The sequence below is a fragment of the Mytilus trossulus genome, chromosome 11 (genome assembly GCF_036588685.1).
Source record: "Mytilus trossulus isolate FHL-02 chromosome 11, PNRI_Mtr1.1.1.hap1, whole genome shotgun sequence".
Lineage (NCBI taxonomy): Eukaryota > Metazoa > Mollusca > Bivalvia > Mytilida > Mytilidae > Mytilus > Mytilus trossulus.
In genome coordinates, this window is record NC_086383.1 from 37,761,157 (window position 1) to 37,833,245 (window position 72,089).

Consider the following 72,089-nt stretch of genomic DNA (forward strand, 5'->3'; position numbering starts at 1 on the left):
CCACCACCAGAGGTATCGGCCAATTGATGTAACAAATTGAAAACAACACGTTTTATATTCGTTTGCATCCAAAGCGCTTTGCAGGGTTTCCCTTCATCAGGAACGCTCAAAGCCAAACATTTGAAATCCGAGGATGCATTAGTAATGAAACCGTTTAAGAGCTATTTTCCAGTGTCAACTTTACATGTTCAGTAGTTGTTTTTTGTCGATGGGGTGCATTGGTGTTTATTGTTTCTCGTTTTTTTATATTAATTATACTTTCATTTGCGTTTGAATGATTTTACACTCCTGTATATAACTTTGTGTTCGGTGTGAGCGAAGGCTGCGTGTTGTAGACCGTATTTTGAGCTATATCTGGTTACTTTGACAAATTGTAACATGAATGTAGAGCTGACTCGCTTGCACTCATACCACAACTTTTAATATCTATTTACTTCATACACTTACCAACATATACAGTTTATACATTGTTACTGGAAATACAAGATTTGATTTGATAAAGAGTTGGTGAACATATTTAAGAGAATACAAACATTCAAGATGTAATGATAACGATAACAATCGGTTTATAATTCAATGTAATTATTCGTAAGGAAGTTGATTTGTCTTTTTTTCTTATATTATTTATACTTTGATTGATTTGATTTTTCTTTAATACATTAAATACGTCAGAATACATGTCATGACTATCAGGAGGACACTATGATGTGAAATGCTGTAACCTCTTAATATTCTTAAGAAAATGTGCCATCGATATCATTGTTTTGATAACATTTTCATAACTTCCGTTTCATTTGAATTGTAATAGTCAAGTAAGACAATGTAAAAGCTAAGTTTATTGTGCTAGTGTCTTTTGTATAATTGACATAAGAAAATTGCTCATATACAGGCATTATAGGTATGTAAGGCTTTATTTGTAAAGCTAACTTTCATCACATATAATCACAATGGTATTACACGAATTTCATGTTTATGTAAATAAACCATTCTCTTATAATGTCAAAGTACTCTTGTAGAACCAAATACAATTACAAAGTTCGAGTGAAACATCCGATTAGAGGTTTTCTTGGGATAATATTTGTTTTGACTGTGCTTCCATCTTGAATATTGTATAGATATTCGGGACTATTAATACTTATTAGCATCAGACCTTAACATGCACAATTACCAACATGTGTGCAATGCTGTTTAGTAATTATCCAAGGGCTTTGCATTATTACTCCATAACAAACTTTTAACTTGTGTTTCAGCCATTCATTAATTATGTTTCAACATATAAAGAAGAAGATGTGGTATGAATGCCAATGAGACAACTATCCACAAAAGACCAAAATGACACAAACATTAACAATTATAGGTCACCGTACGGCCTTCAACAATGAGCAAAGCCCATACGGCATATAGTCAGCTATAAAAAAAAAAAAACGATAAGACAATGTAAAACAATTCAAGCGAGACAACTAACGGCCTTATTTATATAATGAACGAAAAACAAATATGTAACACATGAACAAACGACAACTACTGAATTACAGGCTCCTGACTTGGGACAGGCACATACATAAATAATGTTCTTGAACTTAGTAAATTCGTCATATGTTTTGTTCTGATACAGACAGTTTCCATCATCATTGTCATTATGTGTCTACCGTGATAATAATCTGTTCTAAACTGTAAGACGTGACAAATGACAAACAATGTTTTCTTTATGAGGAAATGACTGCAAAAAATTGCCCTTTTCTGTCATTCTTTATATTGGTGTATCGTTCGTGTAAACAAAAAGGTATTTTATTTTTACGAAAGAAATATGAGATGTTTTTAAAAAATATGACACCAGTGTTTTTTTTTTCTATTTTGACATCCAATATCGTATAGAAATATTCTAAACAAAACACCACAGACATGCCGTAATTCACTTGAAAAACTTACCAAAACTTCAAAATTTAATGCAGTGACAATGGTCCTTTAAAATGGCAAATTATAGAATTGATATTGGTTTACTCATAGGGTCTTGCCATTGGAAATCCACACATTTTGTTCTTAAACCAGTTTTTAAAGACCGTGGTATAGTGCTTAGTGCATTGAACTTTACATGCAGTTCCAATGGCTTTATGATGTATAAATATGAATTTAAAGCAAATGTCATAAATAAGAAATTTCCTATTAACATATGAACTTCATCTTCGTCACAAACCGAGGACCTTGACCTAAAATACCCTAAGACTTTAATACGTATGGTTTATGAGTTATATCCCTTTACATATAATTATAAATATTAAAGGGACGAAAACCCACATGGATTGTCTACGCATCAGTTCAACCAAAATTTATCAGCTACGACATTTCGCAACTAACAATTTAGTAAAAATGATTTGTCGATGCGTAATATATATTTGTAGTTGAACATATGTAAAAATAAGCCAAACTAAAAATTTAGAATATGACCTTGACCTAGGACCTTGACATTGTTTTCGTTTCTCTGAATCAAGGATCTCAAATCAAAAGACACTAGGTCTCAGTTACTTATGGTTCATTAGTTAGAAATGCAAATCACTAATATCAAATACATACGGGGAAAACTCTCATATGGAGTCTCCAAATAGCTTCGGTCCAAATGAATATTCTTATCCTGAAGATGTAACGAGTAGTTTGGTGCAATAATTTTGTCATCATCTTCTACGGCTACTAAGGAGTAGTGGTCATAAGAAAAATATTGTTAGGGGAGATAACTCTTACAACGTAAAGTATTTGGTTACTCAGTTGTCCGTATTCGAAGCGTATAAACTTTGCGATATCATATTTCGAATATATAAGCGATATCGGATGACACAACAATACCTCGCAAGAAAAAAAATAGGCGAACAAAAAATATATCAACAAAAATCAACAGGTATTTCCAGGGAAAGATGGAAAGACCTAATGAAAAGTACAATTTTAGACTGAAAAAACTGCAGAATGACATGTTGGGTTTGACAGAAGATATTCACACGGTTCGACGGTAAAGGTTAGGTTAATAGAAACATGACCTAGAATATTACGTGTTTGTTAAAACCACGTTATAGCGGTGTAAAACAACTACTGATCAATCGACTTTTCAGAAAATCAATGAATCACACAACGTACCATTTCACCTGCAATTACATCAGTATTTAAACGATGATAAAAACCTGAAACGACTCTGTAACTGTTGTTTATTAACCTACGGGTAATACTTGTCACTGGATGCTTGCTCCATATAATTAATTCACACTCTTTAGTGAATGAAATTCCTGTTACACACTCATCAATACTGATATATAATATCAAGAGTAAATGGATAGACATACTTATCGTCTTATACGATCTCACAATAATGTTACTGATCAAGGACGTCTACCATATAATTTATGATCAACTGGCGTTAATTAGGAGTAAGTTATTAAATTAAAAAGATATCAATACCAACCACGTTGTGAACATTGTTTAGCTTGGACAAAATATATTAAGTGTAACGCCTGTCTTCTACTGATAGTCATTTATATACAAACAATTAATATAGTCTGTTGAACGATGCATGATAAACTATATATTCAATTACGATAAATAGTTATCAAACTTTAAAGGATTATAATTTAATACGTCAGACGCGCGTTTCGTCTACATAAGACTTATCGGTGACGCTCAGATCAAAACACTTAAGAAGCCGAACAAGTATAAGCAGAGCATTGAGGAACGGAAATACCAAAAGGTTGTGCCAATTACGGCTAAGGTAATCTACTTCTGAGAAAAAACAAACCCTTATCCAAAATTAAAGTTATGTAAACAGGAAATTTATAAACATGCAAGTATAATTAATATTCATGTCAACACTAAATTGCTGACTACTGGACTGGTGATACCATCGGGAACGAAACGTCGTGTAATCAACCCAGTGGTGTAAATAGTTATCAAAAGTATATACAAATAGGCTCCTTTGAAAACAACTTTAACATGTTTAAAGGGCGAATTTAAAGATGAACATACACTTTTTTTATTTTAAAATTAACGTCACCGGAAGTCCTATTGGCGGGGTGGGGAGGAGGAGGGGATACGATTTTCTTGATACAGTGCACGGACAAATCAATGACCTGCAGTAGGAGTATTGGTTCCAAGTTTTAATAAGTTTTAAAAGTTAATGCACTTGCCATGCGGAGGAAGCGAATTTACAAAACATTTATAACACTGGAGCCCCTTTTTCCACAAGAAATTGAATGATTAATATCTAACAATAACAACGATGCATAATCTACAAGGGTGTCTTTAACGTGCAAGAGATATGTCCTCTCTTAACACGGGTCAGACATTTTATCGTCCCCTTTCGATGGAATATCATCGTTTCCTCAAGACCATACTTGCAAAAGGTGTCAAGGGGGAGCCGAAAATTCAGTTCCTCTCAGACAGGAACTGAACCAGGAACCTTTGTATTGGTCGTCCGATGCACTAACCACTACACCACGGCTCTCATGTTATAAGATGTTTAATAAAATCAACGGTACCAATTTTGTTGCACCAGATGCGCATTTCGACAATACATGTCTCTTCAGTGATGCTCGTGGCCAAAATATTTGAAATCCAAAGAATATATAAAAGATGAGGAGCTAAGTTAGTTCATTGCTGACTTGTTAAATTGTAAATTGATAATTAAAAAAAAAACGGTTTTTGACATTGCTAACCGTTGCTGTCAAATTCGAATTAGTTTTGGAACATGTTTTTTTTGTATTCCAACATGGAGAATACAGCGTACTTAGTCAGGTAAAAGAACACGTTCCGAATTCAAATGGAAAAAAAAATAAAACCGCACAAAATTGAATACTCCCTTACATTAATTAAGAAATGGAAAATAACTGTCATACTCATAACCTATGATATAATTCAAAAACAAATAATTCACGCTATTTTCTAATTTTAGTATGCTGACATTTTCATTAATATATTGTATCATTAAGGAATCCTGATGAAACAAAGTGTAAGAAATCTTCAGGCAGATCGTGATTTACGAATGTTCTTCCTAACGAAGGGTGATATTATTCATTATAATGCCCACACTAAATATGATTACAACACGTTTGTAATATTTAATTGTATGCAATATTGATTACACTGTACTCTAGCGTTATGTTCGTTTAAATTTCAAACTATTCTTTGATAAAACAATGTCTCTGCCAAGTCGAAGTTTCTACAAAATATATCAATGAATGTGCATGTATCTGTATTTGAAATGACCTTAAACATGTGTATATTAAGTCGTCAATATGTAATTATTATTCAACAAAATGCGCATCTGGAGAACCGAATTCTGAACCTGGTATCTTGTATGCATTTTTATTTACTCGTATGTTCTATCTTTCAATAATTACTTATAACCGTGAACAAATAACATATTCCAAAGACTTGTACAACTAAATAAAATTCAAAATTTGAGTTAGGAAATGGATTAATATAAGTTAACATCTTGTTTCTTGATCCTAGTATTTACTCACTTGCATTATTATGTAAATGCCTATTTGTGTAAATTACTTTACCTGAATATAATTAATACACTATGTTTACACTAAATCAAAATTCATCGAATGCTTACTTTTCCCTGTTAGCTGTTTGTTTTTGATTTAATGTAATTGTTAAAACAATTGCTGAATTAACTACATGTAAATGCGTCTATGCTTCAGTTTAATGATGTTTAAATAACATGACACTCATTTCATGACTTCTTTTCAATATGTTTGAAGATCTTTTTATTTTAACTAAAAGAACTAAACTGCAATTAATTGTCTATTTAGTTAGCATAACAGTATACGCACACTGTGTAACACTGAGATGTTTAAAAAAACGTATTGTGATTGTTTGTATTCAGTAAATGAAGAGTTTTAAAGTGGAGACAGCTATTTTGGTATGCATTCTAAACTACATAGACACCTAAAACACACATTCAAGAGAAATCGAAGATAGTTTTGTTTGTATTGCGTTCCTTGAATTATATTACCAATCAGTACTAAAAAAGGCTTGTTTCAAATATTAATATGTAAATTTATACAGCGCCTTGTATTTTGTCTGTAGAGATTCAATGCTTCTGACTTTCATTAAGAACTGAAATGTATGTCATAAAATGAAAGTTGCAATTGAATATCAAGCAATGTGAGAGTCGAGGCATCAATCGAAATGTGTCTATTGCAATCAAGTTGTCAGTAGGTTCGAATGTCCTTTTGGTATTGTTCATGGTAGGTTTTGCATTTGTTAATGTTGGTGAATTATAATAGTGGATAAGTCTGTTGCTTAAAAAAATAAAAAAAAAGGTGTTTTAAATGACATGAATGGTACAAATTGCCATTTAGATTATAATGACACTACGTTTTTCTTTTGTATCATTATACGGTCTTCTTATTGAGTAATTTTACTTTTACCTGATCCTTAGAATGTTGGAAGACCTGTTACATGCAAAAATCACAACAACACCAAGGAAGAAATTGCACTTAATAGAGGTTATCTTTACATACAGGTTTGATCTTAATGATATGCACTATAAAGGGACTTTTAATACGTTGTCTTTTAACAAGGGTTTTACTTAATATAGGTGTTTTTTTTAATCAGGTTTGACTAGGTTTAGTATTTTAAGCACGGGGAAAGTAGCACTTCTGAAAAAAAGATGACCGTTTTCATTACATGTTTATTGTGGATACATTACATGTTATAAAAAGGATTATGTTTTGTCTTCTCATACCGACAGCAGAAGCACTGATTACCATTTTTCATATCAAAGACTATGTATAAGATGTTTTGATCTTGTATACACGGTAATATAAAGTCGTTTTTGACAGATGTCTATACATTGTATAACAAAATATGTTATACCTAGATCTTCTCAATCTTTCAAACAGCAGGATAACTGTTTTAAAAATAACATCTTTGCTACTTTTTATCAAAGAGTGTCATGTAAAAGCCTTACACTAGAGCAAGGCTTGAACAATCGAGCGCATGTTTATTCGATAAATGTCAGTTGTTTTACGAAGATTTACTGTAAGTTCAGTTTAAAAATAAAACCCCGATATTTCATAAAAGGAATAATAGACATATCATGATACTTAAAATAGTGTAATTCTCACGAGGGGTTAACTTTATATGTAAATCTATATTTGTGGCTGGTAACACTTTGACGACTTTCACCCTCGTGTCACCTGGTGGGTATATATTTATAAGAAACAGATAAGAGCAGAGGGATTTGTTGCGTTTATGTACCTGCTGGAGACAAAACATTAGTCGAATAAAAGGACTGATCCTAAAGGAAGGGGTCCCATTTTGGGGTTCTGATCCCGGATCCCGTTTACTGTTTTGTAAAATTCCCGTATCCCACTTTCACTATGTACGTAAGCAATTCTCATTTTATGGTAATTTCCCGTGTCCCGTTTGACTTTATTTCCCGTTTTCACGGCACAATAATTTGACTTTCACGTGCCACGCTTACAAAAATCGGCAATCCCGCGTCACGCTTACATTGTAGCCCACAATGAGACCCATCAGGGACAAACTAAACAACAACGTGACGGAATCTTTTAAATAGTTAAAACAGCATTTGTAGGCAGTTCAATTATTTGATTTTAATACAAAAACACAAGATTTGAATTTTTGGTTTGGGGATTTTTTTTTAAATTTGTCACAGCAGAGAGACAATGATTATAATAATAATAAATTACCTAATTGGAACCTGCAATTTTGCATCTTCCCACTATGTTGTAAGTAGCTTCAGTATTACATCATCATTCTTTCTCATGTCTCCTTTGGTAAAGGTACAATTATTTGTGTATGAAGGACCATATATATTTGGGGACGAATTTATACTACAGGCAATGTCATTTTCACTGCTTGTTAGAATTTCGAGATTTTTGATTGAAGAATCACCTTGTGTGTAAGTACTATCAGATGTTTTGGCACTTTCAAAGTTCTTAGCAGTAAAGAAATTGTCAATTAAACGTTGCATTGTAAAGCTGCAACCCTTGCAGACACAATATTCGTCTGCTTTAAAAAGAGGGGAAATAAAGTGCAGGGGATAGTAACAAACGTCGGTTGTCTGAACAGTAATATCGAATCGTACCATTGGAGGACGTCAACAACGTTTTTAATCGCTCAACACACATTTCTCTTACCCCTCCCCTAACTCTTTCTTTTTCTTTTTTTTTTTTGGGGGGGGAGGCAAAACGATAGTGAAGCCTAGGCTTCCAACACTACAACAGTCAAAAAGTCTGAAAAGACCAGTTTTTGTCTGAATTTGCATGAATTTTTACTTGACATTCTTAATTTGTCTGCATAATTTTTGAAAATTCTTGACATAGTATTAGTTTGTCTAAAAAGGTTCTTGATTTTTCTGGACAAGTGTCTTGACAGTATTAGCATTGTCTTAAAATTTCTCGACACTTCCTGTATCAGCTGCTTAGAGTCTGGATTAGTCTCGACCAATTCTTGACTGTCTTAAATTTGTCTCGATCTGTCTTGACATATTCTTGACATTCTTAATAATGTCTGAATTTGTCTTGACATATTCTTAATAATGTCTGAATATGTCTTGACACATTCTTGACAGTATCAAATATGTCTTGACACTATCTCAACAGTATAAATTTCGCCTGAACGGTTGATGAAATCTTTTGGGTTAGTGTGGCTAAAAAATTAGGAGGGGGGCTTTTGTGTTGGTCAAAGAATTTGTTCTCGTCTTGTTTCAAACCTTTATATTTTTAGAACAACCCCAAAACATTTTTGTTTTATATTTGGGTGTTGAGTTTTATAAAAAAAAATATGTTTAGATCTATATTATGTATGTTTGTTTGAGACCAAGGATTTGTATAGTTAGACTATACAAATCCTTGTTGAGACCAATGAAATTATTGATTAAAAATTATAAAATTCAATACTCAAATTTGAATAGTAAATAGAAACCATTGATGGGACCCATCATGAATACTTGTTTATTATTATTCCTGGAGTAGATAATAATTTTCTTTAAACCTTTGGAACGTTTATGGCAGGTCAACTGATAAGTTGTATGGCTGATTACAGGTAAATCAGTAATTTCTATTTGACAGTTGGGTGTATTATGGGGTGAGTTATAACTTAATTTCATGGGGAACATCCTGTCCATGTATAATACTTAATATATATTCCAACAAATGACATTACACAAACTTTTCTTCTGTTAAATGAATGATTTTATATCATCATAATTTGCTATTTATATAAATCATATAAAGATTTAGGAATCAAAATTTGTATTTTTTACAAAAAAACACATTTAAATTGTTTTATATCAACACACCCTCATTTAAATTATTTTATACATATGATTTCGTAGCCATATTTGCATTTGTGAAACTATTTAAATACCCAAATTTTCAATTGTTTTACATGCCCAACTTTTATATTTGTTATAAGGAATGTAACTTAAAAACAACAGTATATTATGTAAAAAGAAATAAAGATTAAAGTTATATTATGAATATTGGTCATGATTTGTAAAACTCAGAACTGTCAAGTAAATTTAAGACACTATTCAAAATGTTCAGAATATGTCAAGCCAAACTGAGAAAGAATAAGAATGTCGAGAATATGTCGAGAAGTTTCAAGACCATATTCAGAATGTCAAGAATATGTCGAGTAAATTTCATACAAATTTGATATAAATGAAAATTTGTCAAGAAAAATTAAGACACGAGTCATACTTTTGGAGAATGTCAAGCAAAAGTTCACGCAAATCAAGACAAAAACTGGTCTTTTCAGACTTTTTGACTTTTGTAGTGCAAGCTTCCGCCTAGCTACGATTTGTATTTTGCACAAGATTATCACAAGGTAAGCCCGAACACCGAATGCATGCCTTGATGCCATTCTTTTTTTGTCAATTATATGTTATATATATCAATTTTTAAGTGTTGCTCTATCAATAGAAACATAATTTCATTCTTAATGGATCTTCTTAATCCTTGCTAGCTATTCAAATCTTGCTTTTCATATGTTGGATAACTTTTATTAAAATTTATACTTCATTAATAATATGTCAATCTCTTAAGCGATATTGTGTATAATACGTGTAAAAATAGTTTTATCCTTTTGATAAATTTGAACAAATCTAATTTATAATAGTTTACTGTAAATGGTTGAAAAATCTTCAAAGAGTTGCCATTCTTTTAATATTTTATTTTATTGATAAAAGACACGTTATAATACACATTTCAATTCAATTAAAAGACAATATCGACGATTATATTATTCAAAAATTGATTTGTCCGAGATTCAATTCATGGATATGAGTAATAGTATCCATGTTTTACATGAGGAAAATAAAAAAAAAATACACATGTCATTTTTACCAGAATACATTGACTTACTTTTCGTAATGGAATAATGGACCACTATTGTCTTTGCTCTTGAATAAATAGCTTTCATAATAACAATTTTAAGTATCTTAACATATGAAAAAGCTGATTAAATACATATGTTAACATGAGAGATAGAAACTTGAATGTTTTCTTTAGCTGGACACGATGTATGGGCTATGTTGGAGACTTCAATATAACAATTGAATGCTATTTGAATGGACATTTGGTATGTAGTAGAGTAATTGTTTTACATGCACTCACATCATCTTATGATTGGCTGGTGGTTTATATCTGTTTGTTACATATACTCTCTATAAAGGATATATATTTCAGTTTAACTATACTTACGAACTAAGCATTAGTCATTAAAAAGGCGAATCGTTTATAAGAGAAGTAGCTACACACCATGCAAGACCCTTTCAGGAAATGTTGGTCAGTGTTGGTCAATACTTTACTGACCCATATTATGATTAATCAAAAACTAAAGCTTACAGGATATGCAAACTCATCAATCGAAAATAAAATGACAAAAAACATGACCAAATATAAAACAGACAAACAGACAAATACAAATAACGCATTCTATTTGAAAAAGAGAATTTCTATTTTATTCTCTTTTTTTGGTGGTTTCAAATTCGGTTGACGATGTGAATTGAAATTAACACTTTTTGTCAACAAATCTATAAGATAATGGAAATGCGCTTACTTGATGTTATCAAATTTGAGTAAATCTTCCCACTCAATGAAGAAAAATAGTCTTCTTGAATTGAAAAACGTACCAGTGGAGAAAATCCCCATCTACACATATAAAATCAATAACATTAGAATGGAGAAATATCCCCACATTCACATTTACAACCAAAAACATCAGAATGCAGAAATCCCAACGATAAGATAATTAATATGAAAATACAAGCTTTAATATTGCTGACCATCAAATGGGGAAATTTCCCCATAATCTCATTATGTTCAAATCATAGAAATATTGTTGACTATCAATTTGGGAAATTTCCCCATAATCTCATTATGTTCAAATCATAGAAATATTGTTGACTATCAATTTGGGAAATTTCCCCATAATCTCATCTTGTTCAGATTAGATATTGTTGACTGCAAATTGGGGTAATTTCCCCATAATCTCATCATGTTCATATTATATATTGTTGACTACAAATTGGGGAAATTTCCCCATAATCTCATAAGATTTAAATTTACGGCAAATCAAATAATTGTTTGTACTAAAACTGTCATCCCAAGTCGTGAAATTTAGACAGTGTTTAGACATTTGACTTCTTAAGAACAAATGTGTACAAATGAGACAACTCTCCATCCAGGTCCAAATTTGTAAACAAAACAACATTATAGGTATAAAAAAGGTCTTCAACACGGAGCCTTGGCTCCTTACGAACAGCAAGCTATAAAGGGCCCAAAATGACTAGCGCAACACCATTAAAACGGGAAGACCAATGGTCTAATCTATATCAAAAACGAGAAACGAGAAACACTTATGAACCACATCAACACACGACATCTACTGAACATCAGATTCCTGACAAAATGTTTGAATATGTTGTTGTTATCCGTATAAAGAATGCAGAATGATTTGAATACAGATTGCTTTAAAACACGAGGAGCTTAAGTTAAATCGTCATCATTAGGAACAAACCTCCTTAAAAGAGAAACAAATGATACCAGAAGAAAATTCAAACTCATAAGTCGAAAATAATCGGACAACGCAATGTTTGTAAGTACATCATCATAAATTTTAATATGCTAAGATTGTGTTTACTAATGACTATAAAAAGTGCTCTATGACACATTGTTACATGTTTTAATATTGCAACTATATTGAACAGCTGTATGTGCATAATATTGAAACACACTTGGCGATTTATAACTTATTCTATGCACATCTATCTATTGGTGATGATTTTTGCATACTTTTTCATCTATTTATTTTCGTCATTGATGTTGTTTCATTGATGGTGTGATAATTACTTCTTATTCTACATACAGTTTGTCATATTAAATTACAAGCACATTCAGACCAAACAAGCTTATTCTGTGAATGTTTGTTTTTTATCATTAAGATATCATGATAATGTCCCAATATAAATTAAACAATATATATAACCTTGTTCATTCTTGTATACATGTATAGATATATAGGATCATTTGACTGATGTGAAATGTCTTTTGTTCAAGGACAAGGAAATACAGCTTCCTTGTGTTGTTGATATTGTTTATTATATCCCGTTTTGAGAACATTATCAGATGACTTGTGAGTTTCTTGTAAGTTCATATATATATATGAAAGTGTTTTGTTCAACAAAACACCTTCAGCTGAATTCATCTCGATGTCTTTTTTCGTAGATTCTGTAGACTTAACACTCTTACTAAGTTGCCGTCTGCAAATACGACTTTGTAACCTGTAAAATAGAGACTATCCAATCAAAGGGACAGAAAACCAAACACATATTAAGCATATTAAACTAAATCAAATATATCTTCATCTTTCCTTTCATACGATGTTTCCCTTGACTTTATCGAAATGTTGAATCCTTAGTGAGTCTTTTTACTTCGAATGCTATGTACATTGTTTCTGTTGATTAGACATGTGATGCTCTGTGTTCTCTCCAGATACGCCAATTTTCTAAGCCAATAAATGCAAACGGTCATTTTTAGATTAGACCGCTATTCGTTTTCCTGTTTGAATTGTTTTACACTAGTGATAGTTATAGCTTGCTGCTCAGTGTGAGCCAAAGATCCGTGTTGAAGGCCGTACCTTGACCTATAATGGTTTACTTTTATAAATTGTTACATGGATGGAGACTTGTCTCATTGGCACACATACCACATCTTCCTATGTCTATGATATAGCCTAGGGTGCACAATGTGGCCTTAAACAACAAAAAAACTACCTGACTATCAATCAATTCATTAATTATCGTTCTTTTGTAATCTCTCTTTAATTTATATCATGGTTTACCTGATTTAGTTTTTTTTCTAGGACTGTTGCATTATACCATTTCTTTTCCGGTTTCCAGAAGCGTATTACTTTTTCGTTCGCTCCGAAATCCTGAGAAAAAATTTAAAACAATGTAATCATCTTAAGAATTTCACCTCTGTTTGAATGCTGCTTTTAATTTTATTGAAATATTATGTTTAAACTAGATAGGTATACAAAGATGTGGTATGATTTCTAGTGACACTATCACATAGACGTAAATTGATTTGGATGTAAGCAGCTATATTTTACTGTACAATATTCAACAATAAGAAATCATATGCCGTAGTGTAAGCTTAAACTAGAGGCTCTAAAGAGCCTGTGTCGCTCACCTTGGTCTATGTTAATATGAAACATTGTACACAGATGGATTCATGACAAAATTTAGTTTTGGTGATGGTGATGGGTTTGTAGATCTCACTTTACTTAACATGTTTGCTGCTTACAATTATCTCTATTTATAACAGTAGTTTCTGTGAAAAATGTTAGTGAAAATCTACAAGTTTTGTGAAAATTGTTAAAAATTGACTTTGAAGGGCAATAACTCCTTAGGGAGTTCTTATTGACTATTTTGGTCATGTTGACTTTTTTTAGTTCTTACTTTGCTGTACATTATTGCTGTTTACAGTTTATCTCTATCTATAATAATATTCAAGATAATAACAAAAAAACAGCAAAATTTCCTCAAATTACCAATTTAGGGGCAGCAACCTAACAGCCGATAATCAAATTCATCTGAAAATTCCAGGGAAGATAGATCTTGACCTGATCAACAATTTAACGTCCTGTCAGATTTGCTCTTAATGCTTTGATTTTTGAGTTATAAGCCAAAAACTGCATTTTACCCCGATGTTCTATTTTTAGCCATGGCGGCCATCTTGGTTGGTTGGCCGAGTTACTGAACACAATTTTTAAACTAGATACCCCAATGACGATTGTGGCCAAGTTTCAATTAATTTGGCCCAGTAGTTTCATCAGAGAAGATTTTTCTAAAAGATTACCAAGATTTACGAAAAATGGTTAAAAATTGACTATAAAGGGCAATAACTCCTAAAGTGGTCAAATGACCAATTTGGTCATGTTGACTTATTTGTTATTCTTACTTTGTTGAACATTATTGCTGTTTACAGTTTATCTCTATCTATAATAATATTCAAGATAATAACTAAAAACAGCAAAATTTCCTTAAAATTACCAATTCAGGGGCAGCAACCTAACAACGGAATGTCAGATTCATCTGAAAATTTCAGGGCAGATAGATCTTAACCCGATAAACAATTTAACTCTGTAAGATTTGCTCTAAATGCTTTGGTTTTTGAGTTATAAGCCAAAAACTGCATTTTACCCCTATGTTCTATTTTTAGCCAAGGTGGCCATCTTGGTTGGTTGGCCGGGTCACCGGACACAATTTTTAAACTAGATACCCCAATGATGATTGTGGCAAAGTTTGATTTTATTTGGCCAAGTAGTTTCAAAGGAGAAAATTTTTGTAAAAGTTAACGACGACAGGTGAGCTAAAAATACGATTTAACATAATGTCAAACAAGAATGTGTCCATAGTACACGGATGCCCCACTCGCACTATCATTTTCTATGTTCAGTGGACCGTAAAATTGTGGTCGAAACTTTAATTTGGAATACAAATTAGAAAGATTATGTCATAGGGAACGTGTGTACTAAGTTTCAAGTTGATGTAACTTTAACTTCTTCAAAAACTACCTTGACCAAAAACTTTAACCTGAACTTCGCACTATCATTTTTTATGTTCAGTGGACCATGAAATTGGGGATTAAACTATAATTTGGCATTAAAATTAGAAAGATCATATCATGGGGAACATGTGTATTAAGTTTCAAGTTGATTTGAGTTCAACCTCTTCAAAAACTACCTTGACCAAAAACATTAACCTGAAGCGAATGGTCGCACGAACGAATGAACGAACGGACGAACGGAGGCACAGACCAGAAAACATAATGCCCTTCTTCTATTGTAGGTGGAGTATAAAAAATTAAACGTGAATATCAACGACCGATAAATAGAAATTAAATCATAGATCACAAACAGCAGCCAAAACGACCAATAAATTACTGATTTCGGACAGACACATAACATGAACAAATGTGGCCCAATTTAACGTGAAGTAAAACGCAAACAAATATTTCAATTAAGTGTGGCTGGAAATAAATTTTAGATTATTTTTGAAGTTCACAAAAAATGCAAATGTATCATGATGTTCAGGGTTTACACCCCCACACCTTTTCCGCGAACTCGATCCCGACCGGTTTTCGAAAAAAGCTGAATTGTTACACAACGTGCAAATCTGAACTTAAAAATTATATAAATATATGTTTTCTTTTGGGTGCTCGTTGATATTTTGCGGAGAAGACAGAACTATAACGGTTGATAGCTTAAAACTACATTGCATACACATATTATAGATTTCACTGATTCACTTTGCCAAAGGCATTACAATCAAATCAAATATTATGAACATACCTCCAAGTTCTTGATCATGATATCTTTTTCTGCTATAGTTTTCTCATTCCGTTTACAAGATTTCTAAATAAAAAAAGTAATCCCATATATCAATATAAAATGAGAGATGTGGTATGATTGTCAATGAAACGACTCTCCACAAGTGACCAAAATGACGCAGAAATTAACATCTATACGTCACCGTAGGGCCTTCAAGTTCGTAATAGAGGTAACGGTTCTAAGATATTTTGTTTAAGGCAATATAATTATAAGATATTGATTACGATGAGTATCATCATTCAATTTTCGAAAAATTATGGCACTAGGAAAAAGATATCGTCTTGCAATTGATAGATTTTGGTATTGTTTTCTGTTTTTCTGTTATTGAATAATTTAATAAAAAAAATTTGTTATTAACAGTTTAAACATTTAAGCAATTTTTAAAACTATAAAGACGTGAATTGGTGATCAAACCGTGTACTTCTTTTCATAAGGCATGCATCGGCTTTCTGTCACGATTAAACATGATTAAAAATACTTTGGCCGTGAACACTAGACTCTTATCTAATTATTTTGTTTCTGGCACTAAGGGAAACACATGTAACACTTTAACCCTTTCATTTTCATATAAGTTCATATATTGCTATAAGTGTCAACATAGACTGGTTTGTATATTTTTAGGGAACTAATTAATGGTTACTTCTTTCTCTATGGTCTCAATAAATAGATAGTGCTGTAGCGATTCGGCTTGGTCATTTTTTTGCTTTTCTAACAAGATAATTTCGGAAGCCTGAGGAAATAAAATATAGGGGAAAATTTTGTATTTTCACATTAAGCATGTTTAATCTAATTTTACTCTTTAAATTTGTAAAAGGGCGAGGTCATACAAGCAAGAAATATGTCCTCAAAAGATATTATTTATAGTGAGCTTCATGGACAACCGTATCTTTGTTATACTCAGTAGTTCAGTTATTTGTCTACATCTTTAACCGCATAGGAAGAGTCAATTCAAGTCATAGGTTGTCAAATAAATATTCATTTATCATGTTTATGTCAGGATGGACAATGATGGAATGAACCTCTCTATGAAATCCTTGATTACTTTTAGTTTCAATCTTAACCTGGCAATATACGCTTTTAATATAGAATAATACCGCGGCGTCACACATCAGCGTATAGCTCCGACGTGCATTTAGCTTACGTGAAGGCTCAGTGCAAGAATAAAATCCTGCACCTAGAGTTTGGCTTTCTTTATTTAAATAATAGTGCGGTTTGGCTGCATCTTTTGAATGTCGCCGGAAAAATAGAAAATAATTTTATGCTCAAGGAAGCGGAAGCTAATTTCCCCCGTAAAACACGTTTTTCTGTACATATACATGTATTCAATTGTGGAGTTTTTCTAAAATTTGTATCCAATGTGATTGTTACTCTTAATCGAAGATTTCATTCTTATTCATTTATGAAGCATCGGAATGTGACAGTTTTGCACAAGTAATTTCAACTACAAGTTTTAATATCATTGCATTGCAACATAATTTATGCTTGCTCAATATCAGTTTATCTTTTTTTATAATTGTTTTAAAATTATTCTTATTTTCGTTTATCCTGATAAATCTAAAATGATGAAACTGTCATTTCATTTAACTAAAAATGTAAATTAGTAATAATTTTGATTGTTTTTTGTTGACAATGCACATTTTCGTGGTACTTTTTTTTTTATAGAGAAAATATTTAAATTAATTCTTTACAAATGACCGGCAAAATAACGTATTTACTGTTTTGCTGGATCCAACTTAAAACCCCGTATATATATGCTATTATGTCGGCTTTATTTCGACATTTTAACCAAGGCTGATAAATTGCATATTTTATTATTTTGCCGACGCCTGAAAATTAGCCAATGCCTTAAAAAACAATTATAAAAACAATTACCTCGATCTTCTTATACTGCAAGGAGCTTTTAGCATACTCAATTTGTTCTTCAAAATCTTCAATCCCTTGGATATTCAGTTTGCCATTATCAATTTTCCAATTCACCATTGTTGTAACGGAGGTATATGTCGAAAACGAGCAGTTTGTTTGTTAGATGATTGATTCCAATATGATATAAAGATAAATATATATACTAATGTGGTTGATGCACGTGACAGATGGACAAACATGTCAAATATCATTCTTGATCATTCACACGGTTTTTCCCCACAGGTGGTATTAACAAGATCCGATGCATGTTTCTAGCAAGATCCTTTGTGTAATCATACACTGATAAATGTATCCGTGTCATCGATATAAAATAAACATTTAAGAAACAAACACTGTTTTGTTTTATAAGTTTCTTAGTAGGATTGGATAAATGCTATGTTAGTAACTCAGAAATTACAGTATTTAGACTACATCTAAAGTGCTTGTTGTCACTAGTACTAAGGTTCTTAAGGTCTCATCATTATATATTTTGATAGATGCATGTATAAGAAAAACATTAAAACACTTTGACTGTCTTGCAATTTCCGATATTTCAATTTGAACATTGCTACCTGCTTTAAAATAACAAATTTCAATTAAAATCAATATTGCACCATTTAACTTTCAAATGCATTTTTCAAATATTTGGGTAAACAAATGGTTTGTCCAGCAGTTTTTTCTATCAAAAGATGCCATTTTATCCGGGCACTTTAGTATACCACAATTTATTAAAATGAGCAGCCACAGCAACAAATCATCTGTTTCTATCACAGCTTCATACTTTTGTCATTTCTTTACGGATGCTTACTTTGCTGTTTCGTAAACTGCATAACATCTTTTAACAGACGTCTCAAATAGCATTTTTTTTAAACAAAAATTAAAATGTAAAATGTAAAGCTATAAACTACATTCTAGGAGCAAACTTACACGATTTGATCGTCAATTAAAGTGTGCACAAGTGATATTAAATGTGTAACTGCAAACAATCTTTTTGAACATACAGTTTGTCAGTTCCAAAACGACCGGTTCCAAAACGTATGATTTTATGGTTGTATGCATGTAATAAGCAAACACCTTTTACGTATTTCATTTAGAATTTGTTAACATCTGTATTCAATTAAAGCATTTATAGGCAAATTCTAGGGAAGAGGATGGACCAGACCCCTTTGTTGAATCATAAAAATATAGACCTTTTAATCTGATCCACTCAAATCTAGCTCTAGCGTTGGTCAAGCGTATATCTGTTCGCTACACACACGTAATAAGTACGTTACAAGGGCGTTGGAATAAGTTTGAAACACGTTTAGGGAACGTTGTTTACGCGACAAGATCGTTTGACCTATACTTTGACTTTTACTTGGACGAATGCAGGGCCTGTTTGTAACATACATACAGTATATATACGCCTGTCGTAGTTTCAGCGCTCCACGAACGTACTATATATAAAACGCACCTGTGGCGTATTCAAAAAGTATTCTGACATTCGTATTTAAAACGTACTATAATATTCAACGAAACTTGCTCTGACATTTATAATGCCATATGTCCGTGAATTTACAAGACCATATGGATACAGAAGTAGTACAAACACCCATATATAATTACATGTCCGAGACACGCCGGCGGCACGGTACGACTGAGACACGTCTCATGCACATTCAAATGACTTTTTTGCTATATGTAGTTGCATCTACGTTAGAGACACGACAGGCATAAACCATCATACGTTACTGGAACGCCCAAACGCTTTTGTACGCTTCTAGTACGTCCTAAATACGAATAAAGCTCGTTGTGCAGACGAAACAGATGTGATTGAAAAGTAGAATGTGTCCAACATTTTTAGCGTATGGTCAGTGTACATGGGTTTTTTTACCATGCCCAGCGTACGTCGTTGCTATACGCTGATGTGTGACGCCACTATAACTTCATTTATTAAAGTTGTGAACATACAAAATTTGGAAACTTTACATCTTTAAGATAGTTTACAAGTGCAACATTGAAAAGTTACATATACAAGTTTCCGAGTTTGTTTTGTTATGCAGTGTACAGTGAAGCTGTCTCGTTCAGATCAAAACAGCTTTTATAGTCTCACCCCGACGGAGGGGGCATTTACTTTTATCCTCGTCTCTATATACGTACATGTACGTTTGTCCGTACGTCCCAAAATATGTTTCCATTCTCTTACTTTAGTTTGCCCTCAACACAATGCTTATTACCTGAAAACATAGTCTAAGTTTGAATTTTGAAACATTAAAAGACAGAAAGTAATTGAGGCCCCGCCGATTGTCGAACGCCATATAGTGTTCAATCTGTCCGTCCGTCTGTCAATTTGTCCGTCCGTCCGCCAGTAACAAATTGTGACCACTCTATATCTAAAGAACCGTTATGATTTCAAACTTTAAACTTGACATGTATATAAACCAACAACAGAGGGTGTGTCATAATTAATGTACAACTTCCTATATGTACGTCAAGGGTCAATGTCAAAAACAGTTCAGTTGACAACCCCATTTCCTATGGTAAAGATACGAATTTTCACCACATGTTATTGACAGCGTGGCCCACAGCGGTGCATGGCTCCCATCTCAATGATATCTTGTTTTGTAAGTATTTATGATGCACAACAGTGCTTTGATTTCATGTTAGCTCATTTTTAAAGTTGACCCATAATTGCTTCAATTCACCTTATATATGTTCTAATGGTATAGTTGTTCCATAGTCAATCATATCAGTATTTTATACCATAAAGTTGCTTATATATATAGGCACTAGAACACACCCGCGAAATTGCGGGCATATACAGCTTGTGAACTGTTGTAGGATGATTTTTTGTAAAAGATATTATGTATGAAGAATTACATAAAAGTTATCAAAAGCTCTCCCCTTTTTTCCAAAGTCCGATGTTTGATTCCTTTCTGTTAAAATCAATTATATTCATGTTTCTGGCCTACGAACATAATTATTCTACTTTGCTTCAATGCTTCTTTTGGTAAAGGTCAAATCAAATTAAATATTTGCACCGTTTCAAACATGAAATAAATGTAACTGCTTATGATGGGGAGGACAAGGGGTACCCTTCTCCCTTCTCCCACCCCTCTTCTCCTTTCTCCTATTCCTCTTCTCCTTATTTGTTTTTTAATTTACCAGAAAAAAGAGAGATATTTTATTTTTTCATATCTTCTCCAACTTTTTCTCCTTTCTCCCAGCCTTCCTCTCCTTTCTCCTATCCCCTTTCTCCCACCCCTTTCTCTTTTTCTCCTACCCCCTTTCTCCCTGTCTCCCTTACCCCTGTCCTCCCCTCGCTTATATATAGACCAGAGTCTGACAGTCTAAACAATATGCTTCTATGACAATCCATCAGTGCTTTTTTAGAGCCTTATTAACATGCCAATGGTAGGATTTGAATCATGTATAAATGAATACCGAGTAAGGCTAATTTTAGGGGATGTTGGAGGGGTCCTGATCCCGAAATCCCGGGCTTTATAAAACCATGAAATCCCGAGATGCAGAATTTAAAGAAATTCATATCCCGAAATCGAAAAATATGTTCCCGGATCCCGTAAGGATCAATCCCCAAATCCCGAGCTTAAAAACACCCGATCCCACCGCCTCGAAAAAGGTCCTGCTTCCCTCTAATCTCTACCTTACTTTCATGTTTGGCAAATTACTATTTTCCCTTTTAACAATAAATTTGTATGCCCCAATTAAAAACAAATATAATTATGGTTTCTAGTCTGTGCATTCGTGCGTTCGTTTGTTCGGTCGTCCGTCCGTCTAGTCCGTCTGTCCCACTTCAGGTAAAAGTTTTTGGTCGAGGTAGTTTAAGATGAAGTTGAGCATGTTTCAATTATTTTAATATATATGCAAGTGGTATGACCCCTTTATAAATAGTAATCATTTCAAAGAAAACAGTAAACAGAATCAGGAACTTTCCCCTGACAAAATACAGAGTCTCTAGATATTAAAGTAGAACAATTGTAGATTACATGTAGATAAACGCGAAAAATATGTGTCCTCTCTCAGACTAAGGAGGTATAATAGTTTTGATTCTTGCGATCTAAACACCATGATATGGAGAACGTTATACGATTGGTTGTACTTGTGTCACATGTTTTACTTATTCTAATTTGAATAGTAAACATTTAAAAAAAATAAACAGTAGACAGAATACAGAGAGTCTCTATATATTAAAGTAGTATAATCGTAGTTTACATGTAGATAAACGCGAAAAATGATTGTCCTCTCTAAGGAGGTATAATAGTTGTGGTTCTTGCGATCTAAACACCATGATATGGAGAACGCTCTGATTGACTTGTCTATTTTTCATTTTTGTTATCTATCATACGATTGGTTGTATTTGTGCATGTTTCAAACCGGAAGTCTTATCTATGACTAAAAGACAGTGTGATGACGGAACCATATCCGGACCCCTTTTTTGTCGTTATTCTCCCCAAATAACTCAATCTGAATAATCAGAAGAAAGGATGACAAATGCGACTATGCATGTTACATATAGAACACAGAGGCATTTTGATTGATTTATTGTGGAAGGAAGAGAAGCGACACCAAAAATGAGGTCTTCTCGTTTAATAGTATAGATAGATAGGCGGATCAATGGATGGGGGCCCTTCTGTGGAATACATTGTGTTGGTTATATAGGGAATCACTAATGCATGACTGGAGCGGGCATTCTTAGGTCAGTCAGTTGACCCACTCCTTAAAAAAAGTTCTGGGTCCGCTACTGTTAGGCATATCAGTAATGTCATTGTAACCAAAATATAATACTCTCTCTTCTCCATATCAACCAAGTTTGTTTAGTCAAAACGAAATCTAGAAATAAGAACATTATCTGTCACTGTATCTTCTGTGCTTCAGAGAAACTGGTCTTCTCGCTATAATGTGTCACGCTGTACATAATGCAAGCGCTGAAGATGTGAGGTCAACTGCTGTAGATTTAAAGTCTTAGGCCGTAGGTTTTAAATAAAGTCAAACACTGTAGATTTAAAGTCTATCGCTATAGATCTACAGTCTAACGCTGAGCATTTAAAATCATGCGTTGATTTTACATCTCCGGTGCTTGATTTTACATATCCATCACTTGACTTTAAATCTCTGATTCATTGCATTGCACAAGGTTCTGTTTTTCTTTGACTGTTAACGACGTTTGTACATTAACTCCATTGGATGTTGGATGTGTACTGAATGATAATTTAGTCCAAGGTGCCTAATTTTACATTAGTAACTATCTGCATTGAAGAAACTGTCAGTAAATGCGAGTACTTTTAGATCTGTACTTCAGTTTCTTTTAGTAGTTGGGATGAACAAGTATAAACCAAGCCACGTCGGACGTTTTGTTTTTGAAATACGACATATTGTTTATAGAATCCTCAGTAAACCCATGCGACCTTTATTATGGAATATAAGAGAATACTGATATACTTTTTGGAATATGACACTTAATGTAAAAAAAAATTCATGATACATTAGCCATAATTATTTGTCTTTTGTTGAAGACGGTGTTTTCTAAATCTGTATTACTTTATGTTGCAGTCAATATAGCAAAGTATATTCCTTAAATCTTTTTGTATTTCTATTTGCAAACTGAAAATTTTTCAGGTAGCTCATTTTTTTTTTTTTTATAGGAAATATGAGAAATGTGAAGGGAACTAAGTACTTTAGCAAGACATAGGTCACCGTACGGCCTTCAACAATGAGCAAAGCCCATATTGAATAGTCAGCTATAAAGGCCTCGAAATGAAAATGTTAAACAATTCAAACGAGACAACTAACGGCCTAATTTATATATAAAAACAATGAAATGACTTAATTGTTTACACACAAATTAAAGTAAAGAAATTGAGTGAACTCTTTCACAATTCAATGTTAAAACAAGGCGCGAGATAGATCCAACTGGTTTGAAAGAGTTGAGTAATTTCAGAACTTAACCGGATGGAATAAATTACTATAGATATAAAATTTCTATCGGAAGTTAATCTTCTATGGTTCTTGTGATATGCAATAACTTGTGTTTATTAGAAATATAAATTGATCTCATTTCATCGTTTAACACATCTACAGGAAATAAAGCATTTGTTTTTATTGACATGCTGACATCCGTGGTTTTGTCTGTAGTTCAGCTTTGAACCCTGCAATTGATTATATATACTAATAATTAAATGATTATGTTGTTAGATATATTACAACTTCACGTCTGGACGACTACTGATAAAATCACCTAAATACACAGATTAAGATATGTATGTTCCGAAGGATATTAATAATACAAGCATATTAGCATTTATCATAATCTAACTAAATAATAATACAATAAATTACAAAATCATATTTTTATATTTGAGAAGAAAAATAAAACTAATGCATTCAAATTGAATCCCTTCAAATTTAAAACCATTGAAATTTGAATATTTATTTTCAATGCTTTAGTGATGATTAAAACCTTTTGAAAAACATTATTCACTGTATTTTTCCAAAGTAGAAAATTTAACCTTATACCTTGTAAAATAAAATAATCACACTTTAATTACTTGGATGGATGTACAAATTAGTCAGTAATTGAATTTTGAAAAGGAATGACACTAGCGGAAGTTGATATTCATAAGAGGGACTGTCACAGTCAAACTCATAGTTCGAATTTAAACCGATAACGCCATGGCTAAAAAAGAAAACCACAAACAGACAAATAATATACCGATAACTGATTTAATTGGATCAATGTAGTAGGTCTGTTAAGTGAGTTTCAACAAAAGAAAAATGTCTTATAATTAATTTTAAAAAGTTATAAATAATAGCTGCACCACCTAACAATGAAACCTTGAAGCCCCCCCCCCCCCCCCCCCCAAAAAAAAAATAAAATAAAAAAAAAAATAAATAGCCCAGTCATAAAATGTCTGAAATTTAAATCTTAGATTCAGATATTGTTTTCATCATAACTTACGATCATATTAAACTAAGAATAGAAATATGGTCACTTTGGTTTTCTTTCGACCGACAGTAAAACTCTTGTTAAAGTGGTTTGTCTTTTTGACTGTGCCAGATGTAAAAGTACACAACCACGTCCGATCCGATCATGCCTGCTTTCTTGTCGGATTATTGTCTGTTTGGCACATTCCCGAATTCCATTCTCAATTTTAATATTTGCCACTGAATTTTATGAAACCAACAATCAATCAGTCCGTATAAATCATAAACATGCTTCTATACCAAGACGTCATTAAAGTGAATGGAAGTCTTATAACGTTAATCTCGAAATGTATCTTAATGTTAATTAAAATTGAGGATGGAAATGGGGAATGTGTCAAAGAGACAACATTCCGACCAAATAAAAAACAACAGCAGAAGGTCACCAACAGGTCTTCAATGTAGCGAGAAATTCCCGCACCCAGAGGTGTCCTTCAGCTGGCCCCTAAACAAATATATACTAGTCCAGTGATAATGAACGCCATTAATTAAGACATATTAAGTCCCTTTAGAAGTATAACTAGTTTATGAAAAAGAGAAATATTTCCAAACATGTTCTCTGAATATTGTCTTTTGATCACAAAATGACGGTTTGACAAATTTATCGATGTCCAACTTTTTTACAATAGACTGCACTTAAATATTACCGACATCTACGACGGAATGAATGAATGTCAAATCTCTGTTCCGCGACAAAATGACGCAGGCTCTACATAATTGTAGAAAAAATGTTTTTACAGTTGTATACATTGTACCTATATTTCCATTGTATTTGATATACCAGTAGTATGAACATTTTATATACTATTTTAAGTGACATGGGGCCTCAGCCACTCCGTAACAGGATACCGTATATGAAGCAACCAATGTTCATCAGTTTGACCAAGGCTTGAAACATAAATCTGTCTTTTATGTTCCATTTATCTTGTTGACAATGGTTGATATTGACCTGAATTTTGGTTTCAAGAGTATATTATTTAATATATTAAGTGGCACGATTGACCGTGAATGTGGTGTTTAACCGTACCAATGAAAGGAGATTGATCCGATGTTAACGTCATTGAGACAAAAATCCAACGACACAACAAGACATTTGAATGATTATCAGCACGTCTGTGAAAAACTAAGTGGATAAAGATTCATCGGCACATTTCATGTGTTTATTTATGGATATATAAACTTGAATATTTCATTTGAAAAACTTGTGAGTTAAAGGAGATCATGATGATATAAGATATTTGTGAGTTAAACAATCTTTTTCTGATTAAATCAGATCTATTATATGATAATGCCTCAGTTATTTTTCTATTTCAATCTCCGAAAACATAAACCTCTAACGAAAACATAAACCTCTAACGAAAACATAAACCGGACGTGGCAAGCTATATTATTTCATCCACAATAACAAAAAAAGACACCAGGTATACCCATCAGTATACACAGAACTGAGTGTTTCTACAAATGTAAGTTGTGAATACAACAAAAAAAACAAATGTAGCATTCAGGACCAACTTTTATAAATACCAAAATTAACACAGTATGACATAGGCATGAAAACGCTACATGATTATAAGTTTATTAACTTATGAGACATACCTATATAGATTTTGCGGCATTTAATTTGTTTATGTTTTGGCTGCGCCATCGGTACAATATGAAAATAAGAAGATGGGGTATGATTGCAAATGAGAGTTTTCACCAGAGACCAAACATTTAAAGGGTAAGCAACATTTGCTATAGGTCACACAATGGCATTCAACAATGAGCAAACTAAAATCGTACAGCAAACTGTAAAAGGCTTAGAAGGAACAAATGTAATGCAATTCCAAAGGGAAGTTCATCTTACAAAGTTTCGATCTGTCATTTTGTCAATTGTCTTTATTCTACTTTTCATAATTCAGCGACTATAAAAAACACTGCATACTTATTTTGTGAAATTCATATTAATTATAACTAATGAAAATACATATTTGGTATACGAGATTCGTTCCATGCAGGTATTATATATACTAGAACACACCCGCGAAATCGCGGACATTCAGAGCGTAGTTTAAAGTATATATAAAATGTTGTTGGAAGAATTTTGTAAAATATTGAATGAGTGGAGAATTTCAGCAAAAGTATCATAAGTCATAGTTTATTGGGGACAGGAAAATGCTTTTTTTTTTAACCCCATAGGCGGATTTAGTGGGGGGCAGAGGGGCCGGGCCCCCCTTTCTGGAAAACAATTTAGTTGCTTATATAGGGAATCACTGAATTGTGACTGGCGCGGGTCCCCTCTTATGTCAGTCAATGGGCCCCAACTTATAAAAATTTCTGGATCCGCCACTGTTGCCCCCTTTTATATGAAAGACATTCAATTCCAAAATACAATACATGTAAAAGACGTTTTTTCAGATCATAGATGGTTAACATCTATGATCAGAAAAATCTAATATCACCCTAGAGAGTAACACTTTCTGATTTTAACATGTTTAATAATAATTAAAAACTAATTACAAGTTACATTGCCGTTCCCTCTTCAAGGACACTGTCATACTGGAATTTCTCTAAATAATTGTTATCATGTTTTAGTATACAAACACTTGAATGTTAAATAGGTGCAAATGTCAAAATAGTTGGATTTATTGCATCTATCACTGGCATCAGTGGAAAGACCACATCAGAATAAATAGAGTTTAATTGGTTTGACAAATAACTGATGCATTTACGACTGTGGTTTAACAGCATCAAAAATAAATACGGACATCTGATTTACTTCAGATACTTATGATATTATCAAGCAAGTGATAATATCAACCTATTGATATATTGAATCTGAATTTCTCACCCTTTTCATATATCATAGAGCATGTAAAAGTGACCTATTACAGCGGCTTATCCCTACCACTAATTATATAGTAAGTGCCTGCCCCCTCCCCCTAGAGGAGAAAACAGCGCACAGCCCCAGTAGTAAAAGAATAGTACACATATAATGATTTTTTTTGCATAGGGAAATTTTATAGTCTTGTTAAAAATTGTTTGTTATTTTTAACATCTCATTTGAAAAAAAAAATCATGTTGTTTAATCGGCATATATTACATTTTTTGTGTGACCAAAGTTTTATTTTTTCCGTTAATTTTGAATGAAACATGTGGCATGCTTAAATCCGAAAGAACTTCAAAACCTAACAGACAAGAAATAACGTAACATTTACAGATCTGCAAGTAAATACGCTGTTATGTAAATATTCTTATCAGATATTAATGTCCAGGATCTCTGCATGGTTAAAGTCTAATTAGATGGAATTCCAACGGTAAAGATAATTTGTTAAATGTAACACGATATCCTTTCAAGTCTGTTCGAATTCTTTTGAACTGTGAAGTAAATCAATGTGATAAATCACACACCCTAGTAGGAAACATTGGAGCCGGAAAACGCGCGTTTTCTTTCTTTTAACACATGAGAGTATTGTTCAATCAAAAGTGTTATTTTGAAATTTTTCATTTCAAATTATTCTTAATTATGATGGTTTGCGTAAAACTATCAACAACACCAAGCTTAGACAATCAATTCCAACGAAATGACAATATGGATGGAGAAGAGGTAAGCATGTTTAACTTTAATTTGATCTTTCAAAATTTATATTAAAGTAGTCGGGAATGACTTTTCAAATTAAAAAAAAGAAGTGGTTCATATTCTAATTCGTGGTCAGTTAAAAAAAAAGAATATTATCGATGTCTACACGAACTGTTAAATTATTTTTTTTCCAAGACCAGTAACAATCTCAAGATTTGATGTAATTGACATGTATTATAATCTAAGTTACATACAAATTGAGGTATACGAAGGTAGCCATTAATTTTGAAATTCTTTCAACTGTGAGTTCATCGAGTTTGCACGGACAGATTTCAATCAATATTGATAAAAGTTCAGTCATTAAAAACGATATCTATTTTATGAATTAAGAGTTAATTAAAATGTGTTTCCTACATGCAGATTCTAATTTGATGTTTAAACTATTCAATGTGATAGAAGATCTTAAAAGGACGTTGTGAGGTAAACTTGACTGACCGCATTATAGACTGAAGCTTAATGTCATGTGTCGCATCAGTGGCGGATCCAGGAATTTTCATAAGTGGGGGCCCACTGACTGACCTAAGAGGGGGCCCACTTCAGTCACGCTTCAGTGATTCCCTATATAAGCAACCAAATTTTTTCCCCAAAAGGGGGGGGGGGGGCGGCCCCCCCCTAAATCCGTCTCTGCGCATGATTTGTTTACTTATATAGATACTGTTTATTAACTTTTTTATTTATTGAATATATATTTATGCCCCAATCGTTCGTTCGTTCGTTCGTTCGTTCGTTTGCAGGTTAAAGTTTTTGGTCAAGGTAGTTTTTGATGGAGCTGAAGTCCAATCAACTTGAAACTTAAAATTGAGAATGGAAATGGGGAATGTGTCAAAGAGACAACAACCCGACCGTAGAAAAAAACAACAGCAGAAGGTCACCAACAGGTCTTCAATGTAGCGAGAAATTCCCGCACATTAGTACACTTGTTGCTTATGATATGATCTTTCTAATTTTAAAGTCAAATTAGACTTTTGACCCCAATTTTACGGTCCACTGAACATAGAAAATGAAAGTGTTAGTTTCAGGTTAAAGTTTTTGGTCAAGGTTGTTTTTGATGAAGATGAAGTCTAATCCACTTGAAACTTAGTACACTTGATGCTTATGTTGATGACCTTTTTAATTCTAAAGCCAAATTAAATTTTTGACCCAATTTCACGGTCCATGGAACATGGAAAATAATAGTGCCAGTGGGGGCATCCGTGTACTTTGGACACAATCTTGTTTTTTTGTGTTTTTTTTATGTTTGAACTAACCGATAAGAACAACAGGAGCATTGAAAATTCTAAAATAGTTTCTGGTGTGTTATAGAACTCACAATTAATATATTTCTTTAGGAAAATATGTTTAAAATTAGCTCAAATTGCCGCAATGATCTATATGATTATAATTCTTGATTATTGCTAATCGAATATGCATGTTTGGGTGTGTTACGTTTGTACGGAATTAGAAATTAACGGACATTACATTTTCGCGAGAGAAAAATAGAGTTGCGTGAGTTTTACAGATAAATTTAAAAAGAATGTAAATGCAACTCGTATTAGACCTTTTACTGAGCCGATACTGATTAAAATCGCAAAGATATTTTACCTTACAGTGTGTAAATGTCAAATATATAGATATAGAAAAATGTGGTGTGAGTGCCAATGAGACAACTCTCCATCCAAACAACAATTTAAAAATAAAAAAAGGTAAACAATTATAGGTCAATGTACGGTCTTCAACACGGAGCCTCGGTTCACACAGAACAACAAGCTATAAAGGGCCCCAAAATGGTCTTTTGTGGATAGTTGTCTCATTGCCAATCATACCACATCTTCTTTTTTATATAGTGTAAAACCATTCAAACGGGAAAACCTACGTTGTCTATATGAAAAAACGAGAAACGAGAAACACGTATTAATTACATAAACAAACGACAACTACTGTACATCAGATTCCTGACTTACACAGCTACTTTTGCATACGAGGTAACAGTAGGTTATACTTTGTGTATAATGTATTAAGGGATGGTAATCAATTCAAATGACTTCATATTGGGAAACAATAAAGATTTGTTTTATACTGTCATGTTTGAGGAAATGGTAGGTTATACTTTGTGTATAATGTTTAGGTACTTTTTCTTTACTTTAGAATTATTGTAATATTTAGGTACTTTTATTTTTCAGTACTTGAGTAGAATACAATGATATACAGACTTAGAGCGATACAGAGTTACTCTCAGATCCGTTCATAGTGTCTTTTTGTTGGCGGAATGTACATGTACTCAGCCACGTTAACTCTGTGTTTTTGTATAATGCTTTTCTACTTGTATTCATCTGATAAGTTAAGCCTCATTCAACTGATTGTTATTATAGTTCGTTCCCTATGTTGTACTGTTACACCACTGTCCACTGTCTCAAGTAAGGGAGCAGATCCCGCTAACATATTTAATTCAGTGTTTGTCGTTTGTTGATATATTTGTAGTTCTCGACTCCTAGATTAAGAATTGAACGATGGACAGTTATGGCGTGATTTTTTTTTGCTACCTGATTTGAAGATAGAATCATATTCGCATCAGTGTGGTCCTGGCCATTGATTGACGACCTCAATTATGCCATTGACTGAGACAGATTAGGTGAACGTTTGTCTGTAACGACCATTGCTCACTTCTTACTTATTATAGAATTTAAACTGTGGGGTCACCAAAGGTTCTTAACGCCTTTAATAATAAAATAATTCGAAAAAATATTCAGGAATAAACTTTATGTTTTGATTTATATTATTGATATAAATCAACACATCGTATTATTCTGGATTCGTTTTTCGAATTGCATTATTTAGTTGTTGAGAACCTTTGATGTCCCCACAGATTCAGTGTCTTTAAAAATTACATAGTGAGCAGTGATTGTTACCGAAAAACGTTCACCTAATCTGTCCCAGTCAACGGGATAATTTAGGTCGTCAATCAATGGCCAGGACCACACTGTTTTGAATATGATTCTATTACGAGACGTGATTCATAATCAAAAAGTTTATTGATTGGTTAGGACAATCCAAAACAAGTAAATGTCCTTCAATCCCGTAGAGTATCGTATTTGTCCTCTCTATTTTAGCAATTAGATTTTACACAGATAACCTTTATCTATAAATAGTCGAATCTTCTGGATTAAAAAAAACAACGTTAAACGATACTGCTTCATAGTGTGACCTCTCGTGTGTTGTAAAATTTGTTGATTGCTGCACGTGGCTATTCTAGTAAATGAACTAATCTTCAAAGCGAGAGCACTTTCCATTTTCATCAGCTAAGAGTCGAATAGCCTTTTCGAAGGGCTAACGCTTGTTCATTTTGTTGTTCATTTATTCTTTTTGCCTGGAGAAGTGTAAACCCTTGTTTCCTCATAATTTCTAAATTTAGTAATAAAACATTCAGAAATATACATTTCAAGTCTAATATTAATCGATAATTAATATTAATAAAAAAAAAATGATTTCTCGTATGCAATAATACCTTTGACATTGATCTGTTTACACCTTATATATTAGTAGAACATTAGTATTTTTTCTATCATAGATACAGATTACACAGAAAAGAAAAAGAAAAGAAAGTGAACAAGACAAAACCAGACCTGAATTGAAAGAGCAGAAGAAAGGCAAAAAAGGTACGCTATTGTACAGTTGTTGTTACAGTGTCATTTGGAGGAGCAATGACGATTTTGTTCAATGCCGTTACCGGTGGCAATCATTAACACTGTTTGTTATTACAAAAAAACCGGACATATTTTAGTTTGTTTGAATATTAAAATTATTCATAGGGGGAGGGGTTGGCATATGGTATATTGCTTATAGAATTGTTTTAGTTCAACTGATTTCAAAGTATGTTTAATAAGTAAGTCAAACGCGTTGTCTTTGCTTGCTCATATTACTGTGAAAACTAATTATTTTTCTTCATTTCAAATCAAATATTTTTCATTTGAGCAAAACATCTGGACGTTTTATTAGCAAACTCAACATGGAATCGGTAATTGACTACTTTATAATATTTATTTGTTTTTCTTTGATCATCAACCAGCAACATAAAAGGTCGAAATCAATCGTTGTTTTTTTTTGTTTTTTTAGGAAATACGAAGAACATGACAACTAGACGCACCATATATAGCTCATATGTATATGGCTGTATATGTCAAAAGAAACAGATATTGTATTCTATAATACAGGAATTAAAAGAAATCATTTTCTTTTTTGAGTTGATTTGTTACATACATGAGTTATCATATTTGTTGTGGCTATTTTACATAGCAGTTGAACAACATATGGTTTCAACAGCAACAGTACAATTATGTTTTATTCAAAATAATATGCATGCTTTATTATGTAATTTTCAAGAATTTAAATTTTCTACCTGTGCTGTACTGACATTAAACAGTTTGTAGTTATGTGTTCTCTTGAAAAAACATTGATTTCTATCTCGTTTACTTTCCTTTAATTTGGTGGATTCACGAATACGTGATAGCGTGATCACCCCGAGTGCGAGAGGTCATAGGTTGGAACCCGGCTGGATGAAAACAGAGATTTTATAATTTGTATTTGTTGCTTCTCCGCTTAGCACGCAGCTTGAAGGAGTTTGATCAAAGGATTAATTGGCTCGAAGTGATAATGCTATGACCGTTTCTGTGGACTGTTATCTTATGAACAAGATGACGGTTGTCACTTGTGAAGCAGTATTTTCTTCCCTTTCGGAATTGCCGATATCACCCCCAGCTTTTGGTGGGATTCGTGTAGCTTGTAGGTTTTAATTTCTTTGACGTTTTTTCTTCACTATTGTTTGTCTTTTCTGTTGAAGCCAAGGCGTTAGTTTACTTTCAATTTATGAGTTTGAATGTCCCTCTGGTATCTTTTACTCCTCCTTTATGAATTAGCTTGTTAAAAATCCGACTCAGCGTGTGGTTCAAGTGAAAAGTAAAAGTTATTTTTCATGTTACCTTAACTTGTTCTTGTCCTGAATATGCATATTTATTTACCGCTGGACAGTGCGAAGCCAACATAATCACCAAGATTCATCTTTTATTTCGTATTTGAATGTTTCAAAGTCATTTAAAGACTTGTACATGTTCATTAGTTAGTGTCAATTATGACCTTCAAATCTAAGGCACGCTATCTAACTCTGCAAAATAATTTAAAGCAGTATTTTCACTAGCTTGACATGTTTGCAATAATAATAAAAAACCTCAGTCGAAAAGTGAATTGAGAATTGCACTGCTTTTCCATGCTTCACCTGATAAATGTTCGTAATTTTAAAATTCAAGATTGGCGTTTTTAGACGGAAATTAAATCTTTGCAAAATGCTGTAGGAATGGATAAATACACATAATGGGGACATTTCCCCATTCTTTGTATATTGTTTATTTCTTCGACATAGAAAATGACCAATTACACAGCCTGTTTTAAAGATAATTTTTTATGTGGGGAAATTTCCCCAATATTTTTTAGTGTTCACGTATGTGTTGTCTTCCTGTATGGATGTTTCCCACTACTTGTAATTTAATGGGGAAATTTCCCCATTTCGTATTCTTTTATCACCATATTGAAAGTCATATTTAATGTGGGGATATTTCCCCACTTTATTCATGATGTTAATTACAATTACTTACACACACTTCTTAAACTTAAAATTATATTTGAGGAAAAGTGGGGATATTTCCCCAGTCTAAAGGTCTTTTTATTCCGGGGATATTTCCCCATTTTCATTTTTTTAATTCATTATGAGCATAGATGAGGAATAATTTCAATGTTTACATTTTAATGTATGTTATAGCAAGGAGTTTCATCATTCTTTGTTCCTGCATGAATATAAAGTTAACATCAGGTGTTATTCTGAATAAATGTTTACTAATTTATTGCAACTGAATTGCCTTGCCTTCTTCAAATAAAGATATGTTTTTTACAATAAACGTTGACAATCTTTTTGTTTACCGAATTTGAAACCACACTAAAAAGAGAATAACATAGATATTCTCTTTTTCAAATAGAACGCGTTAAATACAAAAACCACAACATAGAAATCTAAAGACTAATCAGCATTCAACATGAATTATTCGCAGATCCTGCTCAACGTATGAGACCGTTTGTGCTTCACATGAGGCTAATATACTCGAGAGAAAATAAACATACATGTTCTACAAGATGACATGAGGACGATGGCGAATGGTTTTAATTCAATCGAAATATTCATCAGGAACATGATTCATTCTATGATATTCATTTGAGTAATGTTGGTTAATATATAAAATCTTGTAGAAAATAGTTGATCAATGTTCAGGACCCCACCATGATTTAAAGCGCTGTGATAAATGCGTAATCGATACCTATAATTTTGATAAATTGACATGACCTCAGTTTTACTTTTAATGTAATAGTCAAATAAGGAAATGTAAATGTTAAGTATATAGTACTACTGTTTTTTTTTATAAATGACATTTAGAACTCTCTTCAATAAATGCGGACTATATTTGTGATAAAGCGTTATTTGTGAAGCGATTTTAGGTAAATGAACCATTTTCTTATCATGGCAACGTATTTTTGTTGAAACAAACACAATTACACAATTTCATGTGAGCATCCGATTAGAGGTTTTCTTGAGATTATGTTTGTATTTTCTGTGAGTATATATCCAATATTATACTAAGACTCAGTGACATTAATACTGATTATCAACCGAAGTAACCTACTTTGGTAAATGGATCATTTGGTGTGTGTCATACTTGAAGTGTATACGTCAGGTAATTCTCTACACGTTTGTCTAATGTGAATATAGATAAACTGTTCTAACCTGGCTTATATTACTCACACATCATGTTCTATCTGTAAAAATGAGCAAACAGGCACATTGTTAAAATATTTACATCTAACAGGCAACATCACCAATATGTTTCCAAGGGTTTTTAGTAATAATTCCTGGCTGTCAGAAAATCGTTAAAAATACTAACAAAAGTATCCAAACTTAGTTTTTGACAAACTTATGTGTCGGCCATTAATAAATGTACAAACTAATTGAACCAGTCATATGTTTTGTTCTGATAAAGTAGTGAGATTAGACAGTTTGTATCATTTTCGTCCTTATATGTCTCCGCTATTATAATCCGATGAATAAGTACGGATTTATTAAGTTAAGTCCTGACAGATGACAAACGATTTGATATTCGTTAGGAAAATGACTGTAAACTATTGGTTTATCGTTCGTGTTTGTAAAATAGTGATTGATTTTAACGAAAGAAAAATGTCTATTACACAGTATTTATTTATGTAATTAACTTGTCTAAACATTAAAAATTATTTTCAGTTAGAAGACATAATTCGTAAATAAAATTTAACAGGTTGAGATTTTTTGCATTCAATAATTTATAGCAGTATTCTATACAAAGCAGCACAGACATAAAGTCATTTACTTAAAAAACTAACCAAATATTTAAATACACAAGAAAGCTGCATTGAAGACCCGTTGTCTGCTCTTTGGTCGGATTGTTGTCACGTTGTCACATTCCTTGTTTTCATTCTAATTTTTACAATAGTGTTTTCGGGTCATTTAAGACGGAATTTTATAGATATTGATTTATTCATAGGGTCTTGTCATCGGGAAAACACGCATTTTGTTTTCAAACCAGTTGTTGGACGGATACGGATTATGGTGAACTCAATATAATACTATATTCCTAACGTAAAGGGTTGTACTTTATGTTCATATGTCATACTATGTTATAATATGTTTAGCAGTAAAAATGTGGTTTGGATTTGATGTAAGTACAAACTAAAAGTCCTTTGTTAATTAATGTATTATTGTCTTTTTGTCTAAGCGTCTTCTGTTTCCTATGTTGACACGGATTTCCCTTAAACTTAGTTTTACTGTTCGTTTTCTGTATGAATGTGTTCTATATTGCAAAGAAATGTAGAAGCAGGGTTAAGACCTCAGAAAACATGTCGAACCCTTCCGAACTTTTGTACCTGTCATAAGTCAAGAGCTTTTTTATATCGTTAGTCGATCATGCCTTTGTTATAGTAGCTTTAAGAGTTTGGGTCGGAGTTAAGTGTGAATTCCATTGTTGTTGAATAAGTGAATATTTCTTGGAAGGAACCAGCTAAACATGTTTTTGCTAAAGTCAAAACCAATCCAAAACTCAATCGAAAAAACCGCTTTGTTTTGTTGTTCAGATATACTGCATTATGAAATTGGTCTTCGTGATATGTTAGCAATACCAAAGGTAAGAGGAAAATGAAGAATTATAAAAAAAACATAAACATCAACACATTTTGTACTGTAAGTAATAAGCATATCTTTATGTTAGTAAAAAATAGACTTACGAATCAATACTATAATATATTTTAATGTATAAAGTAGCGACGGTATAGTTAACTATAAGTTTTTCAGATAAAACATTTTCAAGAAAGAACGATAACTTATTTTACAGAAACCTTTGCTGAATATTCAATCGGTTCATTTACCCGTAACGTAGTAAAACGTACTTGTAGCAGCTTCAAGTCATTGTATATTGTATGAGTTCATAATTGCATAATATATAAGATGTTAAAGTTAGTTCATTGCTGAATTGTTAATGTAAATTGTTCATTCCAATATTTAAACCTCATCGTTTCTCTCAATTTAAGCATTGATAACCGTTGCTGTCAAATTCGAATTGGTTTTGGATCAAGGTATTTTTGTATTCCAACTTTGGGAGTACAACGAACTTAGTCAGGTAGAAGAGCACGTTCCGAGTTCTAATTAGAAATGGAGAAAAAAAAACGCACAAAATTGAACGCTCCTTTACATCAATTAACAAATGGAAAATAACCGCCATAATCAACCTATGATGTCATTCAAAAACAAAAAAAATCACACTCCTTTCTAATTTAAGTATGCTGACATATTCATAAATATATTCATTATGAAATGCTGATGAAACACAGTGTAAAACAGATCGTGATTTACGAATGATTCTTTCTAACGAAGGGTGGCATTGTTCATAATAATAACCACACAAATTATGATTATAACACGATTGTATTATTTGATTTAATGCAAAATTAATCATACTGTACTCTAACGTTACATTTTTTTAACTGTTCTTTGATAAGGCAATATATTTGCCTAGTCGAAGTTTCTACTGAATATCTAAATGTGATGTACATGTACTTGTATTTTAATTGACCTTTAAGATGTGTTTATTATGTCGTCACTATGTAGTCCATGTTAAACAAAATGCGCGTTTGGAGAACGAAATTCCGAACCTGGTATCTTTGATGCATTTTTAATTATTCGTATGCTCTATCTTTCAATAATTGCAAATAACCTTAAACGAATAATATATTCCGAAGACTTGTCCAACTAAATACAAATTTATCAAATGGTTTATTGTTCCTGTCAGTTTTTCGTTTTTAATTCCATTTAATTGTTAAAAAAAGTGCATAGATGGATTACTGTAAATGTATGTATGCATCGCTTTAATATTGTTAAATAACATGACACTCAATTTTTGACTTCTTTGTTATATGTTTGCAGATATTTTTATTTGAACTAGAAGAACTAAATTGCAATTCATTCTCTTTTAAGTAAGCACAACAGTATACGTACACTACGTTACGCTGATATGTCTAATAACATGTTTTCTTATCTGTTGTTAAAAGGTTATTTTGCACACTCAGTTATCATGTAAAAGTCGAAATTAGGGTATACATCTTTCTTTAAGCTCAATTAAGGGCCACATTTATTGTATTTAGTAAAACCTTACATTTTCACAGATTTCGTGTAGAACAATTATTTTAATAGGCTTTTTCTCGTTTACCTTTTTATCAGTGGTAAATGTTTTATTGAAGTTGTTGTAGTTTATACGTGTTCCTCGTTTCTAGTTTTTTGATATAGAGATTACAACGTTGGGGTTCCTGTTTAAATTGCTGCATTCGTCACTTGTGTGTCCTTGATAGGTTGCTGGTCGGTGTTAGCCAAAGCTCTGTGTTTAAGGTCGTACTTTGACCTATAATTGTTTACTTTTTACATGTTGTGTTCTGGAAGGAGAGTAGTATCATTGACACTCGTACCACATCTTCTTATTTCTATATATGTTGCAAAAGTTGTTTCTTTTGGTTGGATGTGTATGTTTAAGCGCGAATTCATGACAGTAAGGGGTAAGAACAAAGACTAGTTGGATCGGAGTGTCAAGTTAGGGTAATATGTCTTCCTTCCGACTGTAACCTTTTTAGCTATAACACAATAAAAATTAATGAATCAAACAACCCATGCAGCAACACGATGTCCAAAAGTTAGCACTTTGTGTAAACATGAATTATTATTGAAATAATAAATTGTATGAATTAACTGTTAACAAAACTTTATATTGCTAGAAAAAACTACGGATAATATATTCAGGAATAAATAACCTTTATTAGAATGATTAGCTGTATTTCGCCAAATAAAAATCGGAATTTTGAGCCTTTTATGGTCTTTTGACATTTTTTATTCGACTGTCACTGATGAGTCTTATATGCGAAACACACGTCTTACAAGCAAGATATTATGATGCGCTTTATTCCTTTCACATTTAATACTTATTTTATTTTCTTTGACGTGTAAATATCTGATTAAAAAAGATAGGAACCTTTTATTCTTTTGAATATGTTTAAATAAATTATACATGTAGTGCTGTTATGTTAGAAGATATATGATTGATTGAATGTTGTTTTATGACCGTCTAGTGACAAATACTTTATGCATGCAAGTTTTAATGGAAAGATATGTAGAGAATGATTTGCAAACAAGAAATACGAAGTAGCACGCGCTGTCGTCAAGATAGAACAACGGAAAGGCGGGTTACAAATAATAAGTCCAATAAATTCAATACCATGACCAAAACATAACTTAAGATACATAATTTAGATCATAAAAGTGTTGGATAGTTTTGTTTAATCTTGATTAACACTTACACAATTAACTAATTAAAATTGTCACATGTTGTCTTCTTATGTCTTATGAATTACAATGTATGTTATTATTCACAGCTCTGTATTTTATTTTCGCCATCTGTATAATTTAAATTAAATGATTGTCAAAAATGTTAACTTGGCATGCCATACTTGGTAGAAATGCGGACGTGAAAGAAAGCACTTTTCAAAAAAGTGTCAACGGAGATTAAAACATTCCAGGGCGACGATTTCAGCAAATTATGAAACAAAATACGTATATATGCACTTTTTGAGTATGAACCAGTTATTATATTCATTCACAATTTCGTTCCCAGAATTTCTCTGAAGTTTGTCACAGTTCCGTCTAATGCTGCGTCAAATTTCGATGGTCTGTTCAAATGTCACTTTAAATTCAAGAATAATGAATACAGGAATATCATGTTTTCCTGTCTCAAATATGTTCATTTTTCGTCCTAAAGAAACTAGCCATTATTATAGCGTAGCATGAATACATTTCCGTCGTCGGATCCAGTAAATACCGGAAATCATCTCCGATCCGCAGTTCGGTTGAAAATTTCGATGATTCAATGAAAACTACGACGTTTTTTTGTCACTTTTTTAATTTTTAATTATGAGCGTACTTACGACCCACTTAAATATTTGAACTGCATCAACATTTATGTTCAAGGAATATCTGGTATAAAAATGATCGTGGGTCGTAGGTACGCTCATAGTTTAAAATGCAGAAAAAAGTTTCGAAACTGCCATTTTTCTGCCCTTTTCGCAAATCTTGAGGTCTTTACAGCAACAGAGCATGAATAATATCAGCGGAAGTTGAAACAATTATTGGTGTTTACGAAAATATAGGTTTTAAACTTTAAAAATAATGTATTATAATTAATGGCAAGTCGCTTTTAATTTGAACGAAATTAGGGGGCCGTTCTCTGATGCTTATCGTGCCTTGTCCTTTATGCACGATGGACAAAAAAATATCATGTTTTGAATCTAAGCGAATGACAACCTTAAGAACTTACCATATACAAAGCAGTGTCATTAGTCTTGTGCTTGAACATGCTTCTTTGTGAACAAATTTGTGAGGATAAACAGCTGCAAATATAAACATATATTTAAATATTGATACAAAGTAAAGATATAGCAACGTTGATGTCAAAAGACTTAACAAAGAGGAAAAATGCACGCTAGTTCGGACAAACGAACCATTGTCTGAAGACAACACACGTTCCCATAACACTTTACAGATCAAATCAATATAATACACCTCAAAGAATCTAAATTAATATTTTAATCTAATAAATGTTTGGTAGAGAACACAACCATCAACGACAGTAAATGTTTCACTCATAGAACTTTTGGGCATGATTATCGTACTAAGATACAGAAATCATCCAATCAACAAACTGTTTTTGATGTTTGGAGCACATATTGTATTCTCAGAATATTAAATGCATTTTTTCAGGCATAGATTACCTTAGCTGGCTTTGGCAAATTTAGGATGTTGGTCCTCAATGCTCTCCAACTTCGTACTTTATTTGGCCTTTTTAACTCTTTTGATTTCGAGCGTCACTGATGAGTCCTTTGTAGACGAATCGCGCGTCTGGCGTATATGCAAAATGTAGTCCTTGTTTCTAAGATGATCGAATTTATTTACTACCACTGAGTCGATGTCACTGCTGGGGGAGATTTATTTCCATGACGGTATCACCAGCCCAGTAGTCAGCACTTGTTGTGCTGACATGCATTATCATCGATATGGTTATATTTATAAATTGACCGTTTACAAAATTTAGAATTTTTGCATACTTAGGCATTTCTTCCTCAGGCATATATTACCTATGCTGGATTGACAAAATATTTAGAAAGTTTGGCCATCAATGCTCTTCAACTTTGTACTTTATGTGGCCTTTTTAAATGTTTTGGATTCAAACGTCATTGATGAGTCTTATGTATACGAAACGCGCGTCTGGCGTATATACAAAATTTAGTCTTGGTATCTATGAGGAGTTTATTTTAACGGTAACTTAGTACATAGTAAGTCAGACGTGGAATTCGTCATTGAAATACTTAAACTTAAAAGCTCAAATACAAATTTATAACATAATGTCAATTAAATTGAGAAATGCCGGTTTTGTTTTACCTACGAGCTTCCTCTTCGTCACATTCGCTATTGTGACATACATTTCGCCTAGAAATACCAACATCATTAACCTTTGTTTAAATTATTTAGATTGTTGCTTGATGTTATATACTCGGTGCCACATGTGAGCCTGTTTTCTATTACCTTCCGGATCACCTGATTATCCCCAGTTTTTGATGGGGTTGTGTTTCTAAGTCTGCAGTTTTTTATATTTTGTTTTCTGTACTGTTATTTGTCAGTTTGTCTTTTCAATTTTTAGTCATGGCCTTGTCATTTAATTTAATCTAAGATTTGACTATTCCTCTTTTCAAGCGTTTTTTTTTTTCAATTTAGTTTCGAAGGGGAATATACCAACACTTTAACACGTTTATCATCTCAAATGTCTATTTCTGATTCAAAGGTTTTAACCAATGAGTGAACATGGTGTATATCTTATTTAGTTATGCGTATTATGTGCTTATGCTTTTTTCTTGTCTTTTTGCCCTTGTGTGTGTCTTTGATTTAAATTACGTTGTTCTATTTTTTAAGAAGAAATTTATATAAAAGACAAGAGAAATTCTAATTTGGATTCTACAGAACCAAACAATAATGTACTGTTATTAAACATCCTTATGCATGTATGTTGTTCTTTTTTGTACAAAAGAAATGTATTATTTTTCATTCGCTATTTAAAGTTAAAAAATATGTTATCATTTATTATTTTCTATACATCAACAAGAACAATAATCCAAATACATCACGACTGAATGTATATTAAATCAAAACATTAGTAAAACGTGTCATTTCACCTTTTAACATGCAGGAACTTATATTTATGTTTGTTTCAGACATTTGGCTTTTATACCGGAAATTATCAACTTAAAGCGCCTTTTGAGATGACAAATATTATAAATTTCTATGACACGTAAGCCCTAGATGATATATTACAACATAGGTTTATAAGCCAAGTAGACAGACCTAGCTTTATCTATAAGAAATCAATTGACAGACTAAGACTATTTGAATTGATTTGATTTTAACGATATTAACAAATGTTAAAGTTAAATATTGCATCAACTATCAGACATTGACGTGAGCGGTTTATAACATTAAGACATATTAAGGGAGGGTACTTGTCATTTGTTACCATTCGGGATTTTTCCAATGCCAAGTTTAAGGTCAATATAACTAAATGACTATTTTTCTGTTAATTGTTTTTTGTTTAATTTTCTACTTGAATTTAACTTTTTATCATCAGCCGTTAAAATAAAATATGGATTTTGATAACCACAATTATTTTTTTTTAAATTTGTGTTTAAACAAGTTATTGACTTCACATTATTTTTGTCTCATACATTTGATTAAAAGTACTATGTGTACTTCATCCGACGTCAACTAAGGTTATGCTTTAATTGAAGTTTGAGACACTTACTCACATTTGTTGTAGCAAATATTGGATCTATAAATGAAGAAATTATGCTTACGGTCAAACACATTATATAAGACATGAAAACGTTATGCTACCTAATAAGTGTATTACGCCTCCACATAAACAACTTTAATTTACTGGTTGTGATGTGTCGATCTGTGACGTCTGAAGAATCGAGTTTATTATCCTTAACTTCTTGAAAGTGAAATTAAGTAGAATAATTAGTCACGTTGCTATATAAGTCTTATATATAAGGCTCTCGATATTTAATTAACTGTACATGAATCTCCTCAAAGCGTTCGCCCCCTTTAAGGGCATTCAGCAGATTCATTTGGGAAATGGGTGCTACTTCATTGTTGCTACTTTAAAGGAAGCTATTTCAGCTTACACGACTATGGTTGGTAGGATAATATAGATATAATCATGCAACTAATAATTGTTATATTTGCTTCGTAATTTGTGCTAGCCATATACAGGTGTGATACTTACAAAATTGCGACTGTCATCAATTTCAGTCTGACAAATATTTCTCACTTACTATAATTGTATCTATTGTAAATTATCAAAACTATAAAAATAAAACAAATAAAACTAAAATCTGTGTTGAAGGCCGTTCCTTAACCTATAATGATTGACTTTTATAAGTTGTACTTTGAATGGCGAGTTGTCTCATTGGCACTCATACCACATCTTTCTATATCTATGTATTGTATCGTACGTTAATTCACGAGTTAAAATACGCATATGAACACTCATGGTTAAGTCTTTCATTTGATATTGTCTGTATGGATTATTGAATTTCGTATCTATAATGTGATGTTTATATATAGAATAACCATACATTGTCTCGAAATATCAATGGTATTTGTACGAGGCTTAGAAATAGGTAGAAAGGAAGGCTGTGCAGAGCATTTCTACCTGTTTCGAGCCAAGTACAAATAACCGATTGATATTTTGAGACAATGTATGGTTATTCTTTATATACTGCAATAAAATCAACGGTACCATTTTTGTTGCACCAGATGCGCATTTCGACAAAACATGTCTCTTCAGTGATGCTCGTGGCCAAAATATTTGAAATCCAAAGCGTATATAAAAGATGAAGAGCTATAATCTAAAAGGTCCAAAAAGTATAGTCAAATTCGTGAAAGGAATCAGAGCTTTGCATGAGGGAGATGCATTCCTTAATTTATAATAATTTCTAATATTTTGTAACAGCAAATTTTAATAACACAAAAAAACCGTATTTTCATGCTAGTACCGAAGTACTGGATACTGGGCTGGTGATACACTCGGGGACTAATAGTCCACCAGCAGAGGCATCGACTCAGTGGTAGTAATAAAATCAACGGTACCAATTGTGTTGCACCAGATGCGCATTTCGACAAAACATGTCTCTTCAGTGATGCTCGTGGCCAACATATTTGACATCCAAAGCTTATATAAAAGATGAAGAGCTATAATCTAAAAGGTCCAAAAAGTATAGTCAACTGTTATAAGTGTTATAAATGAAATATTTAGGGTAAAACCAAATCTATTTTTTTTTTAATTTGAAGCGGACGACGTAAAAATTCAGCGAACCTATATGTTTTATTGACGCCATCAATAAAACTCTACGGAAACGCATTGTCAACGCCATAAACAAGGTGATATACGGTCAGTGACTGTATGTCACATATGAATATACAGTCAATGCAATTTGACTACTCAAATAGCACAGCTGCAGTATATATTGAAATATTATGCCAGCTACAATACTAATTTGATTAACCTCTATTCTAGACTCATGACAATTGTATTGTTGACTGATGACATGAACTGTTATCTATTGTTTTTAAATACACCTTTAAGTGTATAACTTTTTTTTGTATCATTTGAGTGAGTGACAGAAGTTTGTCTAGCTATGATATCAGGTAAAATCTGCCATTTTTTACATGAGAGATTGCCTGTTTAATGTCAGGAATACGAGAGTTGTAATCACTTTGTTTGATGTGTTTGAGCTTTTCATTTTGTCGTTTGATAAAGCATTATCCATTTTGAAGTTTCCTAGAAGTTCTGTATTTTGTTAATTTTACTTTTTGCTTTCTATATTATTGACTTTAGTCAAACAAAAATGTTATATTCAATTTGCTTTGTTTTCACATGTCTGTGTGTTAACAATTTATGCATGTTCAATCATTATATACAATTTCACAATTAACTGATCCACCCCTTTTAACCAAATATATATATAGTGAACACGGAATTTAGAAACCAATATATAAAAAAGAAGATGTAGTATGATTACTAAGGAGACAACTATCTACAAAAGACCAAAATGACACAAACATTAACAATTATAGGTAATCGTACGGCCTTCAACAATGAGCAAAGCCCATACCGCATATAGTCAGCTATAAAAGGCCCCGATAAGACAATGTAAAACAATTCAAGCGAGAAAACTAACGGCCTTATTTTTGTAAAAAAATGAACGAAAAACAAATATGTAACACTTAATATACGACAGCCACTGAATTACAGGCTCCTGACTTGGGACAGGCACATACATAAAGAATGTGGCGGGGTTAAACATGTTAGCGGGATCCCAACCTTCATCTAACCTGGGACAGTGGTATAACAGTACAACATAAGAACGAACTATAAAAACCAGTTGAAAAAGGCATACCTCATCAGATAGACAAAAACAAAGTGGATGCATAGTAAGCATAGCTGATATAAAAACGTTTATTGCTTTAGTTTTTCTGTATCATTGGCTTTGTCCTTTAAATTCGAGTAAAAATGCAAAGTTTATTTGTCAGTTCATTTCAGCTTAGACATTAACAACCCGTTTAGGTCACAACGACTTTTTACAATAGGTTTAATGATTTACAATGTCCTTGGTATTCTGGGATTGTTTCATGCAAATACAAACGTTTTCATATTAAAATATGATATCTCTGCTAACATATTGTGCAAATTAATGACTACTTTGAGATTTAACAATCGTTTTCTAACATGATTGTCTCTGAGATGTCAACGACTTTCTAATAAGAAATATTGGTTCCACGTATGATCAGAATTATAAGTATGGAACGATGAATAAATCATTACGATAAATAGATGTATTTATGAAAGATATTAAAAAAAAATTACAGCGTCATATAGGAAAAAACAAAAAGACACTATCAGAGCTTATACTGTTTAATAAATTAACTCCGTAGATTCAATGCATCGATATAATATATACCGTTCATGTTTTACATAAGCATATTTTGAAGAGCACATTGTTTTGACTAGAAGCCAAGACCTTGTTAAACTATTGATTTTCCTAAATATCAGATGTCAAATATATCTATTATGTTTTGATAATTAAAATTGAAAATGTTTCATGTCCTTAATCTAATACGTGTGTTATGTTTTACAAAGAATTCAAGACAATACTCTAATTGTAGCTTTATATAAACAATCAAACACAAAAAATAGTGTATGAATGTTCAAGAAATAATCCTGTTGTGAATAGTTGTGATGATAGTTTCCGAAAATGCGGCATCGATATATAATGTTTTCGTATGAATTGTGATAAAGAGAAATATATAAGGTAAAGCTAAGTATGTATACTAGTGTTCTTTGTATACTTTACACTAAGAACTATTTTAAATAAAGGGAAATTATACTGCTGTATTATGTTATTTTTAAAGCTAAACTCCATTAGAGATAACTACAATAGTAATAAACACATGTCATGTCCATGTAAATAAACCAGTTTCTTATAATGTCAAAGTAATATTGTTATAGCAAATACAATTTCAAAGTTCACGTGAGACATCCGATTAGAGGTTTTCTTGAGATTAGGTTTTGTATTTACTGTGAATACAGCTTCAATATTGTATCAAGATCAGTGACATTAATATTTATTATCAACCGACTTAACCTAGTTTGGTAAATGGATCATTCGGTGTATGGCATAAAAAGTACATAATTTCACACTCTACTGATTTGTATAATGTGAATATTGCAGGATTGTTCCACTTGAGGAAATCATGTCTTGTCAGACAAAAAGTCAAATTCAAATTTCCATCGGTCTATAATGACCATTTTGGTCAAAAAAGTTACAACTAGTAATTTTGGAAAACGGTATTTGAACATGCTATAATGTGATAATGATAGCTTGTGAGTGTAGAACCTATGTTAGAAGAGAGTCGATGAGATGCAAGACTCGTAAACCTCTTTAATATCTCTGCATATCATTCTAAAAATGTGAAGAAAAAAGTATCGACTTTTGTCGAATTTCTAGTATGTCGTGGTCAATATTTTTTTTCGAATTTATGTTTTAAGAACTATTGAATATATATAATTAGCCTGTCAATGTAGAGATAGGTAAGGTTCTAACCTTGAAAACAGTTAACTTGGAGCAGACTTGTTGACTGCTTTCTAAGTTAACTTTAAAACAATTATACAGACACGCAAGTTTACTTTGCCGTTGGTGGACCAGACCTTCGGTCTTTTTTTTAGGACTGCTGCAGACCTATCTCCAGGTCTGAACCAAACCAGACCTGTGGACAAGTCTGCTTTTGGCCAGTCCTGCAGACAGGTCTGCCCCTAACCAGACCTGCGGACAGGTCTGCTCCTGATTAGACCTATGGACAAGTCTGATATTGACCAGACCTGAGGACAGGTCTGGTAATGACAGATTGTCGTGTTTAAGAATGTTCTTATCATACTTTAGCTTTTATTAAAATATGTAAACTACATTCGCATTGTTTTCCCCAGATAGCAAATTTCTTTACTCGTTAGACACAACCAGATACATATCGACAACAATGCTTTTCTTTGTTTTATATATTCTTATATACATAAAACAATCGCATTGAGCTATCAAAAAGGAGATGAGAGTTTTTTGTTTATTATAAGACGGCGGTTAGAAATGTTATCCATCGCATTTTTATAATCATGGGATATCAACATCATTGTCAACGTTTCTTCGTTCTTTGTATTTTAACTGTTTCTTCCTAAGTTTCTTCAATTTATGCATTTGTACATGCATGGATATTTCCTTGTTAATTATTCTATTTTCCGCAGAATATTCTAACTATCAACACTATCGCCAAATTCGTCAGCCTTAGCTGATAAATTGATGCATGTGAATTCTACTCAATGTGCAACTGAATTATTTAGTTGCACTTGACTTTAACTACAAACAATACCACTCAACCGACATTAAATATATTAACAGTGTACTATTCAATTGTCCAGAACGGCCAGTAGAGAACCTCATATACTTTCTTTTGGAAAAATAAAAATGAATTCAGACATATCAGTGTTGACACTTGGATAATGCTTACCCTACTATGTCTGTCCTACTAAAATGTGAACAGGAGCGCGAGGATGAGACATAAAGGTGCTACTTACAATCCATCGCAACATTTAAAAAAATCTGATACATGATGCAGCCATATGGAACAACATACTAAAGTGCAAGAATGGTAAGTTTTGAGTGATATGGTCAAACAGTTTGTTAAAGAAGTCAGCCGAAGGTATCAAATTTACTGATTTTGTTTACGTATAAATATTTTGAATAAAAGGAGACATGCTAGCACCCTTAATGAACGTGAACAAACATTTGTTATAGCACCCTCAACGGAGTTGGGGTGACATATTGTTATTCTACGTTTAATTTTTTTCTTATATTTCTTATTCTTCTTCCACACATTTTGTCCGTCGTGTTTCCCGGAATCTTGTGGACCAATATTGATGGAAATTTAATATTATGAGGACCCCCATTTAAGTTGTGCACCTTGGTATGGAGTGGTAAAAGATGGCCGCCGTTTCCATGGAAACAGCAAAAATGCGAAAAAATCAAAGTGTTTCAGACTGGAAGAAACTCCACATGAATGGTAACTGGCATGTGCTGATTTCCAGTTTGACTTTGGAATTTTTAAAATGGCTGGCGTTACCATGGAAACAGCTAAAATATCAAAAATACTTACTCTTTCGTTATAATACTCAGCTGGATGAAACTTTATTAAAATGTTACCCGGTATGCTAAGATGTCAAAACAATATTTGAATAATCCAAAATGGCCGCCGTTGTCATTGACCCTATGGAAAAATGCATAAAATCTGAATTTTCTTAGGGAGTATTGCATCAAAGTAAATGAAAGTGCATTGATATATAACATGACATGAGGCAATGAGATGTCTGCTTTTAGAATTTTGGAATTATCTACTGTAACCATGGTTGCAGCAAAAATGTTAAAAATTTCAAAGAAATAATAAAGTGCTGCAACCTGAATGAAACTTTACAGGAATGGTAACTGACATGTGCAGAATTGCATTTTGAAGTTGGAATTTTCAAAATGGCCGATGTAACCATGGTAACATCAGAAATATCCAAAATTTCGAAATGCTCAAAACTTAAGGAAACTTTATTAAAAGGATAATTTGCATTTGTAGATGCACTCTTTGACTTTGGAATTTTCAAAATGGCTGCTACTCGCCTGGCAATGGGGGGACGAGGGTGCCATCTGTTATTGCTAGCAATTACAAATCTAGTTGTAATTGTATTGCAATGTAGTCATGGTAGTTGTCCATTTTATTATACATTAAATCCTGATATATACAGTATGGCTTATTTCCTATCCGGGTATATAGCTTTACAAATTAAAATATACATATGGTCAGTTTTGGTTGATGCAGTCAAATAATTGTATTGTACTAGTCAGCATGAGGTATCAAAACTACTGAAATTTTGTTACGTATCAATATTTTGAATAAAAGGAGGACAAGCTGGCACCCTGAATTTATGCGAACACAAATGTGTTTTTATTGCATAGCACTATTGCTGTTCATTGTATTAAACCTTGAACCTGACATAATATAAATATGGTTGATTTACTATGCGGTCGGGTATAAAGATTTACTGCACACATGGTCAGTTTTGATTAAATCGGTCAAATATTTATTTTTTTCAAGTCAGCATAGGTATTAGTACTACTGACATTTTGTTACATATCAATATTTTGAATAAAAGTAGGACATGCTGGCACCCGAAATTTATGCAAACAATTTTAATGTATTATATAGCAATATTTCTGTCCATTGAATTATACATTAAATCCTAACATAACAAAAATAGGACTGATTTACTATGGGGGTACATAGATTTGCAAATTACAGTGCACATATGATCAGTTTTGGTTGAAGTGGTGAAATACTTTTGTTGTACAAGTCAGCATAAGGTGTCAAAATGAAAGGAGGACATACTCAGGCTGGGACTCTTAATTTGTACAGACAACAAAATTGTAGTAATGGGTTTTAAATGAATATGCTTTTATTTTGTATAATAAATTCTATCCTGAAATTAAAATATTGCTGATTGTATTTACAAAAATCAATGACGTATAACTAACAAGGACGTATAAATAGCAATTTATATATATACGTCTTTGCATAGATATACATAATAAAGTGCAAATATGGTTGAATTTTATAGTTATTGGAATATATATTCAGTGACCGTTATCATTGTAACAAAGTTTTGTTTAATTTATAGATTAGCAGATCACAGATAAATTTGTGTAACAAGGAACGTTTTAAGCGTATTTTCTTTTAACATATTTGCATTCAGTCCTGTTTATACTACGAAACAAAGACATTAACAATATATTTTAAAAAATTGATGTAGAGCGGTCCTGGTTACAAGTTAATTTAGTATTATGCAGACCAGTCAAAAGTTAAATGGGGAACAGGTCTGGTTTTGATCGGATTTGTCAAAGCAAAAGTTGACTTATGTTTTCTTTGTGGCAGGACTGGTTTCGAAGTTGAATAATGTTAAATTATGACAGAACTGGTTCGAAGTTAACTTGTGTCAATAGCGGGCCGGTTTCCAAATTAACTGTTTGGCAGACATAAAAACAGTTCTAGGACCAAGTCCGATTTTTAGGTTAACTAGATTTTGATTTTAGAACTGGTCAGAGCAGTCATATATCCTTTGACAGTTGAACTTTGACCAGTGCCAATGACTGACTATCAAGTTAACTTGATGGACAGGTTTGGATTGCATTCATCTGTACTGAACATTTAAAAACTTGTCAAATGATTATTTATGAAATTCCGTAACTAGTGATGTTTTTTTCGATTCTGATAGGAAATTCAAAATAAACACTGAAAGCGGTTTGAGCTAGCATTGAAAACCTCTTTCGGAAATTCAATTTGACATGTGACACGTAAAATAAAGAAAACTACTGGCATATCGTTTTTATCATTTAAAAACTCAACTTTGTGGCCTGACAGTATCCCCGGATATTTCAGCTGCATCTTCCTGTATATACATTTTACTTTATTTGAACATTCTTAGCGTTAACACTTAACTTGGTGTGACATTTCAATAAAGAGATACAATTTAAAGTTTAGTCTGTCACTTAATAATTTCGTTTCCACACGACTTATACGTGATCCCCTAATTAAAACAGTCGAAGGGTCAACATTAAAGATGATGTTAAGAACATTGTAACAACAGCAATTTCAAAATGTTATGACAAATCAGGTTTATTTTGAACAGTGATGCATAAGGCTAGAAAACAGACCAGGTGTTTCATATGCTTTTGAAATATATAACAATTTAATTTACAGAAAAGATGAAATACATAAATGTAAAGATATCTTCTTTGTTATAAGTGTATCATTCTAACATGTTCCCTGTTAACATCAACGGGTTCATGAGTAGCAACCTGTTAAATCCTTTCTTTTTCTATTAGACTGCAAAAAAGTAAGACAATTAGATTTTTTATTACAAAGTTAACACTAGCCATATTTATATTTCGCCTTCTTCGTAATGTTCATTCTGTTAATGATAAAAGGAAATAACAAATGTGTACCATTGTTTGTATTTTGCATTCATAACTACCTGTACCAGAGTATTACGACAAGCTTCCAAATTTGGATACCTTTAGTAAATTGCTCAAAATATTAACGAAAGTATTCGCGCTCAAATTTTACGACATGTAGTTTTTGTTGGAACACATTGATGATTAATGTTTAAGGTATTCGGCCCATAATACGCCAATATTCAACAAGCAAAATAATTTACATTTTTATCAAGGATTGTAAGTAGGGGAATCTAAGAGTTCTTACTATGAAAAAAAAAATCCGCAAAATATTTCAGGTTAACAGCAGAGCTGGGTTACAGTGCCCCCCCTTTTGTGTCCTCAAATGCCAAATAAGGGGTTTAAATAGTATGTAATTTCAAAAAATCAATATAGTATAATTTACTTATCTATCTTTTAAAAGGAACCTTACATGTAACCTTGTAAAATTGAACATAAAAAATAAAATGTTTTTTTTGCTATTCTATTTTTAGAACTGTGTTATTGTTACTAATAATAGAAAAAGGAGAAAAGTCTAAAAATTGTCAATTTTATATCTTCACTAGTTCAAAAGTTAATATTTCAGCAGAGCATTAAAAAATGACATTTAAATTAACTTTACATATTGTTCCATCCTAAAAAAAATTGGAAACTTTTACCGTACCAATTTCGAGAAAATTTGATTTAGAATGTCAAGGTCACAGTTCGTAAATAGAGACTTGGTATCCCTGTTCTGATGTTTTTTGGTATAATTTATGTAAATCTTTATCAAAACTAACCATACTTCATATGATCTTATAATAAGAATAAACTATGATATTTATGACATAAAAAGTTCAAAAGGTCAAAGGTCAAGGTCATTTTTTGGAGCTAAATGAACAAAAATCTTCTTTTTTGCTAAATTTTCAAAAGTGTATCTACCTATTGGTCCCATAATCTTCACAACCTTTGTTAATAAAGACCATTTGATGATATTCAAAAGATCATGGTTTGGTTTCAACATTTAGGGGTCAGCAGGTCAAAAGGTCAAGTAATTTTAGGAGCTAAAATTAGACAATGACCTCCTTTCTTGCTCAATTTTCTATAGTAAACTTACCTTTATGTACTATAATCTTTCATTTCATTTGTAAATTATGATAACTTTATGATATGCATTAGATTAAAGATTAACTTCAACCTTGAGGTGAAAAGGTCAAAGGTCAAGGTAATTCTAGGACCTGAAATATGAAAATTCTCTCCTTTTTGCTCATATTTCAGAAGTTTATAATAAAAATAAGATGTGGTATGATTGCCAATGAGACAACTCTCTACAAGAGACCAAAATGACACAAAAATTATAGGTAACTGTATGACCTTCAACTATGAGCAAAGCCTATACCACATAGTCAGCTATAAAAGGCCCAAAATGACAATGTAAAGCAATTCAAATGAGAAAACTCACGTCCTTATTTAAAAAACAAAATGATCAAAAAACAAATGTTTTACACACAAACAAACCACAACCACTGAATAACAGGCTTCTTGCTTGGGACAGACAAATACATACATAATGTGGAGGGTTTAAAAATGATGGACAATATTTATAGTTTTGCTACATGTTTTTGATTTTGTCCAATGTGCAACACCAGACATCATATGACAGCATTGGTGGTTCAGACTGAGGATGCATTGTCTTATATTTCACACCAGCATTTACTAGAGCTTATTAAAACATACCCCATCATTCCTGTTCAACATTGAACTCAGTTAGGTTAATTATCTGTTATGAAATATTTCAGAAAGAATTTATCCTACTTCATGCACATAATAAATAATAGAAATAATCTTCTTCAATGATATAAATAAACTCTATACATGTAACATTTCAATATTTATTTGTACATTATCATGAAAGTATAACATGGTCATGATGGTTCAAAAGATACACATAAGTATTATCATATATCTATATATACAATGTACAATCAATATTAAATCTTTTTTATACATGTATTAACATTGATCAATAAACCATAACAATGAGATCAGGATCAATCATAAGTATACAAAATTAAGCAGACCTATTGCTATTTGAATCTGATACATGGACTTGACCATAGGCACATAACTTTTTTCACAAATCCATGAAATGTGGTCAATGTCAAGGGAAAACAGTTTTACAATCATGAGGAACTTTCAATTCATGCCCATTGCAACAATAGATATCATATTATTCACAACGGAGAGAATTAACATTAAAAACATTAGTAAAAAATGCTGAGTTCAAAATATCTGTAATGCAGCAACAATTTTTCTTTTTAGTCTAAGGTTGGTAAAATCCCACACAATTCCTGTTATGTCTTCAGCCCCTCATGGTATTGGAGCTTTTAGTACCACAATATATCAATACTGGCTGCCAGTTTTATATTCTAACTCTTTGATATGAGAGATAGCATCTTGCCTATCTGGAAGTAAAAAAGAAAATTCATCACAAATTAATTAAATCTTTCAAATTTAGCATTCTGAAGAAGAAAATTATCACTATAATAGTATATGGTTGAAAGCAATCTGACTACTAAATGTGTGTATGTGTTACAAGAATAAGGGATGTTCCATAAATAAATGTAGGAGAGGGGGTCAGAAGACACATTTTTTATGTCAACTCCACAATGCATATTCTTTCATTTGCCATTTCAGTGCCTTTTATAGCTGAATATGCAGTTAGGGCTTTGCTCATTGTTGAATCTTTGGCAATCATATGACATCTTTTGTATATAAATAGGGGTACTAAAAAAGTGTTTTTGTTTTTAATAAAAGTCATTGACTTTCAAATATACACTACAGCTCAAGTGGATTTTGCTTTGTCAACCGGTCCACGGTGGGAGTGGGCGAACTCCCTAGCTTGTCAACTCTGCCCACCCATAAGAGTGGGCGTGCAATATCTTTTGTTTAATCAAAAGACTTGCTAGTACAATCAAATGAAAAAAAGCAGATAAGTATTAGATATCAATATTTTAACAAAAAAGATATGTTAGCTGGAGTGGGCCAGTGGAAAAAGCAAAATCCACCCAGGTTGTTGTGTACATGTAGCACTATTCAAACATAATTGATTAAATATTAGCTAACATACTCAATCAGTTGTAGTGTGGCGGCTTAGTACTGAAATTTGACAAAATCATGCAAACTGTGATACAAGCAAGGGATTTTGCATAGACGTTCATTAGGAAGTACTTAATCATATTAGAGGGGTAGCCAACATGTTTTCGATTTTTTTTCACGGCGGCCATCTTGAATTCAAAATTGACATTATTTTGATCAATTTTTGACATTGAACAACTGTCCTAACCATTTTCAACGCTATAGTTTTTTGTGATTTTACTTTTTTGTCATGAAAACTATTTGAAATACAATAAAAAGATATGAAAATATGTCAAACAGACAACAATTGAAAAAAAATCACCACTTCTGGTTAGGGTCGAAAAAGTTTGTACACTCGAGTGAAATAATAGTGGTATAGATATATGATAAAAATGCCCGTTTTGGTATATCGGTAATTATATGAGACATGCTGGAGGATTGATATGTGTAATAATCTACGATATTTTCCGATGTATTCCGTTTTAACAGCTACATGAACACAATGTTGTACAGGTCAAGTCAGCTTTATAACACTTACATCTATCAGAACACGTTTTTTTTGCAGCCATATTTGTGTAACTCCTGACAAGATGCAGCAATTGCTGCTAATTGTGTCCAATGAGGAATCCACATTTCATCTGCGTTCTCTTTAACCCATCCCAAATCACCACGACTAGGAAGCTGTTGATCGTGTATGACTGCCTGTCCCCATACATGGCCACCTTGATATGTAGCTCGTTTGGTATGCTCAAGCAGTGCAGCTCAAGTTGGTGGAATGGTGTCATACTGTCTTTGTTTGCGTGCAAACAGTTCAAGTCTGCATTCGTTGATGTCAAATATAGTTGTAGTTCTGTCGTACATAATCACAACAAATGCCTCTATCAACTCCATATCAGCGTCACTGACCAATTCAGGTTTCTTACCCAATCGTTCAAAAACTTCGGTTACATCATAAACTATTCCCCACGTCTGCCATGCCGATTTCTTCCCCTTTCCATGAAAAGCGGAGACCGTGTCACATCCAGTAAAAGCATGAAAAAATAGCAAAGCTTCTGATTTAGGACCAAGATCATGAGGAATTTCATGAATCGGAAGCCATCTCAGGTCTTTTCCTTTTCCAAAGGCAGCCCAAAGTTTTTCTAGTTTAAGTGTGTTAAAAAGAGACACCGCCAAAACCACGAGCTGATTACCAGTGAAGACTAACACCCTAATTCAGCTGCACTTCTGATATGAATAAATATCCTTGTGTCTGCTTTCTCGTGATTACACGGACTGAGATTGTCATGGTCATCATTAGAATTTGTCATAAAAATTTACAGAGAATTTATTAAAGGGCATTTCACTGTTAAAAAATCAAATCGTGTTTTTCTCAAACATGGCGATAGACCAGGCTCATGAACAGAATAACGCTATTGTTAAAGGTGATGGTGGTGATGTAGGGCTGACCGAGGACCCGCTGCTTTGCGACGGTGGATGGTGGCCGGGCCAGAAATCAGTAGACTGATAAGCCAGTTCGAGGACTATTCTTCTAGAAGAAAGAACACAGATGAGAGACATCATGACAATTATATGTCTTTGCAAAAAGATTTCATTGACAAAGTGAGAAGTCTTAAGACTGTTATGAATGATTATGGGAATCCATTTCTAATCTTGAGGATTCTGAAGATATTTACAAGATAGACAGTAAAGATATTGTACAAGCAGGTTTTTTTGTTTCTAATGAAGCCATATCGCGAAGATGAATAGGAAGCCATCTAGCATAGTTGATATGATCAAGTCCAAAAAAGTATGGGATTAAGGAAGACAACGTTTGTTTATAAAGCTCAAAATCCGCTTCTCGTAATGATCGAATGTATCAAAAAACCAACAGCTGAATTTCAAGAACCGAATTCCAAAACTCAAAATGAGGTCTACCTACTTTTCTTTCTTCACACCATTGTATAAAATTGTCAAATTATATCGATTCATTGGGATCTTCGTTATTAGAAGATTCATAAGCAGACATCAGTAAATCAAACAATACACATGCCGTTACTTGATGTGCTAGTCTAGTTTTCGGAGTATTATAACTTGACAAGAACGATTCTGCAGTCCCAGAGGATGCAACATCTGCTTCTGATAAAGCCTCTATCCAACCGCTATCCCGCATTAGATCACCCAAAAACCTTTAAACATGCCATCTCAATATGTAATCCACCGAACATAACAACGAATTTGTTTTCACCGTATTCATTTTGCCATTCCCATTGAATTTGCTTTGCCAAAACAAATAGCGGTTGGTCTGTTGTAATGACTGGAGTTCTTAAACGTCAAAACATCCCTGATCTTATGCATCGAATGTTTTATGGAAGCAACTGAGTGAGTTTGTTCTTGAAATAATGGCATTAAGCAACTTAGACTCACTTCAACAGTTGGTCCACGTCTCTCTGAGGAATGAAATGATGACCATGAAATATTTTCGGACGTAATATCTTCACTTGTTAATCTCACCGTATTTAATCACTCATACTCATTTTGCAGACTCATGAACAGATAATCGTGGTTAAGTATATTAGTAATATCGTCAGGCAGAATGAGAGGTTCTGGTTTTGTTTTCAGATATGCCAGTTTCATATGTATATAAGCAGCAGGGAGTTCAGGTACCTTTTTAGATTTTGGTTTATGTGTAGGTAATATTAACTCATCCATTCTAACGCCGATATCATCTTTCATTGGATGTTCTAAAATAGAGATTCCGGTCCCATGAACAGATGATTTTGATGTTGTTGAGCTTGGGTTGTGATCTATGTTTTCGACTGCAGCTGTGGTAAGCACTTTTCTCTATAATAAAGGCGGGCATACCACACCTTTTAAATAACGTTCAACAACAGCTTCACCTAATTGCGTTGATATTTCCAGTATCCGATCGTAAGAGATACATAACCCATGTTGAAATAATGTGCCTATTAATTAGCTGTCTTTTCCTGGATATTGTACAAGCAGGTTTTTTTGTTTCTAATGAAGCCATATCGCGAAGATGAATAGGAAGCCATCTAGCATTGTTTCAAAGTCCATTACAATGAAGGATGTAGATGTATTCATGGGTCCCTCAACATTTGAAAATGTCTGCTTTGGTGTGGTATTTGGTATCTGGTGGATATATCTGCATCTTGATCTCACAGGCTAATTTTTACAAGAGGCAAATTATATAAAAAATATGCATTGAACAGCAGAGTAATCTGAGTTCACTAAGTTATAGGCATTTTTAGTTTGATAATGGGTAATTTTTAAATAAAGTTCAATCTAGTTTATCCCTGCCACATTCTGTATGTGCCTGTCCCAAGTCAGGAACTAGTAATTCAGTAGTTGTATTTTAATGCTGTATAACCAATAATTCAATAGTTGTAAATGTATTTAGTCTTCTCCTTTGAATTGTTTAAATTTATAGCTGAGTATGTAGTATGGGTTTGTCTTATTGTGTAAGGTTGCATGGTGACTTAAAGTAGTTCCTTCATATGTCATGTGAAATACATGTATTGGGGAGAGTTTTCGTATTGGCAATCATACCACATCTTCTTATTTTCAAAATAACTTTGTACCAATGCAAGCATTAAGAATACTTTATCCAACTTTATAGATTAAATTTTCAACTCTATCCATTATAAGATAAATCATGGACAAATAAAGAAACAAATAGACTAAAATTCTGATAGTACTAAGTAGTAATCAGATTTTAAACAGGTTATATAACTCTCTAATACATGTAAACATGGAACATGTACATACAATGTATGTGTTCATGTTTCATGTCTATCTTTTTTAAAGACAAGGCATAATATACATGATATAACAATTAACATGAACATGTATCTTAGAAAACTGCTCTATTTATTACCTTTGCCCATCTGTGTTTGTCTGTGTATGAGGTAAATGTAGCATAAGTTCTCCACAGTCATTAACAAGGTTAATTAGCATCTCTGAAATTTAAAAAGTTCCTTGTCATCATTGATACATTGATCATGTACATATAGATATACAAATGTAAATAAAAATTGTTTATACAATGTTAATTGTTTCTATATATAAGTTAAGTTCAGACATGTTTCAAATAATTTTAGGTACAACCATTTATTTCATTCATTTTTCAATGACACTACAACAATTGACAACAAAATTGCTATCAATCTGAACAAAAAAAAACCTGTGTATTAGTTAATGAGAATACACATGATTAGTCTTTATACATGTATCATGTTTCGATTATTTACTTATTTACTGACCCATAATGTACATTTAAATTAACAGTGACAGATGGCAGAAATACATATATATATACAACTGTACAAATTACAAGGTGCATGTATCTTCGTGATCATATAAATGAAAGAAGAGTAATACATTACATGTATGCTACATTTCTTAGGGTGATATTTAAATCAAAAATATCTCAGATAATCTGCAACTTACCTTATCAATTGTGTTTTGTAGGTTTGGAGGGATTAATGTCACATCTTTAACAAGGATGGTTTCTCTAAAAATGAAATATAAATTTATGTTACACATTTTTTTTCATTTTGATAGCACATATAGATAAGGAATGTATAAATGTAGCAGTACAATGTACATATACATCCTTTGTACATGTATGTTTGTACAAATGATCAAGCTGACTATGCGGTATGGGCTTTGCTCATTGTTGAAGGCCGTACGGTGACCTACAGTTGTTAATGTTTTTGTCATTTCGGTCTTTTTGTGGGTAGTTGTCTCATTGGCAATCATACCACATCTTCTTTTTTATATTTGTTAGTTTGTTATACAAATTTTCTTACCAAATATAATAAAGTGAAAACTGGACATATGATAAATATCAAAAAAAACTTTATAATATTTATTGTAAATATGCTATTTACTGATGTACATGTACATGATGTAATAAAAAGAATAAATAATCAAAGAATTCAAAAATTGAAAAGCTTTACAACTTGTGACCTTACAACGCTGAAAATTTACTCAGGGACAATACACCTTGGTGAACTTGTGTCTTATTTGCTCAGTCATTAAATATATGCATGATTTGTCTGTACTTAAATTTTAGTTATTGTATAAAAAAATGAAGTATAGTATGGATATCAGATTAAAATGGGAAGTACATGTACATTGTTTTGAACACGTAAAGTATCAACTTCTTCTTACATTCATAGAAATTAAACAGAAAAAACTCCAAGATAATGAGATATATACATGTATGAACGGTCAATTGTTTGTTTGCTCTTCATTTATAAAAATAAGTCCCTACCCGAACTGTACATGTAACTACATTGAATAAGTTTCTATTGTAGGAGTAAAACAACTTTTCATATAAAAAATTAAAGTAAAAAAGATCTTGAAAATGATTTTGGCTTATAAACATGATAAATACTATAATTCAGTCCTACTTTTGGCCATCTGCTCATGAATAAATTATTTTCTGATTTCTCATCCAATGTCTTGATGAAAAGAGGGAGGCTTTTATCAGGTTTTTTAAGCTCAACATTGGTATCATGTAGAACGTACCAACCTATGGCAAGTATGTAATCAGGGTGAACATACCAGATACCAATACATGTAGTACATTTATAATGATCAATATTTACTTACCTTCAACTTGTAAATCATTTTTAGATTATAAAATACACTTCTAATATAATTGTATTCAATAATATATGTTTAAAAGTCACTCAAATGTTGTAATATTGATATTCGAATAGTTATTCGGTCATTACATGTGTTATTCGGTAATTTGTGTTACCCGTACAGTACATGTTAAAGGTTAAATGATGAATCGGAATGAAGGTTAGGATAGAATAATAATTAATACTGAAAAGCATACTAGATTGTTTCTTACCTGCCCCAAGCTTAGTATTCACACAGAAACTTGGCATTCCCTTGGAACTTGGGTTTTCTTTGTGGGTTGATCCATAACGAACCCTGTTCAATTACTAACGATGTGCACAGGATATATAGATAGCCACCCAGTCCACATTTCATTTCTCCTTTTATAGTCTGGTGGCTTAATATAAGATGGCCGTTGTAAAACCTCGAACACAATTTAAGATGGTCCAGCAGTGTTCCCCATTCCACCAATCTTCTTCCCGAATGCCAAGAGGTAAATGTACTGGTATTTATCTTTGTACCCCCCAAAAGTTTGTCAATGCCGGGGCAGCAAACTGCACAGCCTAGCTGTTGCTCCGGCTATACATAAGTGTCCCACACCATAATTATGGTCAATTTCAATGTTTTCTGTACCTTCAGGTTCAATTGTTTCTTGTAGTATCTTTGAAAACCTCCCCCGTTTGTCACGACAGACGACCGAGTCGGCCATTTTGTGTTATTGTTTACATCGGTTATGATTATTACGTTACTTCCAAAACACATATTCGGACTTAAAATTAGATATTTCAACTAAATTAATCAATTTGAAATGGAAACTGAAAGAATATTTGTATTTGTCAAATTTTTTAAATGTGAAAAATAAAATTATTGAAATCGCCGGAAAATACCGAGGTGAAAAGATAAGATCGACCTCGGTAGACTTCAACTAATTTTAGTCACGTGGTCTATTATGGGTCGGATACCTTAAAATACTTTCTAAGAGCAAAATAACCATTCAATATGATTGTTCTTATAAGGTGATTAAGTCATTACACATCAGTTTGTGTATTTTTTTCGATGTGTGTGTGTACCGCGATTATAATCCGATGATTACATTTTGTAAGTACTAAACCGTTCGATCAATATTACTTCTGACAAATTACTAAGTATTTAATATTGTTATTTTGCTTAGTTTCTACTAATTACATTTTCTAATATCGAACTCGAACTTCTTGAAACTGATTGCAGTTGTGCTTCTTGTCGTGTGTTTGCTTATTCTATTTTAGCTAGGTGTAAAGGGACGGGAAGAAATCTCACAAAAATGTGTAACGACGTGCATTTCGAGCATATCCAAAGACAGGAGTCTCTGGCTATTGCTAGTCTTGCTAGTCATTTTAGTTCTGAAGTTTAGTGTGACGTTCATTTCGAAGAACAATGTCTGTTTAAAGACACCTGAAGTCCTGCTGTTTGTGAGAAGTAGAGGCATTATCGCGGAAAATCAATTCCTGGCTTGTGTCTGTTTTCTACTCTTTGGTCAGGTTGATATCTGTTTGACGCGTTTTCCCATTTTCATTCAAAATGTTGTAACTGAAATACTAAAACAGAAAATACTTTAAAGTTCTTTTAGCAGTTATGTATTAATAATAACTGAACACTATGACAGATAACCAATTGTGTGTCTAAAATATCTATAATAGTATCTATAAAAAAGATAACATAAGTTCAAACCTCACAAAAAATATATGGATAACTATCGCTACCGTTATAAGTGTCACAACATTTTAATAACTCGAATTGATATATCTAAATTAGTAAGAAAAACATAAACATTTGAACCAGTACTATTCATTGATATATACTTTCGAGAAACCATTGTTTTAATGTGTTTGTTTTTTGAATCACATAGCATGCATAAGGTAGAAACATAATCACGCGATCATGTCATCTTAGGAGAAACACAGGTTATAGGTTCCTTTCGTAAACACACATGAAGCAACACAATAAATTGGTTTTATAAGCAAAGTTAATGTACCGAAATCACGTTCAACAATGAAAAGTGACTGTTGGAAATCATAAAGGATGAATCTAGAATGACAAGTACAATAGACTAAACAAATGCAGATTGACTCTATGTGTTGTTTCTTTGTAGAATTGCCATGGCTTTAAAGTACCTACTTATATTAATGTACACGTAACTGTGAAATTGTATTTTACTAGTTTACCAACGCCACAAATAGCGCTGATACAGCGTAAAACAAACACTGATCAATCGATTTATCAATTAAATCTATCACACAAATTGTAATATTTCACCTGAAATCATATCAGGCTACGGTGTTTTAAATGATATTAAAACATAAAAAAAGGTTCTAAGCAGTTTAAGTATCATTCATTAGAGTAATACTTGCACATATACTGTCTCCGCATAGTTCATTCACACTCTTTAGTGAATGAAATTTCTTTTTACCTAATTATCGATAATGATATATAATATCAAGAGTAAATGGATACACACAATTATCTTTTTTTACGAAATCACAATAATGTTACTTATATCAAGGACGTCCACCACAGAATATATGAGCAACTGTGTTAATTAGGATTAAGTTTGTTACGAAAAGATCAACAACAACCACGTTGTGAACGTTTGTTTACCAGGACAAAATGTATTAGGGAGTGACCTATCCTCTACTGATAGTCAACCATATACCAATAATTAACTTAGTTAATTGAAAAGTGTATGTTAAATTATGTATTCAATTTTTAAAAAAAAATAGGTTCATTTGAAACATCTCTTATGGTGTAATATCACCAATGATTTTTCCCTTTTTTAAATTTGCACTTTTCTAAAAACTTTGCAGAGTTTATCTTTGTTTCAAATTAAGAAATACTTGGTAGAAATACAATTATAGCCTGAACAGTCTATAGAACAAATTTCACACAACATTTCATTGCATACAAGAAAACAGCAATAACTGGAAGTTAACCCAGCAAATCCCCCCCTCATTTTTAACCTGTGTACATGATTTAGTGACCATGTAAGATCAAGACATATGTTTATGACACTGAAAATGTTTTACTGCAATACAACATAGTTTGTTTTGTCATTCAGAAACGCATCAATTCCTGACCAGAAAATCTTGTAATAGTTTGTCAGAATTGTATTAAAACTAGACATGCAAGACTTTGATGATACAAGTAAATTTGTTACATGCAACAGCTAGAATATTTAAAGTAAAGTGAAGTCAATTCAAACAACATAAGAGATGTTTTAGTAAAGTTAGACAATTTGCCTTCAGGCAAACATGTATTACCAGGTCTTTATCATGTTTATTTTTAGTAAACAAGTATACAATTATTCTGTATGGTTAAATGTAAAGATATGGTGTTGGTTTTATCTTCTCTTATATTAAACAAATCTATTTTAGAGTATACATTTGTTGAACAGCACCATTTCCATATATATTGTTTTTAGATATTTGTTTGTGTATGGGCTTGTCCTTCACAATTGTAATGCATTCTGCAAAAATTCTGCTTGATAAGAGAAAGGACGGGAAAAATAGATGACAGTTGAAAATTAGAGAACAAGGAACATAACGAGAACATGTTCGTGAGTTAATAATATACGCTCTTATTCATATTTCGCATTTCGGTCTCAAGTAATGAATTAGCTTAACCTCTTTATGAGGGTAACGCTGGCATGTAATCACCCTGTTTCAAGAAACAAACTTGAACATATGTTCTATTGTTGTAAAAGGAATCAATCATAAATCACTGTATTATGAAAAGTAAGTCACAAAAATACTGAATTCCGAGGAAAATTCAGAACTAAAAGTCCCTAATCTATTGGCAAAATCAAAAGCACAAACAAAAAACGATAATCATTGCTGAAGGCCGTGCTAAAACACTCAGTTGTTAACACTTATGCCATAAGGTGTTTGGTAGAGAATTGTTTAAATGGCAATTATACATTGTACATTATCTCCTCGTCTTCATATAATGTAGCAGTACCATTTGCACTTTCCTTCATGGTATATAAGACTACGTGTGTGGGATTAACTTTTTTGCGTTAATTAATATTTAACAAAAAAAAAATATAATTATAATCTAAGTTCTAGTATTACTTCACGTATTTTGAATTTCGCTTTGGTATCTTTCGGCTCTACTTCATAACCAACACAGAAGTGCATATAAGATGTAGACAAAATTTGGGATGCAGACAAACTCTTAAAGAGTAATCTTTCAACATGCACTTGTAAAAAGTTGTAAAATATATGTATTACCATTATATAGTTAAAATAGGCGTCTGTTTTTTTTTTATATTTAAGTTGAAACAAATGTCCTCATATATATGATTCGTTGAACTTAAAAACAGAAGGAAACAATAACAGGGTTTCAAAGAAAAAAAAAATCTATGATGTTTTGGAAAGAAAATAAAACCATGTATTTGTGGTATACTGTCAACTAAGTCTAATAATATCGCGTAGGAGCAATTTAAAGTTGATACTCTAACGGTTTAACATTTTCAAACATTCATAAATATTTACTGATGTTGAAACCGTGTTCATCAATTCGGATGTCAGTCAAACCATATTTTACACTCGTTCATCCGTTATGCAATGAGTTCAGATATGAATAACCTCTATGCCTTTTTAGTCATATGTTAATGCAGTGTACACATCCTTTTTAACTTATAAGTAAAATTCTGGTAACTTGCTTATGTCTAGAATTGCATTAATTAATTTTGAGCATACTACATCTACGTAACGGGGTTTAATTTAGCAGGACAACCTAATTTACTAACACTTTCTAATTGAAAACATTAATTATCACATGTTTTTTTTTAAAATGAATGATTTTTTTATTAGTGTTTTATTTCGAATTACATGAATGCGAACTATTTGATTTAAGAAAATAATTATTCATTCAATAATCAAAATCCTGTAATTGAATTTATCGTAGATCTGAATAAAACACGTTGATTATTATCAGTAGCAAAAGTCAATCTTAGTTAGATAATAATTGCATTACATATTGATACCTCACGTGTCAATATTGATAAATAAAGTAAAGTTAGGATATCCAATACTAGGTATTGCTTATACCAATGCAGATGTCTTTTCCGATATCATATCTCTACCAATTACATACAGTTTGTCATTTTGGGATAATGGAAATTGTAAGACGGATTTTTACTGGTAATTCAAATCATTGTAATACTCAAGCTTAATCGTAAGTAAATGAATAGTTAGTATTGTTTTCATTGTATACAATAATGATGTGTTGTTTCAATAACAAATTAAAATTGAAATTAATAGCAAGTGTGCACACAATGTGTTAAAATGAACATAAGATGATAAATAAATGACTTTTTCTCAAATATTTAAATTCATTTCTTGAAAGTATGTACACAAAATACACATTTTTTGTAAACAAACTGTGATCAGATAATCATAGTTTGATTATGATACAAATGTGTCTCGGTATGTGTAACACTTCTAGAAAAAAAACAGATATGAAATGATACATTTGTAAATTATAGAACGTTTACGGAAGTTATTAGATAAAGAACTCATACATATTTCAAACATGTTAGATACAAGTAGAAAACAACTGTTTAATTTGGTTTTGATATTTTTAAAGTGAAATTAACTTGTACTAGGTCATGCATATAACAGTAAGCTAACATTCGTTCAATGTTTGACATTTCGTTCTAATTTTATCTTGAAGGTTGATTTTTTTTTGATGGTTTTGGTCTATTTAGTATTTTCAAGATTCATGATTCAAGTTTCAATGTCTTATTTAGAGTTGATAGTTAATGAACTGTATAAACACAGGCTCTAGTGAGCTTTTTAAATTAATTACAACATATACTACACATACAAAAGTCAGGAAAACAACACAGTTTCAAACATATAGTACACAGTAATATACCATGTATGGCATATACAAGTTTAAAGTATAGTACACCTAAAAACACAACACAAGTTAATAATATGAGTGCACATATCAAATAGTCATACAAACAAAGCCCTAGCATAAACATGCGGAAATTGTTTTATTTCAATTGTCTGTAATACTTCATTGCTATCACTTGGAATTGAAGAAGAGGTGTTTTAATTTTCGAGAGCTTTGACAACCAAGATTTGGCCTAATTCAGCTAATGTAATCACTTATATGGATGGGAACTCCTAGTAATTTAAAAACCGCTAGTTTATAATAATTACCATCAATTATAATTCAAGTCATATACCTAACAGTAACATTGACACAGTGGGGTTTATTGACTGACCATATATATCAGTAGTGAAATGTTTACGTACATAATAAACATATTTAAGAGGCCGAATTACGTAGAAAATTAAGAACAAACATAATGCGTATTTTTACAAAAATGACTCTTGACATCTATCTATATAGATTTAGACTAATGAAATTGTATTTGATACGATATCAAAACATTTTGTAATATAATATTGTGGATGATTTGGTTTCTTAATGAATATTAAAGAACAATAATGGAATTCATTAGATCCTATTTTAATAATATACATTTCCAAATGTCATATTTATCATTTTCTCTTTGTAATGCAAATATGTTAACGTAAGTTCTCGAATTCATCAGTTTAATTATTTCCGCGTTTATAAAATCATGATTGTTTGTAATTAACATTGAATGACGATATCGAGTTATCAAAAAAGAAAAAAAGAAAACAAGTGTCTTCTTATCATACAATACCGGATAGAAATAGCAAACTGGTATTATCTAGTATTAGAATCAACTTTTTTCAAATCTCTCTATGTGGGGAATACACCATAGAAATAGAAATGTTCAATAATACATTGTATGTTATACTGATTGAAAGGTTAAATTACATTTTAATCGGATTATTAACATAAGCATGTCCGACTGATCCATTTCATACATTAATTTATTCATGAGTTCACACAGTAAGAGATACCCAGTTGCACTTAACTTAAGGTCCAGTTATTAACCGCCGAGATAACATTTTTCACATATTAACACATTTCGAACAGGTTCTAGCCATAGCGGTTCTACCCTGGAAAAGATACGAACACTTGCTGCATAGAATATGTGTTTGCATATACTGTAAACCAACTTAATTTCGCTAGCGATTTATTTTCGCGACTTTCGCGAGTAAAAAAATAACGCGAAATTAAATCGTCGTGAATATGTACAACTTAGATCTTTCCTTATCAAACTACACGAAGTAAATTAGAAAATCACCGCGAATTGGACTAGCTGGGGATAAACGCGAAATAAAGTATCCGCGAAAATAAGTTGGTTTACAGTATATGAATATGTACATGTATACAGTGGTTGATTGTTTTCAATAAATGAAACACTGGTAACACATTATGAATTCAACACTCAAAATAGTTTTCTCATCTAAAGTCAAATTTTAGCTGTAATGATTATTGATGAATTCCTGTTATTTGCCTCTGATTATCAAAAATATGCATAGTTTTTTTTCTATTTGCATATTATACTATAACAAACTGACATTGATCGTATATGTTTGTGTCTGTATTACAGATGTGTATGTGGTTATATTATTCATTGTAGTGCAGATCTATTGACATATTACGCTTCAATGAACACATGAATCAATGATTATCATGGGTAGACTACATGTATACATGTAGCTATTAACTGTATATCATGACAAACTTTTTCGTTAACGGGGACACTGCTTACACATAACACAGTAATCGATTATTATAATATGTGCATGGCAATTTCAAGCTAGAACGATCGTTTTTCAATAGAAATTTTACATGTTTTCTGTGCTTTTGACAATCAAAAATGACAGATTCTATTTTAACAAAACGACAGTGACTATGTCTGTTTCTCCGTTTGTAATATTTTTTTGTGTATTTCTTCTATTTAATCATTGTAGTGAAGATCGTAAAACCGTTAACACTTGAATACGCATGACTCTATTGTTATCAAGGTTATACTCTCTTACTATTATTTTAATTTGAGGACAATGTAACCAGCGAACATTGAAATTCAATATGTTACGTCATATAATGATACAAATCAAACAAAATCGACTTAATTTAATTCCTTTATTTTTTTAGTTAATTAGCCACTAGTATAAGGCCGTAGCAGTTAAATCCTACACATTTCAAATAGAGGTCATTAGTCAAACAACGTATTTAAACGTCAGTTGCATATAATTTTGCCTTTGAAGACTGGTTTATAACTTATTTTCGTTATTTAAGAGTGTACTTCTTTTTCATCAGAAACTTATCACAATATCAGTTCTTTGATAGTAAATTGTGTACAACCGCTTGAAAACACTGGATTGTAACGAATTCCTTTCTATGCTTGGTTAACCAATAGGTTAAAAAACCTACTAAATTTACTTTTTTCTTTATTATCACATATGATTTTAAAAAATGCTATAAGATTGTAAATCAATATCAAAATCTGCATCAGATATTTATAAAATTACAAATATGTTTTGTTTGTATACTCTTTATACAATATCTTATTAAATTTATGGTGTGTCTGGAAAATGATTTTGTCTAGATGGCACTGTAACCATGTCAGTTTTAAATGTTAATCCATTAACATATGAAACTCATTCATGTTGATATACTGATTTGAACCAAAACCCGATTTAGTAAGGTCCAATTAAGCCTTGAAAAAAATAACTTACAACCACATGGTACCAGGGGAAATATTTCTTACGAACTTATGTTTGCGAATATTCTATATAGCGATGAACGTTCTTAATGAAATGTTTAAAACATTGCACACTAAAGTAAATACATCTAGAGTGATTAGTTCATGCTCTCCATTATAAAGTAAGAATTGCATAAAAAAGTAGCAAATTTTTATATTATATGAAGATGGTACCAACACAGAGATACATCTCAAAAAAGAGTACTTGAAATTCATTTTTTTTCTTGGAACGATGCTCACAGATTGATGAAGCATGAATGAACATTCATTGACGCGTCCAAACGTGGTCAAAATGACTACCAGTATCTAGAAAATACTATTGTTGGCTTGTATGTCCAATTACCCAGATCTTCAACCAAATTGACTCGCATTGCAATATATAACGTGTACAACATTGTTAATGTCGTTCCTTTTTGATATGCATTACAAATGTACCAAATGATATATATAAACACTTTATTTTTATACTTTTATCAATCAGGGTTAACATAGTAATGTCTTCGCATGTTATATGTTTATAAAAGCTTAATTTGCATTAAGTGCATTATTTTTCTATGTGTATGCTTCCCCTGAGCTTTGCTAAGACTTTTAAAATCATGTAAATAATGTAATCTCAAAACTTTTCTGAAGGAATACGAGATAAAAACTTATTTCTGAATAAAATATTCCGATTGAAGTGATGATACTTTGATTATCGTATCATTTGTAGTTAAGGTGTTGAATTTCCATTTAAAGAAGCATATCAGGATCAAACAGATGTTGAATTGATTTAACATTTAAAATTAAAAATACAATAATAAGATTCTGATCTAGAACGTGATTAAAAAAGGAGAAATCTATTAAACTGCAAGCAAAATACACGATAAAAACAACCATCAGGACAGCTACAGAAATGGTCATTCTGCTAGCTTTGTAACGACATACTTCACCGGGAACACTCGAGGCCGAATATATGAAACGATATACATGTGAATATGTGAGCTGAGAAGACCTGGTGATTTTTCTTTTTTTACGATAATGGTTTTGTCTGTCTTATTATAATTTATGAATACAAAAATGCCGAGACGTGCGACAGCATTTTTAAGGAGACATATGATGTAAAAAATTACAGGTCATATACCATGTGTACGATCTTCAAAACTAATTGAAATAAATACATTACAGTCAGTTATGAAACAAGCTGGAATTACATTATGTTTGACCCATTCTAGAAATTGAACATACATTAATCTGATCTTTGTTAGGACATTCGTATATATACTTGATTGTCATGGCCATTTTTTTTTTGTAACATATTTTACAGTTTAATTCGGTTTATTCTATTCTTTAATGATAAATTGCCCAATTGTTATTAGCTTCTTAACAGTTTTAAAGCATGTTAGGTTTCATTGTTGGTATGTTTTTAAAGGAGTAGGAGATCCGGTAAGAACATATTTTGGCCTCAAATTGCAGGTTCATTTAACGAAAGATTTTAGACACTCTTTAAACACTTGAGTGTCTATTTCAATAGCTTCAATTAGTTTTAGTGAAAAATTGTAACTGATTTAGTCATTCAAAACGCTTCAATTCAAGCTTAAATACGAAAAATCTAACAAATATGCAAAAAAAGTCACTTTTCAGATATATTTTGTCAAACATTAAAGTGGCCGCATCCGTGTACATCCTTAACCTTTATATATGGTATGTATCATCCTCAAATACAACTTACATTTCAATATTATGAATGCACATAAATGCGGTCACTTTCATTTATGGCGGAAACCGTTTAAGATTTAATTAGATAGCTAATGATGATGGAAGTTTTCAACGACCATGACTGGCTATACAGTCCTCGAATGGTCGAAGAACAGTTGCCTTTACTTTTATACATCCTGTTTATTAACTTAATTTTGATTTACGAAAATGTTTTTCTCTTGTGCAATCATTTGACATATACATATATACGTGTTGCATGCATTGTGGAACTGATCGCATCACTACCAATGCAAACGTTTTCAAACTTTTTTAATTTACTTACTGTACTTAATAAATAACTTATTGAAGCAGGCAAACGTCTCTGTAGATAAGAACAAACAATGTTATCATCAAAACTACTTCAAAGAAAAACAAAACATAAAAAAACGCTAACATGCGTATTAATTCATGTAATTGTTGTCTTATATTGAATACTAGTATTTAATACAGAAATTTAAATGTAATAGCTGTTTTGGCTTTGAAATAAATTCAGTTAACTATAGAAAGCAATATTTCGTGTTATCAAGTTAAATGCGAACGTATATGCATGTTATCAGTGTGGCAGTTATATGTTTTGGGGGAAAACAAACATACACAACTCAGTTTTTCTCTATCGTGACATGTACGGGTTTTTGTCATACAATTCCCAGAATGAATAATGATCGAATATTCATAATGATCTTTAATTTTAAAAAATCCCGGAAAATGTTGTAGTGTTGATTAAGTTATGTTCGTGAGTATCTAGTTTCGAGGATTGAGGAAAACTTGCATTTTCGAGGATATTTCATTTCGTGCTTTTGCCTATCCCTACAATAAAAACCTATAGAAAATGTGTTATTTGTTCAACATTTATTAAGATTAACGGTTACACTGTACCAATGAAACCCAGCAACATTGGTATCCAACGAATTATTATAAATCCACAGTAATTCTGTTTACATCTTCTAATCTCTAATAATTTAAAACCGAAATCTAAAATGATTAAAATTCATTCACCTGAGCTGTTTAACTAAAAACGTTATTAATTTTCAGCGGTGTGATTTGACTTTCTATTTAGCACCAAATGATATTTCAATTCATGCACGCTCTATACATTTCATCTTTAATTTTATTTTTTTTTGTTAATCCAATGCTTACGTGTGTAAGGCAAATAAAACAAGATAAGTAGCCTGCAGT

General features: G+C 32.1%; 1 protein-coding gene across 1 annotated transcript; it reads left to right on the forward strand.

Annotated features, from left to right (window-relative positions):
• Positions 1–27,944: 27,944 nt before the first annotated feature.
• On the forward strand, positions 27,945–32,817 carry LOC134690027 (uncharacterized). Its single transcript, XM_063549998.1, has 3 exons — positions 27,945–28,381; positions 31,959–32,046; positions 32,504–32,817. The coding sequence occupies exons 1-3, from the start codon at positions 28,238–28,240 to the stop codon at positions 32,815–32,817; spliced, it is 546 nt and encodes a 181-aa protein (XP_063406068.1). The 5' UTR covers positions 27,945–28,237.
• Positions 32,818–72,089: the final 39,272 nt, after the last annotated feature.

What these genes read in the sequence shown, in the direction of transcription:
- LOC134690027 (XM_063549998.1), top strand. Translation starts at nt 28,238, where the DNA reads ATGAGAGTATTGTTCAATCAAAAGTGTTATTTTGAAATTTTTCATTTC. An exon ending in ACAATATGGATGGAGAAGAG is followed by an intron (nt 28,382 to 31,958) that starts GTAAGCATGTTT and finishes TTTCTATCATAG; the next exon opens with ATACAGATTACACAGAAAAG. An exon ending in GCAGAAGAAAGGCAAAAAAG is followed by an intron (nt 32,047 to 32,503) that starts GTACGCTATTGT and finishes TTGTTTTTTTAG; the next exon opens with GAAATACGAAGAACATGACA.